Source organism: Humulus lupulus, chromosome 7, assembly GCF_963169125.1.
Source record: "Humulus lupulus chromosome 7, drHumLupu1.1, whole genome shotgun sequence".
NCBI lineage: Eukaryota > Viridiplantae > Streptophyta > Magnoliopsida > Rosales > Cannabaceae > Humulus > Humulus lupulus.
In genome coordinates, this window is record NC_084799.1 from 110,001,563 (window position 1) to 110,073,651 (window position 72,089).

A 72,089-nucleotide genomic window follows, 5' to 3' on the forward strand; every position below is an offset into this window, starting at 1 on the left:
AAGAATAATCAACACATATGCAAAATTTGTAGCAAGATTCGACCGCGCTGCGCGTGATCTCTTTTATTACTCATAAAAAAAAAGGACAAAGCGTGTCTAATTACGAGTCTCAAACAACATAAAATTGTTCAAAAATAAAATGACTGGTTAGCAAATAGCCAGTTCACAAACAAACTTAAATAACAAGTTATACACTTGAAACTAAGCTAATACTCTGTAAGCAATATTTATTGATAATATTTCCTCAAGTGCTCGCCATTCCAATAGTTCCTGATCAGCTCTCCATTTAATCGAGAAAGTTTGTAAGTGACGGGTGGTAAGACTTGCTCAATTTGATATGGTCCCTCCCAATTTGGTCCTAGCACTCCAGCTGCCGGGTCTTTAATGAACACCTTTCTGAGGACCAAATCTCCGACCTGGAACTTTCGATCTTTAACTTTGGAATTAAAATAGCGGGCCACTTTCTGCTGATGGGTAGCAACTTTCAAGTTTTCCTTTTCTCGTCTCTCCTCAAGAAAATCCAAGGATTCAGCTAATAACTGGTGATTCTCCTCTTGGTCATACATGGTTCTTCGATGAGATGGTGGGTCTACTTCGACAGGCAACATGGCCTCATATCCATATGCCAAGTAAAAAGGGGTATGACCAGTTGCTGTCCGAGTAGTAGTCCTGTATGACCAAAGGAATTTTGGAAATTCTTCCGCCCAAGCACCCTTAGCTCGCTCTAGATACTTTTTTAGAGTATCCTTCAAAGTCTTATTTACGGCTTTCACCTGCCCATTGGCTTACGGATGAGCTACCGAGGAGAAACTTTTCGTAATGCCATGCCTAGTGCAGAAATCGGTAAATAAGTCACTATCGAACTGAGTGCCATTGCCAGAGACTATCTTCTTGGGTAGACCATAGCGACATACTATATTCTTAACCACAAAATCTAACACTTTATTCGAGGTGATCATTGCTAGTGGTTCGGCTTCAGTACACTTGGTGAAGTAATCCACATCAACTACTGCAAACTGTACTCCTCCTTTCCCTTTGGGTAGTTTCTCGATCAGATCAATGCCCCATACTGAAAAAGGCCACAGGCTCTGCATTTGCTTCAAGACATTTGGAGGTGCCCTGGGTACTTTAGAAAATCTCTGGCATTTATCACACTTCTTCACATACTCCATGGAATCTTCATTCCTTGTAGGCCAGAAAAATCCTTGCCGCAAAATCTTTTTAGATAGACTCTACCCCCCAGCATGATCTCCACAGAACCCCTCGTGCACTTCAGTCAATAAGTTTTTTGACTGGTTAGGTGCTATGCACCTTAGCAGTGGCAAAGATTACCCTCTTCTATACAACACCCTATCCATCATAACATACCTAGCAGCTTGCCTCATAACTTTCTTAGCTTCATTACGATTATCTGGGAGGATTCCTTGCTCAAGGTAAGTAATGATGGGCGTCATCCAAGTGTCACCTATTATGATGGGCATGGCTTCATGTTTATTAATGCTCAGCTCTACCAAGTATTCCACTGGTACTATATTCAAAGTTTCAGCATCTTTTGCACTAACTAATTTTGCTAGAGCGTCTGCGTTAGAGTTCTGCTCCCGTGGTACCAGCTTAATAGTATACTCTTCGAATTGTGCTAGCAGATCCTTGGTCTTATTCAAGTACGCCATCATGCGTAGGTCGTTTTCTTGATATTCCCCTAAGACTTGGTAGACCACCACTTGGGTATCACTGTTTACTTCAACCGACCGAGCACGAACATCTCTAGCCAAGCGCAAGCCTGCTAGGAGGGCTTCATACTCCGCCTCATTATTAGAAGAGTTAAATCCGAACCTCAATGCGCAATGAATTTGGTGCTTCTCTGGCGTGACTAATATAATTCTTGCTCCCGAATGATGTTCGTTTCACGACCCATCAGCAAAAAGTTGCCAAGTAGGAAGATCGTCTCTCTGCCCAGTCACATGCTCTTGCTGGTCGGGAATATCAGTAATCCCAGTACATTCAGAAATAAAATCCTCCAAAGCCTGTCCCTTAATAGTAGACCTCGGTTGGTATTTGATTTTGAATTGGCCCAATTCAACCGCCCATTTAAGTAGACATCTAGATGACTCTGGCTTCTGTAAGACTTGACGTAGAGGCTGTCGGTAAACACTTTAATGGGATGTGCCTAGAAGTACGGTCGCAATTTGCGGGATGCAAGTACCAAGCAATAGGCCAACTTCTCGATCACAGGATACATGGACTCTGCTCCTATCAGTCGCTTGCTAACGTAGTTCACCGGACGTTGCACTTTATCTTCTTCTCGCACTAGAGCAGCACTGACAACATGCTCTGTGACTGCTAGGTAAACAAAGAGGTCTTCCCCATCAGCTGGCTTCGAAAGAACAGGAGGTTGAGCCAAGTGTTCCTTTATGGCTTGAAAAGCTTGCTCACATTCTTCCGTCCATTCAAACTTCTTGCTTCCTCTAAGCTTTTAAAAAATGGGACACATTTGTCCGTTGATTTAGAGATGAACCTGCTTAGAGCAGCAATCCGCCCACTCAAGCTTTGCACATCCTTAATTCTACCTGGAGACTTCATTTCTGTGAGCGCCTTTATCTTCTCTGGATTTGCTTCTATTCCTTGCGAGTTAACAATAAACCCAAGAAAGTTTCCAGAACTTACTTCAAACGAGCATTTGAGGGGGTTCAACTTCATGCTGTATTCCATATAGGACAAAGTTTCAAGACCAGAGGTTGCGTCAATTAACTGGTCTATTCTTGGCAAAGGAAAATAGTCCTTTGAACATGCTTTGTTCAGGTCAGTAAAGTCCACACAAGTCCTCCACTTTCCATTGGACTTGGGCACTAATACTGGGTTTGAAACCCAGGCAGGGTAATATGCCTCCCTTATAAACCCGTTTTCCTTTAGCCGCTCCACCTCCTCCTTGAGAGCCTTTGCTCGATCCTTGTCAAGAAACCTTCTCTTCTGCTGCACTGCTGGATAACTTTCATCCACATTGAGCATGTGGCTGATCACAGTTGGTGAGATACCCACCATATCCTTGTGAGACCAGGCGAAGACATCTTGATTCCTCCGCAAAAATTCTACCAGTTGTGCTTTTACTTCTAACTTCAGCTTTTTTCCAACCTTGACCAATCTGGTTGGGTCATTCTCATCTATTGGAACCTCCTCTAATTCCTCGGTAGGTCCCACCTCACTATCATAATCCCCAAAGCGAGGATCAAAGTCCATTTCCTTGCTTTGGGCAATGCCTTATTTGGTGACTTCATCACCGGATGGGGCTTGTTGTTCACTTAAACCAAGAGTGCTTTCCTGGCCAAACTCTTCAAACATTCCTTCATGATCGGCTACGACTGTAAAGCTTTGGTCAACATTCATCTCTTCTACCTCCTCTCTATCTGCACATACAATCATATTGTTTTGTTTAGCCCCCTTTCGTGCTTTAGTCACTGAGGCATTATAACATTCTTTGGCTTCTCTCTGGTCTCCTCAGACGCAGCCTATGCCTGCACTAGTCGGAAACTTCATAGAAAGGTGGCACATAAAGATTGCGCATGCAAGGTTGTGAGTAGTGGTCGACCAATGACCACATTATATGCTGACGCAGAGTCAACTATCAAAAACTCCGTCATAACTGTCTCATGTTTGGGAGCTTCTCCTCTTTTGACCGGTAATTTGATCGTTCCAGCCTGTGACAACCCTTCTCTAGTAACCATAAATGACTCAAGAGCATGGCTTCAGGTCATTGATAGATAGTTTCATCCTTTCAAAGGATGATTTGTAGATGATGTTCATAGAGCTCCCTGTGTCGACCAGGCATCTCTTCACCTTCATGTTTGCTATTTGGACTGTCACGACGAGAGGGTCATTATGAGGATATCTCACGTTTTGTGCATCATCTTCGGTGAAAGTAAGGGACTCACTTTTGTACTGTGGGTTCTTCGGAGGCCGCTCCTCTACAGTCATGACTTCGGACATTGATGTTGCGTCCAACTCATGCCGAAGTGTTCGAGCATATCTCTCCCTTGCTTTGTTGCTATCCCCAGCCAAATGTGGACCTCCACATATGGTGTAAAGAGTGAAGTCCACAGGCTCAGGTTGTAAGGGTGGAGACCGCTATCGTTTAAACCCAGGATTATTATTACTTCCCTCTCCTTGGGTCTTTTCTGCTCGATATTTTTTCAGTTTCCTCGACCGGAGGAGAAATTCTATCTCGTCCTTGAGATGATTGCATTCATTCGTGTCGTGACCATAGTCTCCATGGAAAGGACATAACTTATTCAAATCTCTCTTACTTATCTTCTTCTTGATGGGTGGGGGTTTCCGGTAGGGGACCTCCTGATAACTCGCGAGATATATCTCCGCTCAGCTGGCCGAAAGAGTGGTGTAATTGGTGAACCGAGGTTCATACTTAGTTGGCTTGTCGTTTGGTCCCGACTTAGCCTTCTTTTCATTGTGGCGGTCAGACCCGTTATTTCCATGTTTCTTACCACCACTTTGTTCATTTCCACCATTCTTGGGAGGATCAGTTGATCTGCTTGGATTGTTCAGGCCCTTCTCTCCCTTCTTAATCGCATCATCCAATTTCATATCTTTATCCGCCCGGTCAAGAAATTGTTGTAACGTTGAAATTGGGTTGCGATGAATACTGTCCCTTAAAGGACTTTGATAGATTATGCCAGAAGAAATGGCCACCACCTTCCCCTCATCTCCAACCGTAGTTGCTCGGTTGCCTTCTCTCATGAACCTTTGTATGTATTTCTTGAGAGATTCATCTTTCCCTTGTTTAATATCCTCCAAGTGATTGGCGTAAACCAGAGGGGTCCGAGCAGCACTGAATTGCCTGCAAAACTCTTTCCTAAAACTTTCCCAAGAAGTGATGGAGTTTGGCTTAAATTTCCATTACCACTCTTGGGCAGTGTCGGATAATGTAGTGGGTAAAACTCTGCACCGATAGTCATCACTCACTCCGAGCAGCTCCATTTGGTCTTCGAATTTCCCCACATGCCTTATCGGATCTGCCTTGTCTGTATAAACTGGCAGTACCGGTGCTTTATACTTCGCTGGTGGCTGGGTTGCTCTAATTCGAGCACAGAATGGGCTGCCACTCCTGGGGTCTATTGGATCGATTGCAGAAGGTTGTTTTGACAGACCTTGAACTGTTGCCGTCAGCGCATCAAGCTGGGCTTGGATGCCTGGGGCCACTGCTGGGGGCTCAAGTTCTGGACCACCTGGTCGAGTGCTTCTATCCGGTGCACCACCATCAAGTATTTCAACTTGACTGGTAGGCCGGTTCAGATCTCGGCCTTCGACTGGGACGATCCTTCTTCTGTCGGTAATGACATCTCTTAAATCATTCTGAGAGCTATGCCTCCTAACTGATCGACCACCGTGCTCCGAGTTTTTTCGGAAGGCCTGCCGTGCGGGACATGCTCCTTGCCACTGCGCTGCTGGTTGGGATATAGTGGTGGCCTTCTGTCTATGGTGGGTGGTCTTTTCCTCCTCGATGGTTGTTGTCATTCTTTTCCTTCGACTAGTCAGTGTGATGACTATCAGCTTCATCACGACCATGCCCGTCTTTGAAGTATGAAGTTTCTTTACCTCTAGGAGCTTTATTTTGCTCCTGCTCAAGTGGAGTCTTCTTAATGCCTGACTTATGACTTCTGGATTTGGAAGTCTCTGATCGGTGGCTCCTAGAGGGGGTTCTAGAGTTCCCCCTTTGGGTTGAGGCAGTGCCCGATCGGATCCCATCTTCTTCCCGACCAGGAGGGTTACTACCGCTTCTATTTGGTCCTTGAGAATTGGGTCTGTCAGTGGTTTTTCAACCAGCCTATGTGGTCCTTGCTCCTTGGATGGCTGCTCCTCATGTTGCAGCTTGGGCATTGGCCTGGGCCAGCTGCGTAGCTGCCTCCAGAGCGAGTCCAGCCTCGCGGTGTCGCCTATCAGCCGCCTCCTGCCGTCGCCTGATCTCTTCGCTCCTGGCATCCATCTCCCGTATTTGCTGCTCAAACGCAGCCTTATATCTAGCCATTTCTTCAGCGAATGACTCCTGTCGGGCATTGAATTGTGTCATTTCCTCCTGGAAAGCCCCCATGGGTTCCTGGAGCTGTTTAACCTCTGGAGTCACGTCCTCGAGCAAGACTCTAGGCTCAGTGTCATGGTCTTGAGGACCAGGACCTTCTGATCTAGCAGGCTTTTTAGAAGAACCTGGCTTCTTGGAGGTCGCATTGGTGTTCTTAGGCACCATAATGCTACGGTAATTGTCTGTTTTTCTCTTCAGGCTCTCAATGAAAGCACCAAAATTTTGACCGCAGTTTCGGCCAACGACGTGTAGACGTCAAAACGACAATAAACCTTCAAGAGAAAAATACGACACATACAATTTTTCTAGTGGTTCAGCCTCAATGTGTTGGTAATAGCCTAGTCTTATGATTATGAATCTACACTCAAGATCAGATGACCCTGAGTCAACTGAGTTTCCTTAGTTCAGATGAAAAGAATACAATATTTCTCTCAATATACAAATACTCTCTTAGGAAAATTATAATTTGAATCCCCCTCTATGATGCCATGAGCTTTGTATTTATAAGCCCAGGGTCGTACAAACGTAGTCCCTCATAATCGGGATCTTTATGTTATTCTTTCAATATTTTAATTAATAATAACATCTAAAATACAACAATATGCGATTCTTTGGGATAATATGAGAGATTCCGGGGAAGTTATGACCGATTCTAGTTGAAGCCGTTACTGGGATCTATTTAGTCGGTCCACATCACACCCAGAAGGAAAACTGGAAGGCCAAAACACTTCACCGGTCGGCCAAACCCTCACTGGTCGGCCAAACACATGTCTGGTCGGCCAAACACTTGACCGGTCGGACAAGAACCTAACTGGTCAAACAAGCACCTGACTGGTCGGACAAGCACCTGACTGGTCGGACAAGTACCTGACCGGTCGGTCATGACCCTTGATTGGTCGATCATGACACTTGACTGGTCAGTCAAAAATCTTCACCGGTTTGACAAAAACTCTACCGGATCACTCCTAAGTCAGATTACCCAGCCATTCCTTGCATTTTGTCACTTCTATTGCCACATTATTGTTTTCAAATTTTTGTGATAACAAAAATAATTACCTCTTTAAAATAGGGATTTTGACCATAGTCAACACCCCCACTATTTTATAGTTCAATATCCAAGATAAACGTTTGAATATTAATTCTGGAAACCTCTTTGTTTCTATAGTTCTCCTTTATGTTTTATATTGATTCCTTCTTGAATCAAAATATTACGAGCAATAACTTTAGACACCAAACATGTCTAGATTTGTTCATTCTATACACATATAGCCAATGTGATTTAGAATGTGGAATTCCAAATCACCTATTTGATAGAATGACTGAATTAATCAATTATTATCAACAAATAAATTGATTAACTTTGGAGCATCACCCCCACATTTCTCTCATAGTGATAATCACTTTTTAGAATAAATTTCTTCATTTCTATTAAGTCTTTTATCCTCCAAGGTAAATCTAGACTTATAATTCTCAAAGTTCATCATGAGTCCTCTAAGCCACATGATAAACTCTCAATAGATCAAGATAAAAAACCTCAATGTTTATCTTGATTTATTTACTTGCAAAAGCAAGACACACTTCTTTGAAAATAACTTTCACTTTGTTGCTTTCTTTTATATATTTCACAAAATAAAATATGTGCACACAAATGTCATGTGAAAATTTCTCAAACAAATAATTACTAATTTTCACTTTTAGTTGTCTAAATAATCTCAAAATTACTTAAACAAATTTTGTGTATTTCTTAAGAGTCTCTTTGAGATTCTTTTGAAAATACCAATTTTACATCATCCATTGATTTTCTCATCAAAATCAATTTGAAGATGTCAATTTTTTAAACACTTTAAATCAAAGAAAATAGACCCTCATTGATTTATTTAAACACTTTAATTTCTTATGTTTTAGTTTTAAATTATATATTCTTTGAGATTAATTTAAACATATCACCATCTTTAACCATAATGAATAAAGTTCACTTTAATCTATTCACTATTGGTGTAAAGATTCAAAATTGTTTCTCCAATTTTACAATGTCTCCTCATTGATACATTGAATATTTAAGAATTATTGTCACCAAATAATTCTCAAATATATTTCATTTGACCACACTCTAGACTTCAACTTTATTGAGTCAATATGTCATCCCACAATTTTTGAATCCACCTTGATCCATTTTTTCTTGCAATAGCAAGACACAACCATTAAAAGATGTAACCCCCTTAGGTTCATCTTTTCTTATCCATTAAAATGAGATGCTCATCTTTTAAATGAGAAAATTTTAAATTCTCAAATAATTCTTTTATTCACAAATCACATACTAACAATAATATAGGATAAAACCTATTAACATCTCACAAATATTTTCATGATTATATTTCAATATAATGTCACATAATTGTCAACACATATGAATTATATCATACTAACATGACTCTTTATAAATAAATAAACATAAATTACAAATACACACACATATGATTTCATATAAAACTCATAAAATTGTCATTCTAATAATTTATCATTATCACATAATAAGACAATTCTATAACATGCTATCATATTACCCAATAATCTACTAGATTATTTACACATTAATCACATATAACAAAAATCCAAGATATTAAATTATTTTCTAATCTAACCACTGTATTTGAAAAAAATAAAGGAGATTAGAAAACACTGAACCTCATTTATAAAAGATTTCTTCTTCTCATTTCTATTGTATATGAAAACCATTAGATCTTCTAAGAAAACAAAAGAAGAATATTACCTTATCTTACCATCTTTGCAAAGTTGGATCCTCACAAGATCTCTATGGTTTCTCCTTCCATTGAAAAATAAAATAAGCTTTTGATTGTTAGAGAATATATTATATTGCTCGATGGAAATGGTAAAACCAATACAACTCTATGCAAAAAATACAATTGACAAGGTAGTATTTAAATAAGTGTTACAACTCTATTGCTCAAAATATAAATAAATAGAAAGATTTAGAAGAGGAAGATCACAAACTCAAAACTATAATAATACAAGTAAATAAGAACAACAAGATCAAAAGAATGAAAAAGAACACAAACTCTCACACGACCAAAGTGTAGAGTAGTGGGGATCACCAACTTGAACAAGGTTCAAGACCTTTGTCCAAAAGTTTATTTCCCTCTATTCTCTAAGCACTAAGGGATCTCTCCAAAAGTTTATTTCCCTCTATTCTCTATGGAAGGCCTGAAAAACACTTGTAGCAGCCCAAGACGTTTTTTCAGCAACCAATTTTCCAAATTTGCCAAAACGTTCCAAATTCATTCCCACTTGATTTTGTAACTTCGATACACATTATGTGAGTTAAAATCACATCTCTAACAGCCATTTCACATATGGCTTTAAGAAATTTATCTCAATATTGTGTAACAACAAATCTACACAATAATGGGTAATATTTGAAAGTAACAAATTTGTGATTGAATTTGTAACACCAAATATGTTACATATTTGGATATTTCACATATATCTAAATAATGTAACTCTCTATTATATGTTATATGATACTCTTTGTCACATTTATTTAATCTAAAACATTATATTATAAAATAAATAATATTACATTACATTATAAATAATATAACATTCCCTCACTAGATTAAATAGTTTATCTATTGTAACACTTATTTAATCAATTAAACATTATATAAAATATAATAATAATCATATTTATATTCCACTGTGATTACGTCACTATAAATATGATTAGCTATATGCTTGGGATTTAATAGAAGTTTATATTAAACAAATAATCATGAAAATAAAACATGTGAGCAAAGTGATTGACCAAGTGAAAAAATGATTTCTATTTTTTTTATTGATAATAAATGAGATTTTAAAGAATTTGGGGTTTAATGAGGGCATAAAACCCCATCTGTAGGACATACGTATATAGAGTAGAAATCATATATGATTAAGAAAGAAGGCTATCGAGGGAGATGGCTCCTTAGTACATTGCATGTATGACCATGGGAAAAGTCATTTATACTTGGTGTGAGATGGTGTCCAAGCCAAGTAGACGTGTTGCTAAGTATTTAGGTAAGGAGTTGAACATACCATAGGTTTGGCATGCGATGTCGTCAAACACAGGTGTGTGCACACGAGCAGAGCATGTGTGTGCCTAATGAACGTGGGCTATGTGAGTTGATAAGGGTTGATGATTATTTGACAGTTTTGAGCAGTTACTCGCAAGCATCAAGAGTTCTACATGTGGTGTTCCAAATCTCTTGGGGAGTAGATCAAACAGTATTCACCTAAAGTGTTTTGTTATGTAATATATGGCAGGCTGAGGGTAAGTTGGCTTGTTTTGGTGAGCTGTTGCATGTTGGTTGGTCTAGCAAGACACCTAGGCGGTTGGGAATTGTTGCCTTTGCATTGTATTTTAGTATGCTTTGTCACCAACGACATTATTGGGATATTATCACAATCAACAATAGAGAACAAACTAGACCATAAATTCTAATGATTTCAATCACATAAAATCATAATCTCTAAGCCTAAACTATAAAAATGAAATTAATGAGAGAATGAGATTACACGACCTGCATAATTGGAATATACATCGAAAATATAATAGAACTATCACTAATGAAATGATAGAAAACGATGGAAACTCAAAAACAAAAACCAAATGCCCTTATGTCGCAAAACCAAAATGTAGAACCAAAGGCTTATACATGATGAAGATTTCTATCCAATTTCTTTATGCCAAGTCTTCCTAAAGTTGTATGAAGCCTCTACAAAGATGAAATAAAAATTGAGATTTTACAAGCCTGGAAACTCATACAAGTCAAGAAATTCTTGATGAGTTCTTTTTGTGGAGAAAATGAGTGTTCTTGGAGAGAGAGAGAGAGAGAGAGAGAGAGAGAGAGAGAGAGAGAGAGAGAGAGAGAGAGAGAGAGAGAGAGAGAGAGAGAGAGAGAGAGAGATAGGTTAGAGAGGTGAGATAAATGTTTCATAACTTTAAAAGACCCCTCTTATAGTGTAGTCATCTTCATTAGGCTCATGCAATAGGAAAACACCACTTAAACACATCATTTGGAGCCATTTTGCATAGCCTTGTTGTAACACCCTCCTTTCTTAACATACATATATACATAATAAACAAATTTTATACTTTGATACAGAAATACTAAAATTCTGAATTAATAAGAACTGCGTTTAAAATACATAAAATACTATTCGTAACCTCAAACCATACAATACCCATATTTAAAAACTTTATATTACACAAGACTTCAAATACTTTAGGTAATATTTTATGAAGCTTTGGTTTGTGGCATTGTTACACCTTAACGTAGAGCTATGACTTAGGTCTAAGGTTTTTAGCTGATAAACTTGAAAGCTTCATATAAATAATATATAAGAGTCACAAAATAAATTTAATAAAATATATCTAAAACCAAGCTTCTTATTTATTGATCAAACGACGTAATAGAACTCCATTTCCCTCAGGTTGGTTCCATATGTAAAGTGATATTGGCTCCATGTGTACTCACAAGGAACTTAGATTTGAGGCATCTGTAACGCCCCAAAATTCTAACCCCGAGACATCATTAGGCTACTAGTCATTTCAAATCGTTTTAGAGCTTAGAAACCAAATGATAGACTTAATAGTGTATAAAACTTTTTGAAAAATATTCTAATTAAAAACATGCATCATTCAGATATCCATAATTTAAAATAAAACATTAAGTTTAAATGCAAGTAATCAAACAAAACTATTTTTGTTCTCCATTCATAATAAAACACCTTTAAAACCACATGATTGAAAATGTTAAATAATTTTTTACTTTTACGTCCCTTTGATCATAACAAGGTTGAGCAACTCTGATGATATACATTTCCTTTCTCGATTGGACTTCAACTGTTGCCATGAAACAAAGCTAACATATGGCACCTGCAACATAGAGCACCCGTGAGCTATCACCCAGCAAGAAGAGCTATGTAGGTCACAACCCCAAAGCCCAATCATAAAACATATACTAACTCAACTATCAAATTTGAAGTCATAACATATCATAAAAGAGTCATAGGATATTGTAACATATTGTAGCATATCATAGCATAAGATAATATGATCATAATGCGTGTTACCAATGTCACTCCGACCAATTATCCATATCATTCTAGCCATTCTAATCAAAAACATATCGCCCTTGCAACAACCCACTGCCCTTGCAACAATCCCTTGGTTCTTACCACATACCAAGTTAAAAGAATATGTATTCCATTGCTCTTTTCACATGTGTTATATTCATCATAACATACTCAAAGTATGATATAAACAAATCTTATAAAGTCAATGTGAACATGCAAAAATACACAAAGCATGCAATAATCATAACCCTCAAAAAATATATGAAAAAGCATAGTCATAATCATAACATGAATAATCATAACCATTACATCACACATACACAACATTTCTGCACTCATATGCACACCCTGTGTTACATTGAGCACTCATGTTACCTTAGGTTCAGCAACGATGCAATCACCTCCCTTCAAGTGCTTTGCCATGTCCTAAATCTAAAACATACATCATATATCTTTTAGAGACTCATAACTTAACCAAAAGTCATGAACCAAATCTTACACCTCCTAAAAATGTTCCCAAGAAGTCAGGGAGGAAGTCCCCGAAAAAATCCATTTAAAACAATCTCAAAATGACCTTTAAATGAGGAATAATCCTCTTTCTAGGCATGTAGCGCGGTTGCGCTACCCTATGGGTGATGTCACGCTAGACAGAGAAAACCCAGATCGTGACTTTTCTTCGAACAACCATAACTCTATCAATTTAAATATGATTTGAATGAATATTTTTGCATTTATCTCATCTTAAATCCCTTTCTATCATCATACAATTCTTAGAGAATAATATAACACCAAAACTAATGAGCAGCCCCTAAGTCCATAACTTTAACAATCACTTGTAATAAAACTTCTTCTTCTCCAAGATATGAACACATATCACAAAACCAGACCTTATATCTTCATTAATTCATTCTTAACATGTTTCTAACCTTTATTAAACAATATCCTAGTCTCTAACATGCATATAAAACCAATCACCCAACCTGTCATGCTTTATAATCAAAATCACCATTAACATAACCCAAAGCTTCAAGAATAATAAAAAAATTATAAAAGTGTGAAACGTTTTTACGAAGATCATGTGCAGCAACCTAAGCCTTGAAAATATTCTCGTAAAGTATCCTAAATGAGACCCGACACGAGTTCCTAGTGATCCATTCGTATATGAAGAGATCATCATTCTTCTTCTTCTTCTTTAGATCTTGAACCCTAGTTTAGAGAAAGAGTGAGAGAGTTCTCTCCTCTGATCATGTGTAGAGCAGAAACCAATTTTAAATTGTGAATGTAAACCTAACCTTGATCTCTCACTTTCTAATTATAATGATTTACTTTCGCCAAATTACCATCCTACCCTTGATCTAAGCTACTCCAACAATTTCACTAAAGACTTTTTAGTAATTCTCCACTAAATTAACAGTCTTCATAATCCATAATCAACTTATTTCCCATAAGTTATTTTTAGTCAATAATGACCCTTATTTCAACAATATTCAACAATAAAGCCCCTAGCACTTGAAGGAAACCGTGGTTCGTCGCTTTTACTCATCACCCGAGCACCCTCGGTATTATTCCAACATAAAATATCTTACATAGATATTAATATCACATAAATATATTCATATAATCACATAACACGTCATTTTACAAAATGATAAAAATACCCCTCAAGAATATTAAATTACCAAATTACCCTAACAAGCTAAAAATGACCGAAATACCCATAAAACAGAAAGACAAATATTATAATAGCTTACATACAGCGTAAGCATAGTCTAGTGAGCTAAGCTTAGCAAGTAGAATATCTACCTCATATGCATAAACTTAAACTTGTAGTATATTATACATGTTTCTTTATTTTCAAAATATAGAGAATGCTATTGCCGACACTATATAGGGAATCACATTCCCACATAACATAAATATAAATATATTGGGGGACTTTGGTCTCCCTCATAACATTAACTATGGACTTGGGTCTCCCTCATTACATTCATTAAATAGGGACTTGAGTCTCCCTTATAACATGGTGGGACGTGGGTCTCCCTCCCATGTAGCACCTCAATTTAAAGTTTTACATTATCTTTATCTATAAACATTTATCATATTCATGCATAATATATAAATATATCTTGCTCGTGAATAAGTTGTGGTAACATAATAACATGTGTGGCATATGCATATCATAATGATGCACAAACACATAGAACATATAAGATAAATAAAAAAGATTTGTGTTGTATAAGATAAATAAAAAAGATTTGTGTTGTAAATGATGATTCTACTTACTCCATGTCCTGCTAGAACTATTGAACTATCAACTCCTTAGTAAAATTTCAGCATTATATGGTAAGATAATTTATATATTAATATTAGCATAATAATTTCATATTAAAAATGTATATATATAAATTTTGGCATTATAACAATGTAAAAATAATATATATATATATATATATAAATTTCAACATTATAGCAATATATTAAAATAATATATAAATTTACATTATGACATTATAACGAAATATTAAACATTTCTTATAACTTATATTGAGAAAATCATAATATATTTACTTAGTAGATAATGTATATAGTAAATTCTTATCTTAATATATCATTATAAAACTTAACATAAAAATAAACTTAGCATAAGAATTATAACTTTAATATTCTAGAAGCTTACTTTAAGGATCCTCATAGACTAGCGCGCCATTAGAATCTCGTCCAGATCTTAAACATTTAGAACTTTAAAGTAAGAGAATAATTTTACTAAGAAAGAGTTTAGGCAGAGAGAAAGAAATAAGAATTTTCAATAATTCGAAATAAATTATAGAAAACTTATTTATAGGAAAGCCTTGAGTTACTCTAATACATAGTAAATTAATAAAACATTTTAATAAAATAATAAAAATATCTTAATAAAATTCATTATCTTGCATAGTGACTAGATGATTTTTATCTTGAATAGTAACTGACCACGTTGGCGTTGCGTAGGCGATGACTTTTTTATTGCACTAGCATCGCATCATCATTATAAAAGCATGTGGGATCCATAAGTGAACCTTGCTGTGGGACCCACTATGAATAATGCCCTGTGATTAGTAGGTTGTGAATAGTAACAATGGAAATCCATTCTCCTCATTTACCCTATATAACTTGGATGAGCATTCTTGGCTTGCAAACTTTTCCAAAATAATTCTCCAACTTTCCTAAATTTATCTGATAGCGATTTTAACCATTTAGAATAGTTAAATCCCACAATAGGATACTATTTACAACTACTAAATTTCTAACGGTCAGGTTACTATTCAAACAGTTAGATCACTATTCACCAACGATCATATAACTATTCCAACAGTCATAACCAACTAGTTTTTGTCTATAAGTACTTGATCCTTCAAGCATTTTCTTCACATTCTCTCAATTATGCATCCTTTCCTTGTAATTTTAATAGTAATTGTAGCTTTATCTATTTTTTTTTTTACTATTTTGTAGCATTTTACGGTTACTCTACTATTATAATGCCCATGGAAGTCATAGTTCTCTTTACTTTATTGATTCTTCCACTCTATTTATCAGCTTTAGACTTTGAATAACAGTGTATATATTCCAATATATGAATAAAGGTCATCTTTTTAATTACTTTTGTTATTGTACTACACACATTGTAGAAAAAAAGAAGCAAGGGTTACACTTGCCCAATGATAGGCGATATGAGAACTTTGCCTCTTGCAATCTTCAGGCGACATGTTGCTTCACCACAAGGGATGGTCAACCTTTTCGTTTTTGTGCCAAAGCAACTCTAAATATTCTCAACTTCTTCGAAATTCGTAGATACTTCATTGTATTACTTTAGACAAAAAAACAGTTAATTACAGATACTTACATCAAAAACTTATATTTTTACTTCAACGTAAGTGATGTTAGAAATAATATAGTGGAGAAGAACAAAATATACATTAATATATTTAATTGAAGAACAGAAATGAAAAACAATACAATAGGAAGAATAAACCAAAGCTGAGGCACGCGAAACACGCTTTCCTTAACGCAGATTTTCCCCCTCTACCTGAACGGTGCTAGAGAATTCATGAGCAACCACTTCCCAGGATACAACAGCTATCAAGCAGGACGAATGCACCACTGCATCTGTTTAGGCAAACTCGAAACAAACCTTCCCTCTATCACCAGAAATTACTACATAGACTGAAGAGAAAAAGAAAAAAAAAACTAAGTGTGTGATGCTCTGTATCTGTATCCTAGATGAGAGGAGAAGCCTCCTTTTATAGGCTTCATGGAGAGTTGAAAAATGTGTGAATCAAGTGCTCTAATGCCCAAATATCCAACAAATCTGGTATCTTAATATCTGAAAATCAATAAGAATTAATTACCCTTATTATGGTAATATCAGCAGTTACCCGAAGTGATTTTCTGATAATCAATCAAAATTAAGCACACTTATTCTGGTAATATCAGTTGTTACCCAAAGTGATTTCTTGATAGTCAATAAGAATTAATTACACAATATTCTGATATCTTAATTTTGACCAAAGTAATTTGCCAAAATCAATCAGAATAAATCACACAATATTGAGATAATATCATTACCATTTCAGGCATCAATTTCTCATTCACTCAAATTTTTTTCCAAAAATCCCCCACATGAATGAAATTGATCAACATTAAGAAACAAAGACTCGGCACAACAAGGTGATAGAGTTCTCTGATTGATACCTACATAGGATAGGTGGGTGTTATCCTTTGAACCCTCCATTGTGAGAATATATTTACTTTACTAACTGATCAGTAGACGCGATGTCTTTGAACTGTTCTGTCATTTGTGTAAACGATGATATATCTCACACAGATATCTTTCCGGCATAGTTTCAGTTCTCATGGTTATGTTCATTTTGGCCGTGAACATCTGCCTGGTTCTGTGAGAGGTTTTAGAGAATTGAGCCCCCGCAATTCTCCTTCGAAGCGGCCCCAGTTCTCTCTCACATAGGTGACCTCTTATCTAAGAGCAATCCTGCATTACTCTGCTCAGACTTCCGATACGTAAGGGTCATTAAAAGCTTGAGCTTAGCTTCTTTTACAATGGGCATCACTGTTTCAGCATTGGAATGGGTAGGGGAAATCCCCCACAGTGATCCTACTCAGTCTCAATAACTAGGTTGTCCCATTGAACCTAGATCTTGGGATCTCCAGTCAACTAGGTTGGGTTTCTTTTATATCGACCTTAATTTCCTTTGGGCTTAAGTCCCATTCCTTCTGATGTCTTTTCAACTTGATCTCTGTTTAACGCTTTGGTTAGTGGATCTGCTATGTTATCTTTTGATTTCACATAATCAATCGAGATAACTCTAGTTGAGATCAGTTGTCTAACGGTATTATGTCGTGGATGTGTGTGTCTAGACTTACTGTTATACAAAACATTTTGTGCCCGACCAATTGTTGCTTGGTTATCACATTATATGCATATTGCAGGCACATGTTTAGGCCATTCTTGAATATCCTCCTAGAAATTACGCAGCCATTATGCTTCTTCACTACATTTATCCAAAGCTACAAACTCGGATTCCATCATGGATCTAGTGATTACAGTTTGTTTTGATGATTTCCATGAAATAGCTATGCCACCTAGAGTAAATACATATCCACTAGCACCTTTCGAAACTTAGATGTCAGATATCCAGCTTGTGTCAGTGTATCCTTCAAGAACAGCTAGTTCTATAGTATAGTTCAACCCATAGTTACGAGTATACCGCAAGTACCTAAGTACTCTTGTAATTACCTTCTAGTGTTTAATACCTGGATTACTCATGAATCGACTTAAAGTACGTACATTGTAAGCAATATCTGGTCTTGTACAGCTCATCAAGTACATTAGACTACCTATCACTCTAGCATACTCTGCTTGAGAGATATTGTTGCCTTTATTCTTGGATAGATGACGACTTATGTCAATTGGTGTTCGGGACACACCATAATCATTTTTACCAAATTTGTAAAGAATCTTGTCCACATAGTGTGACTGACTCAAACTAAGTCCAACGGGCGTCCTTGTAATCTTTGTTCCTAGAATTACATTAGCAAGTCCCATGTCCTTCATATCAAACCTTGAGTTCAACATATTTTTGGTAGATTTTACCATTCGTTGGTTGCTTCCGACAATGAGTATATCATCTACATACAAACAAAGAGTAATATATCCATCATTTGTATTTTTGATATAAACACATTTGTCACACTCATTGATTTTGAAGCCACTGGTCATCATGACACTGTCAAATTTTTCATGCCATTGTTTTGGAACTTGCTTATGTCCATATAAGGATTTTACCAATTTGCACACTTTCCTTTCTTTTCTTGAAGCTACAAAACCCTTGGGTTGTTCCATGTAGATTTCTTCATCAAGATCCCCATTTAGAAAGGCAGTTTTTATGTCCATTTGGTGGACTTCAAGATTTCGCAATGCGGCAATTGCCAAAATCATCCTAATGGAATTTATTCTCGTCACAGGAGAATACGTGTTAAAGTAGTCATGGCCTTCTTTTTGTTTGTAACCTTTTATTACAAGTCTAGCCTTATACTTATCAATTTTTCCATCTATTTTCATTTTCCGTTTGAAAATCCACTTGGACCCTAGAGGTTTACATCCGGGAGGGAGGACAACAAGTTCCCAAGTGTGATTTTGCATGATGGAATCAATTTCGCTTCTTATGGCTTCCTTCCATAAAAGACCCTCAGTAGAGCTCACATATTCTTTATATGTACGAGGTTCTGCCTCACCATATAAGTTAGAAAATCTGGTCCAAAAGAATTTTCTATCCTTGCCCTTTTGCTTTGTCTTGGCTCTACTTGGACTTCTTCACTCTCCTCTTCTATTTCTTGCTCATGGATATTCTCATCCATGGTCTCAAATATTCGTTTAGAAGAGCTTGGTTCATCCCCTTCAGGTTTACAAGGAAATATATGTTCAAAGAACGATGCATTTTCGGATTCCATTATCTTATTCTTGTGGATGTCAGGGTTTTTAGACTCGTGTACAAGGAATTAATATGCGTTGCTATTTTGCGCATAGCCAATGAAAATACAGTTAACTGTTTTAGGACCTATTTTCATCTTCTTTGGCAATGGTACTACAAACTTTAAAAGACACCCCCACACTTTTAAGTACTTGTAAGAAGGTAGCCTACCTTTCCAAAGTTCATAGGGCGTCTTTTGTTCGTTCTTTTTGGGAATCTTATTTAAAAGATAGTTAGCCGACAAAATAGCTTCACCCCACATGTTCTGTGGCAATCCAGAACTTATTAACATAGTATTCATCATGTCCTTTAGAGTGTGATTTTTCTGTTCTGCTACTCCATTGGATTGAGGAGAATAAGGTGGTGTGACCTCGTGAATAATTCCATGTTGTGCACAAAATTCACCAAAAGGTTGTACGTATTCACCATCACAGTCACTTCTTATCATCTTAATTTTCTTATTAAGTTGATTTTCAACCTCTTGCTTATAGAGAGTAAATTTCTTTATAGCTTCATCATTGGTTTTTAGCAAATATACATAACAATACTTTGTACTATCATCAATGAAAGTAATAAAGTACTTGCTACCTCCTCTTGTTTGAGCAAACTTTAAATCACAAATGTCACTGTGAATTAAATCAAGGGGTTCAGTGTTTCTTTCAACTGTTTGGAACGATGACCTGGTTAGTTTTTTCTCTACACAAGTTTCACACTTATGTTTGGAATCAATATTAAATGTGGGTATGTGATTCAAGTTAATTAGTCTACGCAAAGTATCATAATTAACATGACCTAGTCTACCATGCCATAAATTTGAAGACTCAAGCAAGTAAACGAAAGTGTTATTATTATTATTATTATTAATAGTCTTTGGCTTAACAACCATTACATTCATCTTCCACATTCCCTCTTTCACATAACCCTTCCTAATAGGAACACCAACTTTAGTCAGTACAATTTTCTGGGACTCAAAAACCATCTTGAACCCATCTACGCTCAGCAGTGTTCCAGAGATCAGATTCCTACAAATGTTTGACACATACAGCACATTCTGTAGCTTGACACTCTTTCACGACGTCATCTTCAAGTACACAGTACCCTGCCCCTTTATCTCAGAGGATCTTATCCCCATTTTCCACCAAAGTAAGATCAGAAAAGGCAGACTTGTTCGCACAGACATGATGAGTAGCTCCAGTATCGAGCCACCATTCTTTTGGATTAGCATCCACTAGGTTTATTTCAGAGACCACAACACATAGGTCTAGGTCAGCGATCTCTTGGGACATGGCTTCCACAGCATTAACCTCATTTCCTTTCTTTTTCGATAGTCTACAATCTGACGATTTATGTCCCGTCTTGTTGCAGTTAAAGCACTTCCCTTGGAGTTTTGGCTTCTTTGAAACTCCGCCTTTTGGTCCTAGTTTGGACCATGGCTTGGCCTTAGGCTTCTTTCCCTTGGATCCTTTGTCATGCTCCACCATATTAGCCTTGGTAGCATTGGGATTTGAGGATCGCTTCTCAGCACTTTTGTTATCCTCTTCAATGCGAAGTCTGCGAATGAGGTCTTCAACAATTGGAAAGACTCACTCAAGACCATCCCTTCAACATGTATTCCATGGATAATCAACTGAAGATTTTTCACTTGGCATATCACAATTTTGGAATCCACCATCTTGAAGTTCAAGAATTGGCCAACCAAGAATTTCTTGGCTCCAGCATCTTCGGCTTTGTACTTGTGGTCCAAAGACTCCCACAATTCCTTAGCTGTTTTCTTCACACTGTACACACTATACTGCGAGTCAGAAAAGAAATTCAGAATGTAATTCCTACAAAGGAATTCAACATGCTTCCATGCCTCAACTACATGTTGAGTTTGCACATCTACTTCGTCCTCTCCAACAGTGGGAGGATCCTCTTTCAAGAATCTCACAAGATTCAATGTTGTTAAGTAGAATAGCATTTTCTGCTGCCAGGTCTTAAAATTCACACGAGTGAATTTTTCAGGTTTCTCATTATGGTTCATAGGAATCGTTGGAACTGAAACTTGCACAGGCTGGTCCCTTGAGGATTGGTTCTTTGTGATCGAAGTCGGAGTTTGGGGAGATCCACTAGTGCTTTCAGTAGGAATAACATCCATATTTTCAGCCATATCTGAATAGTTACATAATACTTAAAGAAATAATTACATATACATTTATATTGTAAAATAATATAAATTTGCATATGGAAACTAAATATCCATATTTGCATATGTAAGGATATAGATTAATCAAAATCAATTTGTATAAGAAAACTTAATAAATATGTATGTAAGAAGCAAGTGAATTTCATTTAATATAATACAAAATTATAACGTAATAACCATAAATACATATACATGTTTGTAAATTTAGGCTTAACATAAATCTCCCTAACTATGAATGGAATCACGTGTGGATGTAAGGAATGAGTAACATGTGGATATTAATAAACGAGAAAATGACATCAATCATATAAAAAATATACAAAACTTTCATATCAATATATATATATATATATCTTAAAGAAAATTGAGAGCATAGAAAGATAATAAAGATATTATCTGCAGCGATTAAATAGCAAAACAAAAAAAATTCAGAAATGGTTTCCGCCCTTCAATCTGATCGTCTTCTCTGAAGGAGTCTAATTCTGCTTCAAGATTGTTAGAGATAATATAGCAGAGAAGAGCAAAATATACATTAATATATTTAATTGAAGAACAGAAATGAAAAACAATACAATAGGAAGAATAAACCAAAGCCGAGGCACGCGAAACACGCTTTCCTTAAAGCAGATTTGCCCCCTCTACCTGAACGGTGCTAGAGAATTCGTGGGCAACCACTTCCCAGGATACAACAGCTATCAAGCAGGACGAATGCACCACTGTATCTGCTTAGGCAAACTCGAAACAAACCTTCCCTCTATCACCAGAAATTACTACATAGACTGAAGAGAAAAAGAAAAAGAAAACTAAGTGTGTGATGCTCTGTATCTGTAGCCTAGAATGAGAGGAGAAGCCTCCTTTTATAGACTTCATGGAGAGTTGAAAAATATGTGAATCAAGTACTCTAATGCCCAAATATCCAACAAATATGGTATCTTAATATCTGAAAATCAATAAGAATTAATTACCCTTATTCTGGTAATATCAGCAGTTACCCGAAGTGATTTTCTGATAATCAATCAAAATTAAGCACACTTATTCTGGTAATATCAGTTGTTACCCATAGTGATTTCTTGATAGTCAATAAGAATTAATTACACAATATTCGGATATCTTAATTTTGACCAAAGTGATTTTCCAAAATCAATCAGAATAAATCACACAACATTCAGATAATATCATTACCATTTTAGGCATCAATTTCTCATTCACTCAAATTTTTTTCCAACAAGTGAAACTGATAAGTGTTTAACACCACATTGTGTAAAGAAACTTATCCATTATATTTAACTAATTTCAATACTCTACTACTTGGTTAAATATAGTCCTCGTTCTCCATCTCAAAAATAAATTTGGTACATAAAGTAAAGTATTTTTTAATTTGAACTACAGATATTACATCTAACCATTATTATGAACAACTATAGTAGATTGTCATAACTCATATCAATGGATAGTGTTATGAGATTTAACTATAAATAATACAAGACTGTAGATTTGAGAGTGTAACTATGAATTTCTTATGGAATAATTTATAATTAATAAATTAATTTATTAAGGGAAGAGTTAGTGAAATAATTAATTTATTGGAGCTTGGAACTATAAGTATATATGTTCCTAAACTTGCTTGATAACATAGACAAAATAATTGGTTGATTAAAATATTTAAAAAGAAATAATAAAGTATTATTTAAGTTATTATTTGAGAAATTATAATTTTATTTTTCATTATTATTTATTAAATAATGAAATATCAAAATAAAATATGTTTATATTTTAAGAAAATTAATCAACTCTACTAATTATTTATAAGGTATAAATAAGATAGTAAAATTAAAAGTGAAGCCCATGCAAAATGAGAGGGCTAGGACAAGCACTCTCCCCTACTCACTTGGTTCTATAAAATAGAATCTTGAGCGTAAGAAGTAAGGGATTTCGATTTTTCTCTCTTGCTTTCCCAAGTGTGTTTCACGTATAAGCTAAGAATAACTTAGTTTTGTGAGTTGATTTTTTATGTCTCACAAAACATACACACTCTTATATATTGAGATATCAAAGTGTGTATTCTAAATTTGCCCATAGCAAGAAGACCACACATCCTCTTTATATTGTGCAAACTTATTTTGGAAGACAAGTGGTGAAGAGGTTCTCTCTAAGAGGTATTCTACGTACTTAGTGGATTGCTTCGTCTCATGCTGTATTGACGTAACTATTTTAATCTTTTTTATAGTTTTATTATAAATGCATGTGCAAGAGAAGACCACATTCTAATTATAGTTTCTACAGGGTGAAGTATCTCATGAAAAATAAAAATAGTTTATTTTGCATGGTTATTTTGTGTTTATGTTTACTTACACTCTCACACATTGTTGTACACCAAAACTACGGGCCAAATTACTCAGCACGAGGTACAACTGGCAGACAAGCACAAGAAGAAAATAGACATATAAAGTATTTTGTTAACTCTGGAGTGAGTAGCTCGAGCTTACTTGAAAGTCTATGACAATCCGGGTTTCCAGATTGCCTCTTACGCCAACAACTTAGTTCGAGATACATAATGTCCGGATCGCCCTCGTGAAACATCGGACATGACCTGCGCCAATTTGCATTGGTCTTACAACATTCAATTTGAGGAGTGTGTTCAGCTCGCTGAAACCTGACTATGGCACAGTGAAGGATCCCAAAAGACTCGAAGATTACTTATATGGCTAATAAATGCCCAGATTTTATTATGTATTTATAACCTGATATAACAGATATAGAATTAATAGGAAATCATGTATTTATGTAAATGGGAAGTTCCCCAAAATTTTTAGTTACCATATTAATGTACAGTTATCAAATATTGTCCACCACTTTTCCCTATAAATATAAAGGGAGTTGATTGTAAAATGACCGACATTCTGTATGCAAAAAATCTGCCAAAATTTCTTTAAACAATTTTGTTTAAAAGTTCATAAACAGATCAATAGTAGTGACTCGTGGACTAGGTGACTTTTAACAACTGAACAACGTAAATTGTGGGTGTTTTTATATTCTGATACATTCAGTTTTAAAAAAAGGCTTAATCTCTCTGTCTCAGATTTCTAAATCCCACGTTGACGAAAAACTCATCAACAGATTGGTGCTTTCATTGAGAGAAGATTAAGCTTTAAATTTCACACGATATCAAAGTAAGCAATCATCATGGTGGTCACTTATTCCATGACAATGAAACTGAGCAACCTGATGATCAGGGAGGTCACTGTATGACCATCCCCACTATAGAAGGTACATTCTCACAACGTCGCCTTGGAAAACAACAAGTTGACCAGGACAATGCTGGAAGTTCAGCCTCATGCCCTCGAAATCCTAATCATGGGTACATGAACGCCATTGAAATGGAGAATGCTCAGTTGAGGAGCCACTTTTCCCAGGCTAACAGGTGAATAGTTGAGATAATTGCTCAACTACCTCCTCCTACAACCAATGAGAATGTCAGAAAGAGGAAAAGTGGGTCCCACAGATCTCGGTCCCACCGAAATAATTGACCTAACATAAGTTGTTCTGTCAAAACATCAACACCAAGCTCTGTGCCTTCAGAACAAACTCCCAGGAACAACCCTCCTACTAATAACTGTAGGAATGGACAAATGATTCATACTCACAGAAATCGATCTGGCCATGCAAGGCAAGTTGAGACCACATCGAGAAGGGTGGAGGTCCTCGTGAATTCACTAGCGCCTCAGCCAGGCGCTCAGGTACCACATAATAACTCTGTGTTTCCACCAAGTCGGGAAATTAGAGCAGCAAATGGGCATGCTAATTTGGTCCATCGATATGGGACACAAATTGCCTCACCAATAAGGCACCCTCACCTATTCATCATCCAACACCACCACACCCATAGAAGAATGCTTCAGGGCCCAGTTTTGAAAGAAGACACTCTATACCTACAGAGGACACATATGTCACGCGATCTCGTGCTAATAATCCAGCTCTTCGAACTTAACCACGAGTAGTAAGCTTTGTGGATGGTAGTTATTGGACAGAGAGCCATCATGGGGGCAGCACTGACAGATATAACTTATGAGGAGCAACCGGTTCGGATTTTGGATCGGAAGGATAAAGTACTGTGGAATAAGACGATTCCTCTTGTTAAAGTGTTGTGGAGTAATAGTAGGGTCGAGGAAGCGACCTAGGAGCTTAAGTCAGCAATGCGGGTTCAGTATCCCGAGTTGTTCAGGTAAATTTCAACGATGAAATTTTCATTAGGAGGGGATAGTTGTAACGACCCAAATTTACTAATAAGGCTTAAGAGCCTTGATTAGTGTGCCGGGAGGGCATAGCTGGATTATATGTGATTTAAATTATTAAAAGCATGTTATATGATGATTTGATTATCTGTGATGCATGACTATGTGTATTAGTATGCATGTAGGCCCTGATTAGGTTAGAAGGGCATATTCGTAATTTTGGCCCGTTGAGGTCATAATTGTAAATAACTATGATAAATTGTTGATACCACATTATTATGTGGATATATTTGTAGCTTCTGACTCGAGACTATCCTAGTGAGCGGTTTAGCGAAAAAGTCACGACGGGGATTTATACCCAGCTCGGGGCGAGCCTGAGGGTATTTATGGGAATTTAGGAAATATATCGGAGATTATTTGATATTGAGGAATATAATTGGTGATTAGTTAGGTGTCGGGAAGTAAGCGGTAAATATTAGAGACATTCGAGGAATTAGCGGGAATTGGGTGTAATGACTAAAGTGCCCTTAGAAGGTTTAAAAGCTTAGTTTTAAATGGGTGGGCAGTTTGGTCTTTTGGTGTTTAAAATCAAAGATAAAGGTCATGCTGCTTTATGCCTTAATGGGATGTGTAGAAAGTAGTAGAAGTCTGAAAAGAAAAGAAAGGAAAGAAGGGAAAAAGAAATAGAAGTCTCCTCTCTCTCATGGTTTGGGATTTCTTCTTCCATTCTTAGGGTCTTTTGGAGCTAAAATTCAGAGGAGATCTTGGCTAGGGCTTTGCACTTGAGACCTTGATCAAGTTTGAGCGTTCAACAGGGATTAGGCATCCAATTAAGGTAAGGTTTTGAGGTTGTTACTCAGTTTCTGGTTCTTAGAGTTAAAATGGATTTTGAGCTGAGTTTTGATGGAAATTATAGGGAATTAAGGCTGAAGTTTTGAGGGGTGAAATCTAAGGAAGTGTGGAGGATAGCCTAAGGTCGAATTTCTCTGTTGAAGGTAAGAAGTTCTGAACTTGGTCACTTGAATTCTGTGGTTTCTTTTGTTTTCTGTTGAGTATTGAGCTTCAAACCCAGCCATGGTGATTTCCTTGTTTTGGGGTCCATGTGCTTAAGTTTTATATGGTTGGGTCATATGGGGTGAGTTATAGATGATGGTGGGCTTGTTTTGGTTTTTGGTTGAGGTTTGGAAGGGTGTTAGATGGTTTTGGCTCGAGGAAGTTCGAAGGGGAAAAACCTGAGTATTGTTTGGCTGTGACTAGCGCTGTAGCGCTAGCCTTAGGGCACTATAGCGCTAGGCTTGGATGTCTGGGAGCCTGTTGGATTTGTTTGTATCACTGTAGCGCCCACTTTAGGGCGTTGCAGTGCTACCCTATTTCCAGAAGAGGGTTTTTGGGATATTTCTTAGGCTTATTGCCCGGGAGGCTTGGGGTTTGATTCCTCTACCCCATTTGGTGGAATTAGGGCTTCTCGAGGGCTCGAGATTGGTCCCGAGGTTAGGTTTTGGAATTAAAGTTTGGTGTGGTTCTAACTTGTGATTGTGACTAGGTGTACGCTAGGGCTTAGACGGGATCGTGCTTGGGGGTTGAATTGAAAAACTATCGGAATCTAAAGATAAGAAACTGCACCCGGTTTTGTGTTAATGATGGGACTAAGAGCTCCCTATAAATGAATTGTGTCATAGATGGTATTATGCCATCTGACATGTGATAAACGGCCTAAGAGTGTCGTAATCAATATTTGTGCACAGGGCGCGGCTCGGCCACTGGTGTTGAGGACTACTTAATAATCACTGAGCTTGGTTTAAACGGGCCGGAGTCAGTGGGATAAATAGAGGGTGCGGCCTAAGGGCGTTGACCCTAGTTGTCATATGTGAATTGGTTATTAGTAAGTAATGATGAACTTGGTATTCTGAGTACGTTATTTTTGTGAATATTTGGAATGTTGAGTATATGATTATACTGTATGAGTTATCTGGTAGTTTTGTTAGATAATTATGCTCTGTTTTTGTGTTTTCTTGCTGGGCCTTGGCTCACGGGTGCTACGTGGTGCAGGTAAAGGCAAGGGCAAAGTGGACCAGTCCTGAGATGGAGAGCTTTGGGGCTGAATGTACATAGTTAGCTGATCGGCCGCCACGGCCGAGGAGTGGTACAGGACGAGGAGAGCCTAATTGTCTGTTTTGCCCTTAGAGTGGCTAGTAACTGTATTTTAATCCTGAAATTTTGTAAACTCTCTTTTCATGTTGCTACTTTTGGGATCCCGTGCAAAAATATTTGATAATGACTAAATAAAACTTTTGTGACCCAAAATCTTTTAACTCTAGTTCAATTGTAGTTTTAGTAACACGTTTCTAACTAAATGACTTGATTAGCAAGTCCTGCACCTTTATAAACACACAGTGTAACGGTCTTTGCTATCCAGGGCGTTACAGACCTGCTGGTTGAATCTGCAGTCAATAACTTGACCCATTAAACATGATGAGCATATCAAGAGCTTTCCCCATGGGATCAATCTTACCACACCACATTCACAAATCACTGCAGTGCTAAAAAAAATGCCCATGGCATTCATACATCATTCATAATCCTTGCTCTTCCAACATACCTACCATGCCTCCAACTCCAGCATGTAAATATCAAAATTGTATATATTCATGGAGAATGTAATCATATAGTCAAGAGATAGGCTCTATCAGAATCTCATGCTCCCTAATACAGAAATAGTTACCATTTCCTGAGTGGAGCTATCATTGATGGCGAGTGAACATGCCCAGCTTGTCTTCAGGAACCCTTAACCTTGGCTCACTCTGATACCAAGTTGTAACGCTGCATTCTCCAGAGACCGTTACGGTGTGCCTTTTAAACAGTGCTAAACTCGCTAATCGAGTCATTTGGCCATAATCGTGTAACTAAGTATGACTAGCGGTTTAGGGTTAAAATTTTTGGTTAAGATATCACGTTTCACTAAAACATTTACTATATACATAGGGATCCCAAAAGTGTAATTCAAAGGTTAATTACAACAAAATATTTACAACCAGCCGACCTAAGCGGCAACATAGGGTTTAACCCTAGTTCCTCTTTCAACCCTCGACAGTGGCAGTCGAGTTGCCGCATATGTACACATCGTCACCTAAGCTCTCCAACTCAAGGATGGTCCAGCTTTCTTTTGCCTTTACCTGCACCACACAACACCCGTTAGCCGAAGCCCAGCAAGAAAACTCAATATGCTCATGAACAGTAATAACATGTCATTAAATCATAATGTGCATGCCTAGCAATAATAGTCTTAATCACGCATGCAAATAAGGTCAAATAATGATGGTTGTTGGCCCTGCCCTCCTGTATGGATGAATATCAAGTAAATCCTGAAAAGATGAGGGATTAACACTTGAGGTTACGATAACCATGCTGAGGCTTATAGCCCTAATCAAATGATTAACTGAGGAGTAGTTCACTAACATGGGATCTACACCCTTAGATGAGTGACTGATAAGCAAGTCACCAACATGGGATCTACACCCTTAGATGAGTGACTGGTAAGCAAGTCACTAACATGAATCAAATGAGTGACCATGAAGTCACTAGTGTGGCTTCCGTACCCTTAGCCATGTGACAATACAGTCACCTGGACCTTCTGGCCCTAACTCTGAGAAACTAGTCATAGAACTAGACAAGCGCTTTTAGTTTTCATCGAACTTGAGGTCGGTCTGACATTAATGCTCATGATGAGTCATTCAAAGCAGATGTTGATTAGATCTAATCTTTTCGGCTCTGCGTTCATGAAGCTTATGCCACTCTTGACTCATAGGTCAATCATACATGACCAATGCTTAGTATCGCTGTCGAACTTGAATAGTAAGTCACAGCTTCACAACCAATTTTGACACCATTGCTGATTCTGACTAGTAAGTCAGTGCCACGCACAAGTAAGCAATGCTACTAGACATATATCATATGTCAAATATCCAAATGTAGGGCATTCAACATGCTTACATAACAATTTCTGTTATATTATTTTATAATATAATGTAAAATTATATTATATTATAAAATAATGTTTTAGATTAAATAAATGTGACAAAGTGTGTCACATATTGTAACATATAATAGAGAGTTACAATATTTCGATATATGAGATATATCCAAATAATGTAACATATTCGGTGTTACAAATTTGTAACTTCCAAATATTACCCTTTATTGTGTAAAATTGTTGTTACACAATATTGAGATGAATTTCATAAAGCCATATGTGATATGGCTGTTAGAGATATGATTTTAACCCCAATAATGTATTTTGGGAGTTACAAAATCATTTGGGAGGGTTTGGAATCGTTTGGAAAAAGAACACATTTTTTTGTGCTGAAATTGGTTAGTGGCTGCGGCCACCAACATTCAGTGGTCGTGGCCTGTGGGACAGAGACCAGTGGCTACGGTCACCAATGTCTCTGGCCGCGGCCACAGGCCAAAAAACGGACCAATTTTCAATTTTTTCAATATTTGTTGAACGGCTCAAAAAACCCAAATAACTCCAAATCTCTTTTTTAATTCCATATTAATCCAATTAAACATTGGTAACAGCCATGGGGGTTGGTGGAATTTGAAATTCAAAGGGTGTCTCTAAACTCTATAAATAGGAGCCTATAGCTCACTTGTAAGACACAACTTTTCTATCCACTAGAGCACTTGGCTAGAAACACCTTGAGGCTTGATAATTCCATAAAGCTTTTCCAATATCTGAGAGAGATCCCTTGGTGCTTGAGTTAGGGGGAAATAAGCTTTTGGACAAAGGTTTTAAACCTTGTTCAAGTTGGTGATCCCCAATCCTCTTCACTTATGTTGTGTAAGTGAGAGTTTGATTGTGTTTCTGTTCTTCTTTTTATTCTATTGCTTTTTTTCTTATTCTCTTGCTCTATTTACTTGTATATTTTGTTTAAGAGTTGTAATCTTTTCATTTGGTCTAAACACTTTATTTTATTTGTAATCTTTTGCTTAGAGTTGTATTCTCACTATTCTCTCCTTCATCATCATCTTCTTCTTTTCTTTAGTTTATATGTATTTTCAGTTATAGAGTTGTAACCTTATTTAATCAATCTATATTTACTTGTAATATTATTACATAGAGTTGTAATATTATAATCATTTCCATTGAGACAAAACAATATTTTCCTAACATTCAAAAGCTTATCCCTTTTTGTTTCAATGGACAGGGAAACTATCAAGATCATGAACCAAGACCTAGTAAGGTTGGATAGGTTTGATGGATCCAATTTTACTAGGTGGCAAGACAAGGTGAGGTTTTTATTAACCACTCTCAAAATTACCTACATCCTTGAGTCTTCCTTGGCTCCTCTAGGCGAGCCATCCGACAAAGACACTCCCGAGGAGGTGGAGAAGAGAAGGAAAAGGGAGGAGGACAATCTTTTTTGCAGGGGTCATATCCTCAACGCCTTATCCGATAGGCTCTATGACCTCTACACCGAGACCGAATCGGGCAAGGAGATTTGGGATGCACTTGAGAAAAAGTTCAAGGCGGAAGAGGAAGGTACCAAAAAGTTTTTGATATCTCAATACTTTAATTTAAAAATTTTTGGTGATAAACCTATTCTTCCTCAAATACATGAATTGCAAATTATTGTTAATAAATTGAAAGTGTTAAAGATAGAGCTTCCCGAGGCCTTTCAAGTTGGTGCTATTGTGGCTAAATTACCACCAACTTGGAAGAGCTATAGGAAAAGCATCCTTCATAAAAATGAGGATTATTCTTTGGAGGAGATCCAAAAGCATATTCAAATCGAAGAGGAATCGATATGTAGAGATAAACTTGTGGAGGGGTCTAATGGAGAGACTTCCAAACCAAATGCGGTGTCACAACCAAAACATCCCAAAAACAAAGGGAAAAAGGGCAATGAGAAACCTTTGGGGTCCAAAAACCAACCCAAACAAGTTTAAGGGCGAGAAAGGTCCTTGCTTCATGTGTGGGAAAAAGGGTCACTATGCTAGAGAGTGTAGACATAGAAAAGACCAACAAGGACCTAAGGTGAACGCAACTCAAGAGGAAAACATAGTTGCTACCCTTAGTGAGGTGAATGCGATCCAAGCAAGGTGAAAGGGTGGTGGTATGATACATGTGCCACCGTCCATGTCACCTATGACAAATCATTGTTCAAGTCATTTGAAGAGTCAAAGGGCAACCATGAGATACAAATGGGCAATGAGGGCAAATCCAAGGTACTTGGCAAAGGTACTATTGATGTCTACTTCACCTTCGGCAAGAAAGTTACATTAGTGAATGTGCTTTATGTTTCCGAAATGAGTAGAAACTTGGTAAGTGGTGATTTGCTTGGCAAGCCCGGCATTAAAGTTGTTTTTGAGTCTGATAAACTTATACTTACCAAATCAAATGTATTTTTGGGAAAGGGGTACTCTTGTGAGGGTATGGTTAAGTTGTGCACCAATGATGTAATTTTCAATGTTATCAATAAAAATGCCAATTCCGCCTATATTGTTGAGTATGATTCTTTATTTTTGTGGCATCTTAGACTATCACATATAGGTTTTTCAACAATGAAAAGAGTAGTAAAATGTGGTATGATTGCATGCAATATTAAAAACTATGGTAAATGTGAAACATGTGTTAAGGCAAAAATGATTAAGAAACCATTTCCTAGTGTAGAAAGATCATCTAATTTACTAGATTTAATAGATAGTGATCTTTGTGAATTAAATGGTGTTTTAACTAGAGGTGGTAAAATGCATTTTCTAACTTTTATAGACGATTTTAGTAGATATACCTATGTGTTTCTTTTAAAGTAGAAACATGAGACTTTTGATGCTTTTAAATTGTATAAATTAGAAGTTGAAAATCAACTAAATAAAAAGATTAAGGTGCTAAGAAGTGATAGAGGAGGAGAGTACTTCTCTAATGAATTCAATACATTTTGTGAAGAAAATAGTATAATTCATGAGTGCACTGCACCTTCTACACCACAACACAATGGTGTTGCCGAAAGGAAAAATAGGACTTATCTAGAGATGATAAATTCTATGTTGGTGTTTTCTAAGTTAAACTTCAACTTATGGGGTGAAGCGCTTTTAACCGCTTGTCACATTCTTAATCGAATACCGATGAAGAAAAATGAGATATCTCTATATGAGTTATGGAAAGTAAGAAAACCCAACATAGGGTACTTCAAAGTGTGGGGGTGTCTTGCATATTGCAAGAAAACCGAACCTAATAGAACAAAGTTAGGTTCAAGAGCCATAAAGTGTGCCTTTGTTGGTTATGCCAACAATAGTAAAGCTTATAGGCTATTAGACTTAGAGTCTAATATTGTGATTGAATCTAGAGAAGTGCAATTCTTTGAGAACATGTTATGTGACAACAATTCTCAAGCTTCAACATCTCTAAAGGAGAATATGTTATATGAGAACAATTCTCAAGCTTCTACATCCAAAGTTGATTCTCAAGAGGAGAATTCTCAAAAGGATGTAAATCAACCCTTTGAACCTAGAAGAAGTCAAGGGCGTAAAAATCATAAAAGTCTAGTAGTGGATGAGATAGATTCTCAACGAATTTCATTCTACATGGTAGAAGGAAATAGAGAGGAAGTCATTAGGAAAATTCCTATTGTACTTCTCGTTGAGGATGATCCTAAGAATTATAGAGAAGCTATGCAATCGAGAGATAGTGCATTTTGGAAAGAAGCCATCAATGATGAGATGGATTCCATTCTTTCCAATAACACTTGGGAATTGGTAGACCTCCCACCGGGGTCTAAGCCAATTGGGTGTAAGTGGGTATTTAGGAGAAAATACCACACTGACGGCACTATCCAAACCTTTAAAGCTAGATTAGTAGCTAAAGGGTTTAGTTAAAAAGAGGGTATCGATTATTTCGATACCTATGCGCCTGTTGCAAGAACAACTTCTATTAGAATCTTGTTCGCTTTAGCTTCTATACACAACTTGCATGATCATCAAATGGATGTCAAAATGACATTCCTTAATGGTGACCTCAATGAGGAGGTCTATATGGAACAACCCAAAGGGTTTGTCCTACCAAAATATGAACATAAAGTGTGTAGACTTGTAAAATCCTTATATGGATTGAAACAAGCTTCTAAGCAATGGCATGAGAAATTTGATCAAGCCATCATGTCTAATGGGTTTAGACATAACAATGGAGACAAGTGTTTGTATTCCAAAACTTGTAAGGGATATGTGATCATTGTTTGCTTATATATGGATGACATGCTTATTCTAAGTAATAGCATGAAAGGGATAGATGAAACGAAGAGGTTTCTATCATCAACCTTCAAGATGAAAGATCTTGGAGAAGTTGATACCATACTCGGTATCAAAGTAAAGAAACATAGTGGGGGTTTTGCGCTAGGGCAAGCCCACTACGTTGAGAAAGTATTGAACAAATTTAACCATCTCAAGGTTAAATATGCCAATACTCCATTCGATCATAGTGTAAAACTAGAGAAGAATGAAGGAAGAGCGGTGGCTCAATTGGAGTACGCTAGTGCTATAGGGAGTCTAATGTACGCTGGCTAGTGTACTAGACCTGATATAGCATTTGCGATAAGTAAACTTAGTAGGTTTACAAGTAATCCAAGTGTGGATCACTGGAAGGCAATTGGAAGAGTCCTAGGTTATCTTAAGAAAACCAAAGGACTAAGCCTTCACTACTCCAAATTTCCTTCGATTTTAGAAGGATATACAGATGCAAGTTGGATATCCAATCTTGGGGACAACTTGTCCACAACTGGTTGGGTATTTACACTTGGTGGAGGTGAAATTTCTTGGGGTTCCAAGAAACAAACCTGTATATCTCATTCCACTATGGAAGCAGAGTTCATAGCTCTAGCTGCTACCGGCAAAGAGGTCGAATGGTTAAGGGATCTGTTGATAGAGATTCCCCTAATCAAAGATAATGTATCTACTATATCAATACATTGTGATAGCCAAGCGACATTGGCTAGAGCATACAGCGGAGTGTATAATGGGAAGTCTAGACATATCAGTCTAAGACATGGATATGTGAGAGAATTGATTCAAAGAGGAGTCATTTCAATATCCTATATGAGAACAAGTGAAAATCTGACGAATCATTTCACCAAGCCACTAACGAGGGATTTAGTGGCTACATCATCTCGAGGGATGGGACTTAAACTCCCTAAAGAGATTCACGATTGATGGTAACCTATCTTAACACTAGTTATTCAACTAGTGTTAGGTTCAATAGGTAATAACAAGTCAATCAAGTGAATATTAGTTGTACTCAAAACAAGTCCCATATGAGATATTGAGTACTTGTGTGTTACCAATTGGAGGGTTAAAAACGAAATGTTTTTTAATAGAGTTCAATCTTGTAAAGACAAGTATTTTTGGTAACAAAATACTGTAAGAATTCTACCTATATGGACCTAGGGGTGGTGTCGCCTCTCATGAGAATTGGGAGTATTCTCAAGAACGTCCATGAATGGAAAATGTACATGGCCATTAACGGTGCAAAGCGAGACATAGAGGTCTCAAGTGAACATCGCAAAGGTGTGTGTGTTATCACCGATTTGTCATCATGAAAAGATGGTTCAATGCCTAGTGCAACCTAATTTTCGACAAATTTTGTGATAATTACACTATAGCAAAGTTCAAGTTGAAAAACACTTTACTTTATGCACTAATGTAATGACTCCTATAAGAGAGAGTTCTTATTTAATCAAGTGGGGGATATGTTGTATTTCAAAATATAATGATTGATTAAATAAGTGTTACAATAGATAACTATTTAATCTTGTGGGGGAATGTTATATTATTTTATAATATAATGTAAAATTATATTATATTATAATATAATATTTTAGATTAAATAAATGTGACAAAGTGTGTCACATATTGTAATATATAATAGAGAGTTACAATATTTAGATATATGAGATATATCCAAATAATGTAACATATTTGGTGTTACAAATTTGTAACTTCCAAATATTACCCTTTATTGTGTAAAATTGTTGTTACACAATATTGAGATGAATTTCATAAAGCCATATGTGATATGGCTGTTAGAGATATGATTTTAACCCCAATAATGTGTTTTGGGAGTTTTGGGAGGGTTTGGAACCGTTTGGAAAAACAACACAATCTTTTTGTGCTGAAATTGGTCAGTGGCCGCGGCCTGTGGAATACAGACCAGTGGCCACGGCCACCAATGCCTCTGACCGCGGCCACAGGCCAAAAAACTGAACAATTTTCAGTTTTTTCAATTTTTGTTGAACGGCACAAAAAACCCAAATAACTCCCAAATCTCTTTTTTAATTCCATATTAATCCAATTAAACATTAGTAACATCCATGGGGGTTGGTGGAATTTAAAATTCAAAGGGTGTCTCTAAACTCTATAAATAGGAGCCTATAGCTAACTTGTAAGACACAACTTTTCTATCCACTAGAGCACTTGGCTAGAAACACCTTGAGGCTTGATAATTCCAGAAATCTTTTCCAATATCTGAGAGAGATCCCTTAGTGCTTGAGTTAGGGGGGAATAAGCTTTTGGACAAAGGTTTTAAACCTTGTTCAAGTTGGTGATCCTCAATCCTCTTCACTTTGGTTGTGTAAGTGAGAGTTTGATTGTGTTTCTGTTCTTCTTTTTATTCTATTGCTTTTCTTCTTATTCTCTTGTTCTATTTACTTGTATATTTTGTTTAAGAGTTGTAATCTTTTCATTTGGTCTAAACACTTTATTTTATTTGTAATCTTTTGCTTAGAGTTGTATTCTCACTATTCTCTCCTTCATCATCATCTTCTTCTTTTCTTTAGTTTATTTGTATTTTCAGTTATAGAGTTGTAACCTTATTTAATCAATCTATATTTACTTGTAATATTATTGCATAGAGTTGTAATATTATAATCATTTCCATTGAGACAAAACAATATTTTCTTAACAATTGCTAGCATAATTAGGATCATGCACAAACAAATAGACTTAAGCTCTGATCAATCTCATATTCAACATTCATGGCATGCCCTAACCACATGTTTCTCGTGCATCACATGCATCACCTACTGGGTACAATTTTCTTACCTCTAATTCGAGCAAAAAATTGTAAATGAGCAACCCTTGAGAACGATCGATCCTTTAATCCCTTTGTGGTCACTGTTATCCCTAAAATCATAAGTGAGTGACATGGCAGGCATTAATTACACGTGGCTGACACCTGGCAGAATCTGTGTCGACTATCGACCAGGAAGACATCCAGTATCATGCGATCGGTTTCTTCATACGACCAGCCTGGTCGTACGCACATTATACACGGAGGAAATCTTAGGCAGTTATGGAATCCGAAATTATCTCCCATGATTTCCTGAGTATTCGATTATTTAGGAAAGAATATCTGTAACAAATCAATATAAATCTTCCCTGAGCTTATAAATAGAAGAAGAGAGCTCAGGGAGGCGGATCCGATCCTTTCTTTTGAGCAAAAAAGATCATTTGAGATTAGAGAGAGATTACACTAGAATAATTGTCTTTTCTTCTTCAAAGGTTAGTGAAACTCATTGAACCCCAATTCTTTGATCACCCCTTTGAATCTTATTTCAATAACAATTCAAGTGGACGTAGGTTATTACCAGATCCTGGGGCCGAACCACTATAAAATCTTGTGTTCTTATTATTTTCGTCATCACATTCTTTTCAACGTATTCATCCACGTCAAGCGTATTTTGACTCTGTGTCAGTTGGCCAAAATCTGGGTCAACATTCTGGTGCTTTCATTGAGAGCTTGATATAGCATCGCTGAGAAAACCAATGGCGAAAACTACCAGGAAAACTGGACAGGCGGCCGGCGCTGCACCATCTAACCCGCCTCCTCCTCCTCCTGCAAACGTGGCTGAGGATGAGCCACATTTGGATTTCGATGAGGAAGAAATGGACGACGCGAGGCTAAAGAGTACCCTAGAGGCACTGCATGAAAAGCTGGCCAATCTGAGGGCCAGCCAGGAAGGTGCCGCCGAAATCATGGCGCGACAGCAGCAGGAAATTGAGCGGTAGCGCCTGGTGCTGAGTGAAAGGCAGGCGGAGATGGATCGCCGTCAGAGGGAGGCCATGTAAGCCCTCGAAGCAGCCCTACAGTTGGCTAGGAATCAGGCAACACCTGCCTCGCAGCCTGATCAACCCGCGGATGGGCCACCCCAGAGGGGTCCCAATCCTAGCCCGCCTATCCAACCCTCGAGCCCACAAAGGCCCGAGCAGCCAACTGTGCCTCAAGAAGATCTCCCACCAAGGGATACTGAAGCACAGCCTATCTCACAGGCTGGTCACGATAATCCCTCGCAGTAGAGGCAGAATAAGACCGGGCAGCAGCCTTGTAGTCCTAGACGCCATAGGGGAGATGAGCCAAACCTTCCGAATAGAGGACAGCATCCTCCCGGTAACAGGAGGAACTCAGAGTTAGGCTCTGCGGTCCAAGGCCCCCCACGGCATGATAATGCACGGGGACCTAACGACCAACGCAGACCACCCACTAACGCTCGGGAGGTTCCAGCCCGAGAGGGAAATCGAGGGAACAGTCGATCCTACCATAGCCAATCAAGATTCAGAGATGGCCATGGTTATAATGAGGCCGACTCAGGCAGAGGGAATGCCGGTCGGAGAAATGAAGAAAGAGGTGGAGGCAGGAGCCAGCTACCTCAGGATGACCAGCTCAACAGACGGGACGCTGGGGGGCAGCCTAGACAAAATAACGTCTTCAACCGGCTCAGAGCTAGTGAGCAGCGGAGGAGAGATGAGGACTTGAGAGATGTACTCAATGATCGCCGCGAGCGGCACGGCGAGTACATCCCCCCAATAGCAGAGGCCCCAGCGATTCCTAGCGCCGTGCAAGCCCAGATAGATGCCCTCAACCAGGCAGTGCAACAGCTGGTCGGGGGAAGAACATCTTATATCGACAATGATAGGAGAAAAGGTACTCCTTTCATCCAGAGGATAGCCGTGGCGGAAACTCCTAGCAAGTTTAAGATGCCTACGCTTCCAAACTTTGACGGGTATGGTGACCCGGTATCTCATGTCAACAAGTTTGAGATACAAATGGACATTCAGAAAGTGTTCGAAGATGCTCGGTGCAGGATCTTCCCTGCTACACTTTCTGATGCTGCATAGAAGTGGTTTTTTAAATTCCCTCCTGCAAGTATAATTTCCTGGGAAATGTTCGTGAAAGATTTTTACGGGCAATTCTATGCGGTCGCGTGCACCCTACCGAGGAAAATTAGCTAGTCGAGATACGCTAGCAAAATGGAGAATCGCTGAAAGACTACGTTCAGCGTTTTATGCGAGCAGCCGCCAGAGCAAAAACGGTGGGTGATGAAGGCAAAATGATGTCCATAACAGCAGGTGTTAAGCATCGTACCCCTCTCTGGGAGAGCCTCAGAAAGCATGGGGTTAGAACTACCCAAGAATTCTTAGATCGAGCTGATCGCTACATCAAGCTCGAAGACGCCATCGCCAACGAAGGAAAGCCCCCAGACAAAGATAAGGAGACAACCGAGCCCGCCAAAGCTGCCAATGGGTCCAAGCCCAATGGCAATGGCAAAGGCAACGGGAACGGCAACGGCAATGGCAAGAATGGTGGAAAACGGCCACACAACGAGCCTTCCACCTCTGACAACAGAAGGACCAAGGGTAATCGTTATGAACCTTGGTTCACTAACTATACTGCCCTTATTGAGTCTCGGGGAGAGGTATATCAGGCCACGAGTTCCAGTGTGCCTTCCAAGAAGCCTGCCCCCATTCGAAAAGATATTTCGAGGAGAGACACTACCAAGTTCTGTCGTTATCACAACGACTACGAACATGACACCAATGAATGCAACCAGTTGATAGATGAGATCGAGTTCCTTACCAGACAAGGACACTTGAGAAGATATGTACGGGCCTCAGGAAATTCCCAACGAGAAGCTCCAGGTGGAAACGAGCAAGCGCCGACACGCCAACGCTCGCCACCTTTGCAGCCTGATCCCGTAGCTAGCACCCTATTAACCATCTGCGGAGGCCCGCACCTCGCGGGAAATAGCAGCAAGGCCAGGGAACGATATGCCCGGACCCTGCGCCATGACCAGGACATCAAGATGATGGCTATGGAGGACCGCGCGCTGAAAAAGGCTCGATTAGAAGAAGGCGAGATAACCTTCTCTGATAACGATGCCCAACATGTCCGGTTCCCACACTTCGATCCGCTGGTCGTGGACATCCAAATGGCCAATATGATGGTGAAGAGAGTGCTAATTGATATAGGAAGTTCAGTGAACATCCTGTACAAGTCTTCTCTGGAACGCATGAAGTTGTCCGTTAAGGACTTGGAGCCTTGCAACCAAACAATATACGGCTTCTCTGGCGAGGGACTCACCCTCGCAGGGTCAATCAGACATCCAATGACAGCAGGTACAGCGCCTGCTACTAGGACATTACTCGCTACTTTCATAGTGGTCGATTGTCCCTCGGCGTACAATGCCGTCATTGGAAGACCAATACTGGTTGACCTACGGGCCGTCACCTTTATGTGGCACTTAGCCATGAAATTCCCGACAGACGCAGGGGTAGGACGCGTGTTGGGAAACCAGAGGGAGGCCAGGGAGTGCTACAACGCCTTGGTCATGAAGGCGAAGAAGGGAACATCAAAAAGCACTCCCACTGAAAGGTTGCAGATGGAAATTGATGCACAAGCCCAATCCGGTGAAGGAGTCACCAAATAGGGTGTTGCCCAAAGTGAGGATAGAGATTTGGATCCTCGCTTTGGGGATTTTGAGGAAAATGTTGGACCCGTCGAGGACCTGGAAGAGGTCTAACTTGACAAGAAGGACCCAACCAGAGTCGTGAAGGTCGGGAAAAACTTAGAACCCACTACGAAACATTCACTGGTTGAATTTTTGCAGAAGAACCAGGAAGTCTTTGCCTGGTCGCACAAAGACATGGCTGGGATAGATCCTGCAGTCATAAGCCATGTCCTGAATATAGACAAGAGTTTTCCACTGGTGTAGCAGAAAAGAAGGCTTCTCGATAAGGATCGGTCGAGAGCCTTAAAAGAAGAAGAAGAGAGATTAAAGGAGAATGGGTTCATCAGGGTGGCATTTTATCCATCGTGGGTCTCCAATCCAGTACTGGTTCCCAAGCCTAACGGCAAGTGGCGAACCTATGTAGATTTTATGGACCTCAATAAAGCCTGCCCGAAGGATTGTTTCCCACTCCCAAGGATCGACCAGCTGGTCGATGCTACTGCAGGACACGAGATCCTCTCTTTCATGGATGCATATTTGGGCTACAATCAGATCAGCATGCATCCCCCTGATGAGGATCACACTAGCTTTCGGACCAATACGAGATTATAATGTTATAAAGTAATGCCCTTTAGACTGAAAAACGCAGGTGCGACTTACCAGCGACTAGTTAACCACATGTTTAAAGAGTTGATCAGCATAAACATGGAGGTATACGTGGACGACATGCTGGTAAAGTCGAAAAAGACGGAAGGACATGTGAAGGATTTGCAAGAGTGTTTCGATGTATTGAAAAAGTACCAGATGAAACTAAATCCTCTCAAATGTTCCTTCGGAGTTGGATCAAGGAAGTTTTTGGGGTTTATTGTTAATTCAAGAGGAATTGAGGCCAACCCCGACAAGATAAAAGCCCTGATCGATATGAAATCGCCAGAAAAGATCAAGGATTTACAAAGTTTGACTGGGAGAATTGCGGCCCTAAGTAGATTTATTTCAAAATCAACGGACAAGTGTGTCCCTTTCTTTAATCTACTTAGGGGCAACAAGAAATTTGAATGGACAGGAGACTGCGAGCAAGCTTTTCACGCCTTGAAAGCCCATATGGCACAACCTCTCATTTTATCTAAGCCAATCGAAGGAGAAACTTTGTTCATTTACTTGGCGATCACTGAAGTTGCTGCTAGTGCAGTACTAGTACGAGAGGAAGAAGCCGTACAAAAAGCGGTTTACTATGTAAGCAAGAGGCTAATCGGAGCAGAACTGAGGTATCCACCCATCGAGAGGTTAGCATACTGTTTAATTCTGGCCTCCAGGAAGCTACGTCCTTACATCTAAGCCCATCCTATCACAGTTTTAACTGACCAGCCCCTTCGGCAAGTCCTCCAGAAACCAGAGGTGGCTGGGCGTCTATTAAAATGGGCGGTCGAACTAGGGCGGTTCGATATTACATATTCGCCGCAAGCAGTAGTAAAGGGACAAGTCTTGGCTGATCTCATTGCAGAGTTTACCGAACTCCTAGACGACGAGCAATGCGAAAAATCTAATGCGCTTGAGCCTCGTGATCAAGCTCCCTCATGGAAGTTGTTTACGGATGGGTCGTCAAACGAATCTCACGCGGGAGCAGGAGTGATATTGATAACGCCAGAAGGGCATCGATTTCACTGCGCCATTAGGTTTGACTTCGTAGCCTCGAACAATGAAGCAGAATACAAGGCCCTCCTCGCTGGATTACGATTGGCAAAAGACATGGATATAAAAGTTCTCGATATTTACAGCGATTCACAGCTGGTGGTGAATCAAGTTCTAGCGGAATATCAAGCACGAGGTCTCAAAATGGGAGCCTACCTAAATAAAACTAGAGATCTATTGGCACAGTTTCAGAAGTATACCCTCCAGCAGATACCTCGAGACCAGAATTCGAATTCAGATGCCTTATCCAAACTCGCAAGCGCGAAAGATGCTGACACTTTGAACATTGTGCTAGTAGAAAGATTGAGTGAGCTGAGCATACGAACATATGTGACTAGTGTGGAAATCCGGATGGAAGATACATGGATGGCGCCATACTTGGAGTATCTGACCAGCGGTACACTGCCAACAGATAGGAACAAAGCCAGAACTCTTCAAAGGCAGGCCACGAGATATATACTGGTCGATGGTGTTTTATACCGAAGGGGATATTCCATGCCACTGCTCAGATGTATTACGCCCGAGAAAGCTAAGGAACTGATGAAGGAAGTACATGAATGCTTTTGCGGAGATCATGCTGGGGGGCAAAGTTTGGCGAAAAAGATCCTGAGACAGGGTTACTTTTGGCCGACTATGAACGAAGACTCTGCGGTGTACGTGTGGAAGTGAGATAAGTGTCAAAGATTTTCCAAAATCCCACGAGCAGCTCCAAATGAATTAAAACAGATGCAGAGTCCTTGGCCTTTTGCAGTATGGGGAATAGACTTGATTGGATCCTTGCCAACGAGGAAAGGTGGAGTGAAGTATGCAGTCGTAGCAGTTGACTACTACACCAAATGGGCCAAGCTGAACCACTCGCTACCATAACGACCAAGAAAGTTCTTGACTTTGTCATCAAGAACATTGTTTGCTGAAATGGTTTGCCTCGAAAAATCATCTCAGACAACGGCACCTAATTTGACAGTGATCTGTTCACCGACTTCTGCGAAAGACATAGGATTATCAAAAGCTTTTCTTCAGTTGCTCATCCACAAGCAAACGGATAGGTCGAAGCAGTGAATAAAACACTTCAGGACACCTTGAAGAAAAGACTTGAAGACGCTAAAGGAGCGTGGCCAAAACAGCTACCTGAGGTCCTATGGTCGTATAGAACTTCTCACCAAACAGCGACAGGTCATACTCCGTTTTCCTTAACATACGGATATGAAGCCATGTTGCCAGTCGAGTTAGATCCGCCCTCGCATCGACGAATTACATACAACCAGGATCAGAACAGCCAATTAATGATGGAGTCCCTAGATTCAATAGAAGAAAAACGAGAAAAAGCCCAACTCTGAGTAGCTGCGTACCAGGAAAAAGTCGCCTGGTACTTTAATTTAAAAGTAAAAGAAAGAAAATTCAACGTCGGAGATCTAGTGCTACGACGAGTTTTCTTGAATACCCGCGACCCCACTGCTGGAGTACTCAGACCAAACTGGGAAGGGTCGTATCAGATCGAAGAAGTCCTTCACCCGGGCACCTATAAACTTGCACGCTTGAATGGAGATCTCGTTCCACGCTACTGGAATGGAGAACACCTGCGCAAGTATTACCAATGAACAGTCCTTCTTAAAGGACTGGCTTGTATTAATTCTTACTTTTTACAAGTTTTGAAAAAGGGTTAGCCACGTTGTATGGCTAATCGCTTATAAGTGTAAGATCTTTTTTAAGATCCCTCGTACAGACATGTTAAGTCAATTTTAATACAAGATTATAAGGGACTGTGCGCAGCCAGTCATTCTTGCCAACCTTTGTAAATTTATTTTTACAAGTATTTGTTCATTACGTGTGTTGTTTTGCTGTATTACAAGTGTTGAATTTTACAACGAGCAGTAATGTTCGAACAAGTCGTGGTCAGGGCAAGTGAGCAAGGTCCTAAAGCTCCTCGATCACTTGGGGGGTATATAAGGTACATCGATAGCAAAGCGTAGCACAAGGTATGTAAAAACATGAACGAAATGAGTGAAAGCCTACTACGGTACTTAGAGCATTTTTCAAAATTTATGTTTTGAAAAATCAAACCAAAGTACTATGCTAAGTTCGGTCATGCGAACAGGTATTATAATAAAAGAAACATTATAATATCAGTAAAGCAATTGTTTACACCGCAAGCATTAGTGCTCGGATGTAAATGTGTAATCAACAGGAAAAACCTTCTACACTGCGAGAAGTACTGCTCGGATGTAATCGTTCAAGTGTAAGTAAAAAGCTACCCTCGCAGCAATAAAAAATAAATTGTCTTTACAAGTAGGCCCGTGGGCCACAAAAAATGTGGAAGATAAAAAAAGAATTACTGGGGAGCAGGAGGGTCTTCTAGACGAGGAGCGCTCTTATCAGCCAGAGGATCAACCTTAGCATCAGCAGCAGGGGTCTTGGCCTTAGCTCTCTCCTCTGCCTCCAACCGAGCAGTGCACTTCGCCATCAGCGTCCTTTGCAACTTCTCGGAAAGGTAGTTAATTTTGGCCCCCCGGTTGTGTTTCCAGAAATCGTAGAAACTGAGGAAGGTGGCTTCCTTGTACTTCTTCAGATTTCTAGCCCCGTCCTCCTCGAGCTCCTGAATGCGCCCTTCAAGCTCCTGAACGCGCCCCTCAAGTTCCTACACCCATCCCTCGAGCCTTTTTGTCTCCTCCCTGCTACCAGTTAGGTCAAGTATGGCCTGCTTACACTCTTGGGTGTTGAGTACAACACTTTCCCTCCATTTATTCTGTTCCTCGTTGGCTTTCTTCAAGGCCCCTTGACTCTCCTGAAGCTCCTGGGTGAGAGTGGCTTGGTCCTTGCACAGTTGCTCGTTCAGCTTGGACAGCTCCTTGTTCTCCACAAGCAGCTTATTGTTATCCTCGAGCAGCTTAGTGTTATCAGCCTCAAGCGCTTACTTGGCCTGGGCCAGCTGGGAGTCAAAGTTCTGTTCTCGGGAGACCAGCGCCCCAGCACGGCGCCAGCTAGCAGTTAAAGACAGGAGCCCCTGAAGAAAAAATGAGAAGGTTAGGGAAAGAAGTATAATATAAACCATGAAGTAGCAAAAGGTGACTTACGCTGGCTATCTCATTCAACCCTCTGTTGATGATTTGGTCGACGTCCATGGTGGCAGTGTCATTGATGGCGGTCTGGCTGCGTCTATGCTTCGAGAGCGGATATATTCTCTCCCTGGCCATGCCAACTATGTGGCTCGACAGGGAGCCTTCGGACAAGCGGTCCAAAGTCTCTTTGTCTGCGGCCTTTGAGGAGGGCTGTGGATTGACGGGCACGGGGGTCGTCTACTCAGAGGGGGGCAGAGGTGGTAAGTCCTCCTTGGAAGGGGCTGTGGCAGGAGCATCTTCTGTCTAGGCCTTCTTCGAAGGGGTCTTGCTACTTTCCCCTCGAGCCCTTTTACTGTCCTTCTTTGGGACAGAAGAGTCAGCGGCAGCTTGATAATGATCAAAGAAGTCCCCTGAGTCCATACCTGCACAAAGAGAAACAATTCAAACAATGAGATTAAAGGGTCGTGGGAAAACAGAGATTAGAGTAGAAGGATAACAAAAGTAAGGTACCCGAGCTACACCTACTGGTCGTAACATTATCTACTGAACTACCTAGTTCCTGGAAGAAATCTGAATTTAAAGAAGGGGCGTTCATAAAGTTTCCATCCCCATTAAATAGATGGGAAGGAATTGGCAGATTATTCAAAAACGAGAATGATGTACCGTTTACATCTGACGAGTCGTCAGATGGTTCGGTAGGCTCAGCAGCATTTTGTTTCCCCTTGCCCTTGGGGACCGATGATTCTGTTGCTCGGTGGGGAACGGCAGGTTCCCTGACTATAACCCCAGTTGGCCTCCTCCGAGGAGGGGGTGCCTGAGATTGCTGCTCGGGTCCCCGCTCAAGTTCCACATCAGCATGGACACCACCCGCCGCGGGTTCGTTAGTCGCAGGTTGGGAGCCCCAAAGGCCAGCCAACCTAAGGTTAGCCTCATTAATTAAGTTCTTTACACTCTTAGCAGCATTTGACATACTGGCTAATAGTGCTGCCCTCGACTCCATTCCTGGAGTGGGGGTCGGGAGTAACCATGGACCTGGAACACATCGGAACAGCGAAGTATTACGACAAGAAAGAATTAAAGTACAGAAACTACTGGTTCAAGGATTATTATGTTCTTTACCTCCTCGAGTGAAGGCCAAATTATCTGCGGCAATGTCGGGCGCAAGGAAGTACTCTTGATGGTACTTCCCCACGTTGGAGATATGAATGGTGTCGGACAGAAAGGTGCGTCCGGTCTCCTGGTGGCAGAAATGAAAGAACCCCGTACCATCCTGGTTGGGGTTGGACTTGAGGTCGAACAGAAAATTGACCTCATGAGGAGAAGGAGCTGGCCATTTCTTAAGCTTGTAGAGGATATAGAGCGTGGTCAGCATCCTATACCCATTTGGGGTGATTTGAAAAGGGGCCACCCCAAAGTAGTTTGCCACCCCTTGAAAGAATGAATGAAGAGGCAGGGTGGCACCCGCCTTGATATGGTACCTCGACCAGGCGCTATAAGCCCCCCCTGGCAGGTTGGCTCGCTGGTCGATGGAAGGTCTGACCAGGGTCACGCCCGTCAGATTGTATTTGTTTAAATAGTTGGCAATCATACGAATTGTCACCGAACTTGGGGAAACGACGTGCCACTCGACAGCCGGCTGGTTGGCATGACGAGGACGGGCACGCCTCTGAACTTCGATTTCAGGAGGAAATTCTCCTCGACCACTGGTCGAGGGGGCATCAGCAGAAGGCTGACTTAGAGAGTTAAGGTTGCGTCTTTTTCTAGCTTTGGTTTTTGTTCTGGCCATTTTCTGATTGGGAATTGGTGGAGGATTTGGGTTAGGACGTGAAAAGGGGATTTTTGGAATCAGTGTGTGTGGATTCTCTTCGCCTTCGAGCAGTTGGGCCAAGAGTTCGTCTTCAATAGGTCTTTCTCCCCCCCAAGGGTCTTGCATATGAACTGCAAACAGACAATGGAGGAGATAAGACACAATCCACGAAGTAGTGTGGAAGATTGGGATAACGTTGCTCGTGCCTAAATAACCAGCAGCATCCTTATCCTACACTAACTTCAACGTGGGTAGTTTGAAAGACGGATAAATACTAAAAGGAAAGTAAACTGTTTTCTGAAAAGAGAACTTTTTCGACTTGAGGGGCGGGAATTTTTTTTGGTTTTTTCACCTTGCTTAAAGGTTGAATCTTTCGTCAACCTAACGTCCCAAACCAGAGATCCTAACTATCAAACTATAGACTTAACCTATACAAAGCATAAAAACGCACTTTTACCAAGCAATAGACAGTTTATACAAAAAAAACCCTTAAAAACTTACTCAATAACGACATAAAAACGGCATGCATGGCGTATTAGAGAGCTTAAAGAATGGAGTTCTTACCTGGGCGAAGATGGAGATTCGGAAGAAGATAAAAACTCGAACCGGAAGACCTTCGGCTAAACGTCAGAGTGGTTTTTGAAGCTCTGAATTCTGGTACAAGTTCTTGAAAATATTGGCAAAGATGGAGAGTAAAAATTTCTTAAAGGGGAAGAAAAGCCTACTTATAGGGATCTAAGGGATAGCCAAAATGCAGTAATCATCACTTCCCACTTTTGAAACGTGGGGAAGTGTATAAGCCGTCAAATTTCCTTTTTGGAAACTGAAAAGGCTTGATTAGACATAATTATGTCACAGTTTTCGAAATTTCACGGGGATTCTGACAGACATCACGGGGATGTGAACGGTTGTTCCTTTAAGTTTCTTTATTGCTGGTCGCACTAAACAAACTTGGGGGGCAAATGTTATCCCTAAAATCAGAAGTGAGTGACATGGCAGGCATTATTTACACGTGGCTAACACCTGGCAGAATCTGTGTTCGACTATCGACCAGGAAGACAACCAGTATCATGCGATCGGTTTCTTCATACAACCAGCCTGGTCGTACGCACATTATACACGGAGGAAATCTTAGGCAGTTATGATGGAATCCAAAATTATCTCCCATGATTTCCTGAGTATCCGATGATTTAGGAATGAATATCTGTAACAAATCAATGTAAATCTTCCCTGAGCTTATAAATAGAAGAAGAGGGCTCAGGGAGGCGGATCCGATCCTTTCTTTTGAGCAAAAAAGATCATTTGAGATTAGAGAGAGATTACACTAGAATAATTGTATTTACTTCTTCAAAGGTTAGTGAAACTCATTGAACCCCAATTCTTTGATCACCCCTTTGAATCTTATTTCAATAACAATCTTATTACCAGATCTTGGGGCCGAACCACTATAAAATCTTGTGTTCTTATTATTTTCATCATCACATTCTTTTCAACGTATTCATCCACGTCAAGCGTATTTTGACTCCATGTCAGTTGGCCAAAATCTGGGTCAACAGTCACCTAGTCATAACCAATATGGGATTCCATCAATAAAATCAGTCACAAAAGGTTTTCGGACCAAAACCTAGCCCCGGAACATCAAATCCTACTAAACCGGATATTAGGAATGATCCTGAGGCCTAAGGTTTGATTACCCAAGCCAAAAACTCAATTTTGGCCAAAAATGCTCTTAAGGGCCATGGCCATACATCCACCATGCCGCGGCCCGCCTCCCAAATAGAGGCGCTAGCCTTAAGCTCCTGTATCCTATGCCGTGGCATGCCTCCCAAGTGCCGCGGCCCTACCTGGACATCGACCAAAAACCCCTGTTTTCTCCCATCAAAACCTCCCCTCTTTTAAACCTTCCAAAACATACTCAAACATCTCCAAATCCAAACCAAGCATCCCCACAACACAATCAACATTCCCAGAACAGAACCCAAGCTTTGAACCACCAAAAACCACACCAATTACGCAATTCTATAATGAAAAGTTCTAACTCAAAACTAACTTCAAATCAGAGTAAAAACCAGAAATTTCATGGCTGAATCTTACCTCAAGTCCAAGATTAAACCCTCTTCAATGGCTGAACACAAGTCTAGAACCTCAACACGTGATTCTCACACTTCAATCCTAAAACTTAGCTTCAAAATTCAAGAAGAAAAGAATAAGAAAATGATGAATGGATGAAGAGGAAGAAGGTGAAGGAGATGCTCTGTTTTTGCTTAACTTTCCACAAACTTCTCAAAGTTATATCTATCATTAGGGTGAAAAGACCTAAATGCCCCTAGGCTTATATTCTTTCCTTAATAGCCCCCAAGGAAAAAATTGTCCTTTCCCATCTAATCCTGCTAATCATAATTAATGTCCTCCAATTCTCATTACTTCCAATATTCTCAAATGCTAATAAATCACATCCCATTACCCTTTAATTCCCAGCAATGTTCTAATCACCAAATTACCCCGAGACTCACCCGAGCCCCGAAACTAACCCAGTTATGACCAGACCGAAACTTGCATTCAAAGATCGTCTCATGCCGAATGGCTTGAAAAAATCCACATATAATGTGGTATTATTCATAATTCACCCACATGCATGAAAACACACAATTACGCCCTCAATGGGCCAAATTACCAAAATGCCCTTGTAGTTAAAAATGGACCCATATGCATGCATTTATCATCATATTATAATATAATTCACATAAACATGCATATAATCATTTTATGGAATAATAAATCAATTCTGGCCCTCCCGACCTCCTAATCAAGGTCCTAAACCTTATTAGGAAATTTGGGGCATTACAAAAACCTTGAAGAAGTCACATGGAAATTTCCTATGATTCTTCAAGTTGAGGATGATCCCAAATCATTCCAAGAAGCAATGTCTTCGAAAGACTCTGCTTTTTGGAAGGAGGCAATAAATGATGAGATGGATTCAATTATTTCAAACCACACATGGGAATTGGTAGACCTTCCACAAGGTTCAAAACCAATTGTGTGCAAGTGGGTATTTCGGAGGAAATATCACACCAATGGCGCATTACAAACCTTCAAGGCAAGACTAGTAGCCAAAGGTTTTAAACAAAAGGGAGGAGTCGATTATTTTGACACGTATGCACCGGTTGCTAGGATAGCCACTATAAGAGTACTATTTTCCTTATCATCAATATATAACCTTTATGTTCATCAAACAGATGTCTCAACGACATTCCTAAATGGAGATCTCTATGAGGAGATTTATATGGAACAACTGAAGGGTTTTGTTCTAAAGGGAAATGGACATAAAGTGTGTAGGCTTGTTAAAGCATTATACGATTTAAATCAAGCACCGAAAAAATGGCATGAGAAATTTTATAACGCCATAACTTCGGATGAGTTTAGACACAATAATGCGGACAAGTGCTTATACTCTAAGACTTGTTATGACTATGTCATCTTGGTGTGTCTATATGTTGATGATATGTTGATTTTGAGTAATGATATGAAAGGCATAATGGAAACAAAGAGGTTATCATCTTCCACTTTCAAGATGAAAGACCTTGGCGAGGTTGATACCATCATGGGTATAAAAGTGAGAAGAATTAGTGGCGGTTATGCCTTAAGTCAAGAACACTATGTTGAGAAAGTGCTTGACAAGTTTAGTCATCTCAAAATAAAAGAGGCAAATACACCATTTGATTCAAGCATAAAGCTTGAAAAGAATAATGTTATAGTAGTGGCTCAACTTGAGTATGCAAGTGCATTAGGGAGTCTAATGTACGCCGCTCATTGTACAAGAGTGGATATAGCATATGCGGTTAGTAAACTGAGTAGGTTTACTCAAAGTATGGAACATTGGAAAGAGATTGAGAGAGTTCTAGGGTACCTTATAAGGACCAAGCAGCTAGGCCTCCAATATTCAAATTTTCTAAAGATACTTGAAGGATATTCCGATGCAAGTTGGATATCAAGTGTAGGAGTTAATCTCTCCACAAGTGGTTGGGTGTTTATGCTTGGAGGAGGAGCGATTTCTTGGGGTTCCAAGAAACAAACATGTATTTCACACTCAATCATGGAGGCCAAATTTATAATTCTAACGATAACTAGCAAAAAGGCTGAGTGGCTTAGGGATCTCATGTTAGAGATCCCAATTTCCGAGGATGAGGTATCGACGATCTTGATACTTTGTGATAGTCAAGCCACATTGGCTAGAGCATATAACGGCATATATAATGGGAAATCTAGACATATAAGTTTAAGACATGAGTATGTGAGAGAATTGATTCGTGGAGGAGTCATATCAACCTCATATGTTAAGACAAGTGAGAACTTAGAGGATACATTTACAAAACCTCTTGCGAAGAGGTTAGTAAGTTCTACTTCAAAAGGGATGGGGCGAAAGCCCGTTTTCCAAACATGCAATACACAATTTTGATCCATTGAAAGAAATAGATATATTAAACTTTTAAAAGTCATAAAAAAAATTTCTAATTGCAACATGGAAACTAAAATTAAATTTCTACTAAAATCCGGAATAAAAAATACATCTTTCTATTTATTTCAGAACTTTAGGTAAGCTCTTCCTCTAGCTTGGACCACAACGAACGCTCCATTCCCAACTCTAAGCATTAAGCCGCCTTCATCCACTTCCTCCCATGATTCAATAAGCAGTAAAGAGTTACAAACATGGTTAATAGATTCATAATCAATAATCCAATCTCATTGTAGGTTGTCTATAAAGGATTGAATGACAATTATGGTTGTAACAATAGATAATTAATAACATATCTATATTGCTTGTAGAGCGTTCTACGAATTCAAGAGTGCAATTTTGAGTCTTTAGTGGAGTCATGAGGAATTAATAAGTTAGTAAATTTATTTGTTGAATTTATGATAACTTATTAGAGTTTAATTTCATAGGCCCATGGTCCCCACTGTACCTTGGATAAAATCATCTAGATAATCTCAATTAGTTGATTTAATTATCAATTAGAATTATAAAAGTTGAATAGGTAAATTTTTGATAGTTTCACAAAGTTATGTAATTTGGAGAAGAAAAGAGAAATTAGGGCAGATTTATTAATTAAGATAAATTGGTATCTAAATTAATAAATAAGTTTAAATCAAGTTTCAAATTATAAATAGTTAATTTGATAAAGGATTTAAATAATTATTTAATTAATTAAATCAATAGAAAATAATACATACCTTGATTTTAAGTTCAATGGACTTATAATTAAATGAGAAATTTCACGGGTCTAAAGCCAATGATAATTTCAACTTAGGGCTGATTATTATCTATTATTTAATTAACATTTTAATTAAAATAAATGACCTAATTGAGTCTATAAAAGGAATGCTAAGTGAGAGCTGAAAACCCATATTTTTTAGATGACAAAAAGACTATTTGATAGAAAATCAGAAGATCTAGTCTTGATGCTCTAGGTTTTAGGTTCTCTCTATATCATAAGTCATTTTCGAAGCCTCAATATTCTTTTCTCTTCTTCTCTTTGTATCTATCTCATGTGTTGAGAATTGCCCACTCTAGTCTAGATGATTCTAAGGATACTTTTGAAGGCTGTGAAGAAAATTGAAGATCAGTTTAGTTTCTTGGTGATACCCTGGGACAGAATAGATGCAAGGGTTAGAGAAACTGAAGGAAAGACTCATTCATTCCGTTGCGTATAATGTAAGTGTTTTTATCATTATTTCCATTTGAATTCAATTTTAAAAACATGTTCTAGGTTTTCTTATATTAATTTGTTTAATATAAGATCTACATGAAAATAAATAAGATCATGTATAAGTTTTCCCAACAACTGGCCTCATAGCCTTTGGCAATATTTATTTTCATGCATGAACATGGTAAAATTGAATTATTTGATGTGTCAAGTAATTGGATGGATTTCTTGTTTTTTTATGTTGAGGTTGAATTTTATGTGATTATTAGCACATTTGGGTTATTTTGTTGTGTGTATTTTGCAAATAATTTTTATATAATGCTTTATTTGATGTGAAACATGGTAAATATTATTTAGAAAACATTTTTGTGTTAAAAAATTACAAAAATTTTATTAATTTTTTTTCTTTCTGGCAGTGGTTGTGGCCACCAGTTTTTAGTGGCCACGACCTGGGTAATAGGGGCAAGTGTCCACGACCACCATTAACCCCTACCCGTGGTCAGGATGCGAAAAATGCCCACTTTTTCCTGTGGCCGCAACCACCAATTTTCACTGGCCGCTACCTGCCATCATTTTTTCTTAAAATTTGATTTTTGAATGTATTTTTTAATAGGTCAATACAAAAATATCAGATCTTTTCTATTATTTAAAAATATCTTTTTTGAAATATGATATTTTTAGTGTTTGATCTTTTAAAAAATAGATATTTTCTACAAAGATTCAAATTCAAATTTTAAAATAAGTTAACTAATTAAAATTAAATATATAATATATTAAAATATTAGAATTTAGTTATCAGATATTACAGATATTTTTTATATACTTGATATGTTTTTTGAAATCTTTTAATTTAAAATAATAATAATATCTTATTATTTTGTAGGTTTTAATATTTAAATAATTTGAAATTTGAAAATTTTGTTGACTAGATATTTTTAGAGTTATTTGAATTTGTTTATCTATTTAAGATATTTTTTTTTTCAAAAACAGCAGATGATGTTTGTTTTAAAAAATTATAACTGGTTTGATTTTTAAAAATATCACGTTTTTCAAACCAATTAATAAAATATTTTTTTAATAAATGAGATTTAAATTAACTTTAGTTAATTGTTGATAAATCATATTTAAATTAAATTAATATTTTTCAAATTAACCTAAACCAAGTTCATTGTTGATAAATGAAATTTAAATTAACTTTTGTTTATTGTTGATAAATTTCATTTAAATTGACTTATTTATGTAAAAATTTAATTAATTCAAATTTTTTATAAATTCAAGAAAATTAATTGTGGTTTATTTTCAAATGAAATAAATTATCGTATTTATGCATAAAATTCATAGACTTGCTCATACACTAACATGATTAGGCCCATCCAATTATAACATGTCTGTTTGCACTATATGTGGTATTTTTGCAATTGGGCTAAGATGCATATAGTGGCCCATATGTTTGTTAGAAATATGGATTTTTCCAAATAAAATATTCATAAAATGATAGATTTTATTTGGGCCCATTAGAAAATGTAAAGTTTAAATTCCTCTCTTGTGGGTGATTCCACTTGTGAAGTCTCATTTGCTTTGCATGACTTTAGTGGGCCTAATCAATTGATAACAATTAATAAAACGAAGGTTTAAATTCCACTCTTTTGGACCTTTTATGGAAGATTGGAGGCCTTTGTAGTGGGAATGACACACTGTACTCAGCCCTCCTTCATACAAGCCCAATTGTTAAGGCTCATTTGCCTGAGTTGGACTTAATTGTATAGGTTTATTATAATAGTTAAACCTAAATATTGATTAGCAAAAAATTAATTCTAATTTAATTGAATTTGTTTCAATGTGACACTTTAGAATTAATAGAAGATTAGAGGAATTTGGTTTTAAAATTTTAATTTTACAATTTTTTGGGGAACCATAGTCATTAATTTTTAGAAAATTAATAATAAAAATACAATTTTAATAATGAGCTTATTTTGAAAATTATATTCGATCTCCGCTGTTAGTTTAACAAGGTCAATAGCTTAATGGGGCCTCGAGACGCTTTGATTCGTCCCCCTTCGGATGGTATTCATTAGTTATTTTGACAAGGTTAAATTTTGAAAGATAGATAATTATATGTCAAATTTTACTAAACTCACCCCTACGGTGACTACTAGTACTAAATCTATTGATTATCGAAACTATGGGTCTAGCTCATAAAGAGATTTTTTTTTGTTATTTTGATCAAATAGTAGGTTGTTAATAATGGTGTCCATTATTAAATGAGTTTGCAACTCTAATTAACTAATGATATTTTTTTACTCTTGCCAACCGGGACAACCATATCATAGAATAGTTAAAAACCTAGAGAAATAGAGATATGATAATTTTTGGTATTTTTTCTCATATCTTACATATTTTTGGTATATGGTGTGCTATTTCTTGAAATTTGTGAGAATAGAAGTTTTATTAAGCAAAAGTGATTGATTTATATTTTATTGATAATTTGTAGTTTTAAGTATGGCTGTGTCTATTCCCATCCTTTCTCAAATTTCGATGGAGAAACACACTGGAAAAAACTTCCTTAAATGGAAGCAAAACATCAACATTGTGCTGATTGATGATAACTCTAAGTTCATCATGACCGAGGAATCCCCGGAAGTTCCAGCAGAATGGCTACCCAAGTCTATGAGGGATAAGTATGAGCGTTGGCAGGCGGCTAACAACAAAGCATGGTACTACATGTTGACTAGTATGGTCAACACTCTTATGACAAAGATGGAGAATGTCGAGATGGCCTACGAATTCATGGATCAAATCCAAGACATGTTTGGTGCCAAGTCAGCGCAGACTCATTTTGAGGCCACAAAGAAATATGCCAATGCTCGGATGGCACCTTCTCAACATGTTCGTGATCATCTTATCAAAATGACAAACTACTTTCAGGAAGCTAAACCGCATGGATGAACAAAAGATGAGGAAACTCAAGTGGGCATAATCCTCAATAGCCTCTCTCCAGCTTTCCTGTCATTCACCACCAACTATGTGTTGAATAAACTCAACTATGGTCTGACGCAGCTCATGAACGAGCTTCAGACTTTTGAGTCTATCATGAGTGGACCAAGTAAGGGAGGAGAAAAGAAGACTACTGCTATTGTTGTTGATACAGCTAAGGCTGAAGCAAACCAAGCTTCATCTTTGAAAGCTGGAAACAAGAGGAAAGATGGACAAAACAACAACCCCAAGCCCGCAAAGGCTGCAAAGATGAGTGCACAACCAAGTGCACATATGTCTAAGGGGAGAACAAGAAAAGCAAGAAAGGTAAAGGTAAGTGTTTTCACTGCAAAGAGAAGGGGCATTGAAACATGCTTGCCCCAAGTTTCTAGCAACGAAAAACAAAGGTAGTGATTATTGTTCATATATCTTAGAAACATGTGTTTTAGAGAATGATAAATCTTTTTGGATTATTGATTATGGATCTATTAACCATGTTTGTAACTCTTTATAGCTTCTTGAATCATGGAATGAAGTGGATGTAGGCAGCTTAATGCTTAGGGTTGGGAATGGAGCGTTCGTTGCGGTCCAAGCTAGAGGAAGAGCTCGCCAAAATTTCAGAAATAAACATTTGATCTTGAAAGATGTATTTTTAATTATGGATTTAGTAGAAATTTAATTTCAGTTTCCATGTTGCAATTAGAACAATTTGTTATGACTTTCACAAGTTCTAATATATCTATGTCTTTCAATAGATCATAATTGTGTATTTCACATTTGGAAAATGAGCTTTATATTCTGCGACCTAACGAACCTCTCACTCTTAACAATGATTTATTCAAAGTAGCTAAACCTAGGACCAATAAACGTCAAAAAACTGATAATGATAACATGACATATTTATGGCACTTGAGACTACGTCACATTGGCTATGATAGGAATCAAAAACTTACAAAGGACGGGCCTTTGAGGGAACTCACCTTAGGTGAATTACCTGTCTGTGAATCTTTTCTAGAAGGCAAACTGACCAAACATCCATTCTCTTGAAAGGGTGATAGGGCCAAGAAACCACTTGGACTTGTTCATTAAGATGTTTGTGGACCTTTGAATGTACAAGCAAGGGGTGGTTTTGAGTATTTCATCACTTTCTTTGACGATTACTCTAGATACTCAATTCTTTACCTAATGCATAGGAAATTAGAAACATTTTCAAAGTTTGAGGAATTCCTAGCTATGACTCAGAACCAATTTGGTCAAATGTTAAAGATCTTGCGATCTGATAGGGGTGGAGAATATATGGATATTCAGTTCCAAGATCATTTAACTAAACTTGGAATTTTTTCATAACTTACTGCTTAGGTACTCCGCAACAAAATGGTGTAGTGGAACATCAGAACAGAATTTTATTGGAAATGGTTAAAGGTATACTTAGTTACTCAACTCTACCAACTTTGTTTTGGGGGCATGCAATTGAAACTGCAAATGAAATTCTCAATGTTGTGCCATCCAAATAAATCCCCAAATCACCTTTAGAACGCCGGAATGGTCGTGAACCTAGTTTACGCCATTATAGAATCTAGAGATGTTCCGCCCTTGTCCTGAGCGAAAAGGAAGGAAAGCTAGAACCGCAAACTCAAGTTTGCATGATTGTTGGCTATCCTAAAGGTACTCGGGGTGGACTTTTCTATAGTCATTCAGAAAAGAAAGTGTTTACTTATACGAATGCTACTTTTCTAGAAAATGACTGTGTAAAAAACTTTAAAACGCGCATCAAAGTAGTTTTAGAGGAGAGAGTTGAAGAATTGACTCCAACCAAATTTCCATCGTCATCAGTGCGAGTTGATGATGAAATTCCCACTCTTCATGAACTACCGATGCAAGTCAATTTAAATGAAGAAAGTACCACATTTCCATAGCAAACCGTCACAGAGCCTCGTCGTAGTGGGAGGGTTTCTAGGAACCCAGTTCGCTATGGTTTGGATGGTGAAAACAATATGGTTGTTGGTGACGATGATCCATTTTCTTTCAAATAGGCAATGGCTAGCCCTGAAAATGAACTATGGCTTGAAGCCATTAAACAGGAAATGGAGTCCATGTACTCATATTCCATCTAGGATCTTGTGGAAGCACCTAGTGACTTTAGGGCCATTGGGTGCAAGTGGATCTACAAGAGAAAATGAGGTGTTGATGAAAATATCAAAACATATAAAGTTCGATTAGTGGAAAAGGGTTATACCCAAAGATAAGGCGTGGAGTATGAGGAAACTTTTAGTCTGGTTGCCATGCTTAAGTCCATTCACATCCTCCTATCCATAGCAGCCGCTCTCGACTATGAGATCTGGAAAATGGGCATCAAGACAACTTTTCTTAATGGGAAGCTTGGCGAAGTCATTTATATGGATCAACCATAAGGATTTAAAGGAGCTGGACAAGAAGGAAAAGTTTTTAAATTGAATAGGTCCATTTATGTTCTTAAGCAAGCTTCTCGTTCCTAGAATCTTAGGTTTATGAAATAATCAAAACCTATGGCTTTGAGAAAAATATTGATGAGCCTTGTGTTTACCAACTGAAGGCAAATCAAATAGTGGTATTCCTGGCTTTTTATGTAGAGGATATCTTACTCATTGGAATCAATGTTAAGAATTTGTTAGATGTGAAGAATAGGCTGAACACTCAATTCCAGATGAAGGATTTGAGTGAAGCAAGTTATGTTCTGGGTATCCAGATCATTAGGCATAGAAATAACAAACTCTTAGCTCTATCTTAATCATTTTACATTATTAAAGTGCTTTAATGTTTCTCAATGACCAATTCCATGAGAGGACGTCTACTGCCTCGCCATGGAATTCATCTTTCAAAGAAGCAGTCTCCCCAGACTCCTAAAGTGGAAGATGCAATGAGAAAAGTTCCTTACGCATCTACAGTTGGAAGTCTGATGTATGCTATGTTGTGTACTAGACAAGATATTTGCTATGCAATGGGAGTAGTGAGTAGGTATCGGTCAAACCAAGGACCATAACATTGAATAGTAGTTAAGCATATCCTGAAGTATTTAAGGAGAACTAGGGATTATATGTTAGTCTACAAGGGTGGTGCTCTGAACCCTGTAGGCTACACTGATTCAGATTTTCAGACTGATGTCGATGAGCTGTGATATGGAGAAGCGTAAAGTCGTCTGTGATCTCAGATTCCATCATGGAGGCTGAATACATAGTTGCGTTAAAAGCTGCTAAGGAAACAGTCTGGCTAAAGAAGTCTTATTCAATTCTTGGTGTTATTCAAGAAATTGATAAACCACTTGTGTTGTTTTGTGACAACACATGAGCGATGGCCAACTCGAAAGAACCTCGAAGTCACAAGAGGAATATGCTTATAGAAAGGAAGTATCACATTATTTGAGAATATGTGGCTAGGGGAGATGTGAAGGTTATGAAGATTTCATCTGCAGACAATCTTGCGGATCCGTTTACAAAGACACTACCAGAAGCTACATTTGATAAGCATATCAAGGAAATAGGATTAGTAGAATTAAGGCATCAGTTTCAATTAGAGCAAGTGGGAGTTTTGTTGGGGTCTTATGCCCCTAATTAAAACCCAATTTCTTTGTAATCTCATTTTTATTATCAATAAAAGAATATAAATCAATTTTTGACTTGGTCAATCACTTTGCTCACATGTTTTATTTTCATGATTATTTGTTTAATATAAACTTCTATTAAATCCTGAGCATATAGCTAATCATACTTATAGTGACGTAATCACAGTGGAATATAAATATGATTATAGGTTCAAACATAAGTTAGCCCTAAGATTAGCCAATGCATAGGATTTACACTGACTTGCCAATCTACGATATGATCTACTTACACATTGTAGTGTTATGTTCTTCCCAGAACATTAACAAAATAGATAAGATCGGATGTATTTGTTATATTGGACTGGAACGATATTGACAATAGAATGGATAAGTAAACATACCATTATTATCTATTCTAGTCATATCATATAGTTGACCATAGGTCAATTCAATCTCAATTCTGAGTGGTTAGTATTTTAACTGATTGTATTATTTGAGTTATTTGACTTGTTCGTTACCATCTTACTCTACGGACTAGCCCATACTTACATCTTGGGAACTCGGTAGTATAATTGAGTGGGAGTGTTAATCATAGATATGAACATCTATAGTTTCTGATGAAGAAGTGAAATGATGATTTCCTTTTTGTTTGGTTCAAGGTGCTAAATGACAGAGATCTCATTTCAGTAATTAATATTATTTAACTGAAATATCATTTACAAGGAACTAAGTGTTTTAAGGATAAAATACAATGAGTGGTAAAATGGTATTTTAGTCCCATCTCATTGTAGACCGTCTATAGAGGATTGAGTGACAATTACAGTTGTAACAATGAATAATTTATAACGTATTTATATTGCTTGTAGAGCGTTCTATGAATTCAAGAGTGCAATTCTAAGTCTTTAGTGGAGTCACGATGAATTAATAAGTTAGTAAATTTATTTGTTAAATTTATGATAAATTATTGGAGCTTGATTTCATAGGCCCATGGTCCCCACGATACCTTGGATAAAATTATGTAGATAGTCTCAGTTAGTTGGTATAATTATCAATTAGAATTATCAAAGTTGACCAGGTCAATTTTGGATAGTTTCACAGAGTTATGTAATTTAGAGAAGAAAAAAGAAATTAGGGCAGATTTATTAATTAAGATAAATTGGTATCTAAATTAATAAATAAGTTAAAATCAAGGTTCAAAATATAAATAATTAACCTAATAAAGGATTTAAATAATTATTTAATTATTCTTATCAATAGAAAATAATACAAGCCTTGATTTTAAGTTCAATGGGCTTATAATTAAATGAGAAATTTCACAGGCCTAAAGCCCATGATAATTTCGACCGAGGGCTGGTTATCATCTATTATTTTATTGATTTTTGAATTAAATAAATGACCTAATTGATCCTATAAAATGAATGCTAAGGGAGAGTTGAAAACATATATTTTTTAGATGACAGAAAGACTATTTGATAGAAAATCAAAAGATTTAGTCTTGATGTTCTAGGTTTTCATAAGTCATTTTCCAAGCCTCAATATTTTTTTCTCTTCTTCTCTTTGTATCGATCTCATGTGTTGAGAATTTCCCACTCTAGTCTAGGTCATTCTAAGGATACTTTGGAAGGCTATGAAGAAAATTGAAGATCGGTTCAGTTTCTTGGTGATACCCTGTGACAAAAAGGATACAAGGATTAAAGAAACTGAAGGAAGGACTCATTCATTCCGCTGCGCATAATGTAAGTGTTCTTATCATTTTTTCTATTTGAATTCAATTTTAGAAACATGTTCTAGGTTTTCTTATATTAATTTTTTTAATATAAGATCTACACAAAAATAAATAAGATACTGTATAACTTTTCCCAATAGCCTACACTATATATATGGGTTATTAGAGTTGAAAAGCCTTGATCACACTTTCCAAACTCTCTGTCTCAATCTCATTCTCTCTCTAGCTCTTTAAGACCATGGTTTTCTCCAAGAAACTGATCATGCTTGCTTGACTTGCATGAGTTTCAAGGCTTGTTCAATCCCAAATCTCATCCTGCTTAGTTGAAGCTTCATGCAATTGGGAAGGATTTGAATAGAGATTTTGAAAAAAAATATTCATATTATGTATAAGCCTTGGAAGTTCTCCAAGTTGAAGATTCAAGTTGCTCAATACAAATGTTGTATATCTCTAACCCTAATCTTGTATTTATTGACTCTATTATGTTATTCATTGCTTGTATTGATGATTAAATGTATCTAAATTCTTCTTATCATCATTTGATCATTTAGTTCATTATATTCAAGATTAAAATTCATATCATGAACATGTTTATTTGATTATCAAGAATTTCCTTCGTACTTTGAATTTGATTCTTGATTAACATCTAGGGTTTGGAATATTGCATTATTATCATAATTTAATGTTCATTTGCAAAGAGTAAAGCCATATATTCTCAACAATAGAAAATCATGTATTTATGTAAATGGGAAGTAACCAAAATTTTCCAATTACCATATTAATGTATAGTTACCCAATACTGTCCACCATTCTTTCCCTATAAATATAAATGGAATGTATTGTAGAAAGTAATGACATTCTTTATGAAAAAGCTCGTCCAAAATTTCTTTAAACAATTTTATCTAAAATTTCATAAATAGATAAATAGAAGTGACTCGTGGACTAGGTGGATTTTAACCACTGAACCACGTAAAGTGTGGGTGTTTTTATATTCTTATACCTTTGGTTTACAAAAAGCTTTAACCTCTCTATCTTGAATTTCTATATCACGTGTGAGTGGGAATTAATTATTTACTTTTATAAGAAGGGAAAAAGTTTTTAATTTTAGAAACAAAATAATTCTTTTATTTTTTGAAAAGAAAAGTTTATAATTTTAGAAACAAATTAATTAAAAAAAATATAACTGTATCGTTGAAAAAAAACCAAATCTATGTGTGGACACCAAAAAATTCCCACTCTTAAAAGATCTTCATTACATGTCCCCCAAGGCATCAGATAAGCATAGGAAACAAAAGAGTATAATCTAGCACCAAGAACCGTTTCGCCCCGTGCCTCCGCGAGGCCACCTTGCCCCATGCCTCTATGAGGCCCACTTGCCTTACATGCCTCACCAGCGCCTCACACAATGCATGCCTACCTTCCACCTAGGATCTCACAAAGTGCCCGTCGCACCTGATGCCATGCCTAGCATAGAAGTTCCAGCCGCCTGGACGCACACGACACCTGCCTGGCTAGCGCCTCATGCGACACACACCTGCCTCGCGCCTAAGATCTCGCCAGGCACCCCTCACGTTAGATGTCACACCTCGCGCATAGGCTCCAGCCACCTGGCCTCACGTTGAAGGCCTCACATAGCATATGCCTACCTCGTGCTGCACCTCGCTCTCATAGGCCATCCTGTGAAGCCTTTGCTTCCCGAATATCTTGGAGACATGCACCTTGATAAAGAGGCCCGGCCCTATCTTCTAGGGTAAGTGTCACTATTGGGCCGTGCACATCCCATATGTATATCTACCAAGGGCACAAGTATTCCGATACTTACTAGAATATAAAGTGGCTTGAAGCACAGACACATCTTGGATATTTTAAAAAATCTACGGGGCACATGGAATACGTATGGGTATGGAACATACGTATCAACCAAAAGAAGACAAAGCACAGATATGGTGTCCATGCTAAACAAGTTGTCACAGTAGAAGAATGGTACATGGCGAGGACTCCTCTAACATGCCTCTGATGTTCATACCAGACAAGAGGTGGAAGTAGGGCATTGTACAAGACCATGAGAGTTTTTGCAGGCCTCTGACCTTGTACCAGAGCCGACACAACGTCTGTCTGCACAACTAGTACCTGTGCCACCACACTAACAACGTACCCATGTACTGTATGGTCCCCCGGGAACACAATGTATCAGAAGCCATTAGAGCTCCATTATAAATAGAACACTACCCTTCAAACAAAGGGGTTGGAAAATTCATTTTTATACTCAAGCTATTAAGCAATATACGAGTTTTGACTCCATTGTTGTTCTGCTGTTATTTTTCCTCCAGTCCATTGTAATATTTTTTCTTACTAAGGTTTGAGTTTTTCGACCTAACATCATTGACGAGTTCTCATCGTCAACAGTTTGGCGTTGTCTATGAGAAGAATAACTAAAAAACACTAGTTCCTCCATTAATTTTAGTAAGGAAAGATGCCAAGGCATTCAAAATGCCTGCAAGACCACCAAGAAGTGGAGGTTCACCTAGATGGAACCCAGCTAAGGGTGTCCTTGAGGGATCCTCCCCTGCCGATGAATGGAGGTGCGTCGGGGCTGCCCAGAGACAATGGCAAAGAGGAAGAAGTATCATTCCCTGCCATTCATCCTACATCTGACCCTACAACACATGCCACCACTCCAATAAAGGGTCATGCAACTCACCCTCCGCCACAGTCGTCAGTTGCCCCAAGTCCACGAGTACACTCAGTGAGTTCAAGTTCTCGAACTCGCTGCTATAAAGATGAAATACGTGACTTGCAACAAACAGAGAGAAAGAAAGAAAGATTGAACGAGCGAGAGAGAGAATTACTGAGTGTGAGAGAGAAACAGAGGAGGCGTGTAGAGTAATTAGGGATTCAACCTTAGAGATTGCTTTTGTGTTTCATTTGGCGCCTGTGTATTTCATTTACCGCCCATTTTTCGTGTCTTTTTCTATTACCATGCGACAATAACACTTATTAAAATATGCTATATTTTAATGTAATATATGGGCATAATTGTTGTAGTGACTTAAAAAACCAAAGGTTGCAGACCACTGTGGAGAACATGCAAGAGGTAGTCAATGACCTGTTCCATGAAAATTTTGATGCTCCCCTCTCTGAGCATAAAGAGAGGGAACATGTACAAGGAGAAAACACCATACCTATCGACGGTGCCAAAACGTGACTCTCAACTAGTGACACCCCTCGCCTAAGATGCAAGGAAGATTCTATGCCAATGTTGCAATCTGGTGCGAACCTCACCAACAGGAGGTGTGAAACCAACACCGCCTCTAAAAGAGTTCCACCCAACTTAAGGGAAAAGCTTAACCATAGAGGTTCTGAGGTAAGAGTCACACCCCCCAAAAGCTCCCCCAGAGGATATAACCAAAGCAAGGGTTCTCCCTGAGGACCTAGGAGACTCCTTAAACAAAAGGAAAATGGAACTAGACATTGAAATCCAAAGCCTTGGAAGCAAGATGGTCACTGCATCTGGGGGGTAGGGAGGTGATTATGAGTTTGACTATAAGTCACCTTTCACAAGGGAAATTTTGGTTGAGCAACTCCCCACAAACTTCAAGAAGCTTTGCATGACTCCGTATGAGGGACTATAGACCCTAAGTATCACTTAGATGCCTTCAATGACTTGATGAAGTTAAGGGGGGTCAACAATAGGGCAAGGTGTCATTGTTTCCTCGTTACACTCAAAGAAGTTGCGTACAAGTGGTTCAAGAGGTTAAGGCTAGGAATAAGCTTAGGCTTCTAAGGGACCAGCTGAACATGAGGGACCCCTTTCAAAGATAGGGACTCCGATTCTAAAGGCTCTTGTCGGGAAGAATTTCATATAACATAGAATAGCCTTATTTATAGAGTATAAAGGGGCTCTCTAAAAATTTTATGGGCTTGAGGCCTGAGTTCGAGAATGTTAGATCCTCAATTCAATTTCATTGCCTCCACCAGACATTAAAAGAGCAGTTGCTGATGTGAGATCCGAGGAGACTTGACTTGCTTGCTCCCCTTTACTAGGTTGGGTGCTGGGGGTCGATCTTCTATTACTCAGGGTGCTTCAGATCAGGTTCTTGCGACTGAACATGCTTCGGGACATCGACCCTATGGTCAGAATCTTCAATCTGGAAGCTCCGTTGGTGCATCAAGCCAACGAGACATGTCTGCAATTGCCACTATTGCAAGAAGTTGGGTCACATGATTGCAGACTCTCGCAAGCGGCAGAATGCAAACTTTCGTCGACAGTCAGACACAGCTCATCTTGCTGCTCCTGCAGTTCTCTGGCAAATTTCTTCAGCAGTACCACACAGTCCGTGATTATGTTATGCCGAGTACCAGCCTCACTAACATAAAACAAGGCGAAAGTGAAAGCCTGAAAAGCTATATCCACATGTTCAATATGGACATAGCTATGGTGGGAAGTTCCACTAAAGCAAAGCTCAATATGGCTATCACAGTCGGAATTCATTTAGAAAGCAAGTTATGCGATAACATGCCCAAGAGCGAGGTCACAAACTTAGATGAATTCTTCAAAAGATCACATAATTATATACGGATGGAAGATGGACATGAGAACTTGCATGATGAAGGATGCAAACCTTATTTTGATTCCCCTTCTACCAATACATTTGGAGACTCTGCGTAGAAGAGATCATTATGATAGAGAAGTCTCTGATCAAGTTGAAGATTGGAAGAAGACTTCAAGATAAAGCTAGTGGAATTCATCAAGTGTAACCTCCCACAGGACTCCCTTTATTTGGTGTCGCTTATGAACCAAAGAAGTCACCTCAACTATCCACCACAAAGTAGCAGTAGTTTTTCTTTATTTGAGTTATGCCGCATAAAGAAGCAAAAGTTTCACCATAGTTGGCCTCCAATAGATGTAATTTATCTTGGCAGGAGTCGAAGAGGTCACCTATCTTACCACAGAATGTAACATGGCAATGAAATTGTGCTTATCCTTGCACGTTGCCTACTATCGCTGATTTCAAGCACCTATCTTATATACTACGTCTCTTATCTCAAAGGACACTTATCAAAGGACACTTATGTGATGCATATATTGCCATTGTCAATTGAAATTGTCAAAGATTACCAAAAAGAATGAAAAAAAAAGTTCTTGGAAAGATAGAACCCATCAACCACTTGAGAGGTATTATACCCAACCTCATTGGGTTCTTGGACTTGTGCAAAATATATGCCAAAACTCATGAGCCTCAACAAACACCTAGCCATGTGCGAAATAGATTCCTAGCCTAGAGATCCTCAATAGGAGTCTGTCCATGTGTAAAATAGGTGCTATAAGGACTAGTTGCCCTTACAGAGTCTAAGAAAGTCAAAAGGTCCCTCAAAAGTAACTTCCTCACAAACACACCCACCCTACAAAGGGACTTCTTAGTAGAAGACAAAAAGGGAGCACAAATACATCCCTAAGTCTAGATAGACTAAGTTGTCTAACCCGGGGAGAAAGGGCCCTAGAGGAGGTCTTTACAAAAACTCACTCACAATCAATAAAAGGGCCTTGAAAATAGTCGCTTGCGAGGCTTCACAAGTACGATCTCCCTATAAGGGTCCCAACCCAAGGGAAGATCACATCAATGACCAAAAAAGGTCTTCATAATAATCCTAGGTTGACCAAAATCTTCTAGCCCGAAAAGGGTCTGAAAGAAGACGCTTGCGAAAAGAGTCTCATAGAAGATGCTTGCAAAAAAGGGTCTCGAAAAAGGCACTTGAAAAAATAGAATTATGCATAATAACGAGAAGGACACTTTAAGATCAAAAATAAAAAGTCAAAAGCACGTGCATGACGAATATAAAAAAAAAAAAAAAAAGAGGATGGGAGATACCCAAAGGGTCGACACATCCTTAAAATAAATCAATGTGCATACATAAGAGGAGCTCAAACGCTCCTCCAATGAGCATGAAACAACAACCAATACATCAAGTGTGTTTCTTCAACGAACAAGTACTAGTAGACTTCGCGGTCGAGTCGACCTACTACTCTGATAGTAAAGAGGAAGCAAACAAGATGAAAGGACCACAAGAAAGAATTGTTAAAGCACTCTTCACTCTGAAATCTGACAAGTGTTGGATACACGTAAACCACCAAGGGGAACATCTTACGAGCACCACATGAGAGCCCACCTTGTCTAGACAATACTTCTTTGGCCCTTCCGGGTAGTGTGCCTCAAGCTCCTTCCTACGGGCCGATGTTTTGTGCAACATTGATACCCATGGGATCTATGCAAATGAATGATTGGCGTTAATTAAACTTCAAAGGAGTCTCAAGGATCACCATTCATAAAGTATGCATTTCCTTATCACATAAACAACGAAACACACTTATACCTTGCATGTCATAAAGATGACACAAAACGAGTCTACTAGAACAACTAAAGGTCCTCTCAAATACTAGAAACAAGTGTGGACGCCAAAAAATTCCCACTCAAATACTGGAAACAAGTGTGGACGCCAAAAAAGGACCTTCATTACATGTCCCCCAAGGCATCAGATAATCATAGGAAACAAAAAACTATAACCCGGCACCAAGCGCACCTGGTCCAAGGTCACCTAACACCTTATGCCTTCGCGAGGACACCTCGCCTCACGCCCCTGCGAGGCCGTTTGTCCATGTGTCTCACATGAACCGCTCTGTCTCACACCTCCGCGAGGCCACCTTGCCCTACGCCTCCGCGAGGATACCTCACCCCGTGACTATTTGATGCCACCTCACCCTGCGACTCTGTGAGGCCCACTTGCCTTACACACCTGACAAGCGCCTCACGCGACCCATGCTTGCCTTCTGTCTAGGATATCGCGAAGTTGATGGACCCAAAATGGGCATGTTTTAAATATGTAAATCGCAAGCGCACGAATCGTATATATAATATAGAGTTCGTGTACGCAAGGATGTCGAACCCAATGGAGTTGTCTGAAATAAAAAAGAAACTATTTTAAATTAAAATTAAATAAATTCTAACCTAGCTCCAAAGATTGATAAGATTTAATGTCAAGAAAATAAAATAAAATATTGAAAATAAAGATATTTAAGAAGAAAAATAAACCAATTATGATTAGCAAATAAATTGTAAAAGAAAGATTATTAATATACTGGAATCCACAAAATGTAAGTTGAATAATATTTATTAGTATATTGATTCCCAAGTTTTAGTAATAGTTAAAATAAATCAAACTATCATTTTCCAAAAAGATTTATAATTTAAGCACAAATTATTTCTAAAAAGATAGGATTTTTCTTCACTTCTAAAAAAAAATATAATTTCAAAGCATTTAATATGAATCAACCTAATGAAAAAAATTATCAAATAACATTTTACAAGGAAAGACATAATATTTTTGGTCGAAGCATTGGATGTGTACAATTTAATGGCACATCTTAATCAAAGAATATTATGTTTTGCAAAATGAAGAACAAAGTGTAATATTATCTAACAATCCAAAATACAAGATACTAAAGATGAAAGACATATATCAAGAATAAAAATCCATAAACTTTGTTGCATTACAAGGGAAATCAATATACAACAATAAATACTATCTAGTTACAAGTTGCTTCATCATGATCTTGATAATGTTATGAAAAAGATTAGAAGCACATAACTAGAATCCAAAATATATTACAAAAGAAATACATACTTGGCCCAAAATGGTCTTCCAAAAGGAAGAGAGAAAATGTAGAGAGAAAGTGTAGAAAATATGATAGTAATAACAAATTAAGCACCCAAAAATGGCCTTGAAATTTCATATTTATAGCCAAAATGAGAGTATTAAAATAATCCTTAAATCATCCTCATCATCCATAGTCTCCCATAATTCTTATAATTATGAAAGTACAGTAGGAAAATCCTTAAAAGCCCTAATTACTAAGACATATTGTTCCATAGCTCTCATCATGATTTGCCTAGCGATTTGAAGGTGAACTATCTTCTTGTGAAATAGGATCAATCTTTGAGTGATTCTTTGTAGCACTCCTATTGTAACCCTTGGTTCTCTAATCCTTTTCAATGCCTTAATGGCTCGGATATCATGATAGGTCAAAGATCCATTCATTTTGACTGAAAACATAATTACTAAAACGTTAGCTATTAACATAAACATAACATTCATAACATAAACACTTACATTGGTGGTTAGATAGAGAGCTTTTGCATGTGTATCAAGGAGAACTTCATGCATATGAACCATGGGCTCTAATACCAACTGCAATGACCAAACTAACTCTAAGACCTCAGACCACTAAAACTACTAAGCATAACTACTATTTTGGATTACATGCATAAAATAATAGAACTTTATTATAAAAATCCAAAATACTTGATCCCATTGTTATTGGATAAAATCATAAAGAAAACAAAACCTTTAATTAATTGTTCAAATACTAAATGCGGAAAAATAAATACATAAATTAAACAAAACTCAAAAATATAAACTTCATCCTCAATCTTTTCCAGCAGTCCAATCATTCAGTCCTCTCCCAATACACATGCCAAAGCTGCCATGAATATGTCTTGCCTTCCATTGCTCATTTTTCTGCTCCATCTGAAATAAAAAGGAATGACCCTAATGCCTAGCAAAGAAAATCTACTAAAGCATATCATACATCATAAGACAAAACATAAATTATAAAATATATGACGTAAAAACGTATATCATATAAACATAGGACTACAATATTAATGGCCATTAAATCATTACCGTAGTATGTGATAGAAACCATCTAGGTCATCTTACTACTATTCGAGGTAGGTTTAAACACAATATAGTATATGATAAACCATCTAGGTCCTCTTGCTACTATCTGAGGTAGGTTAAATCATAACTATAGTCTACGATAATGATAAAAATCTTAGGATTTTCTTATTTGCTATCTAAGAAACTATATTTCCCAAGTGACTACAACATAAACATATACATATATACATATAACATAAAAACATAACATAGCATATAAACATAATCATGACACATAAAATCTAACCTATTTTCCTTACCAAAAACTGGGATATTGGAGACAAGAACGGGATGGAAAACTCCTAAAATCAAATAGTAAGATCCATAAGTTTCTAAAGATACGGAGATGAAAAGAAGATCTAAACCACCAAGATAGAAACTTACCGAAAACCTTAAGTTTCAAGAAACTCAAACACCTAATCAAAAGCCATAACAACAAGTTAGGATCTAGAAGAAAATGAAAGAATAAAAAAAAAAACTATAATGAACTAAACCTGAGGATAAGAATACCTTGGAAAGACTAGAGCTTTGATCTACACCTCAATTCTGAAATGTCACTCTATCTTACTTCCCAAGTGTTTAGAAAAGCTTAGATGGAAAATCTCTTAATCCCAAAACCCTAGTGTTTTCTCTATAAAATAATTTAGCAGCTTGAAGGCTCTGAAGAATGCTTGAACAATGATGAAAAAGGCTGAGTGAAAGGTCATATTTATAGAGTTCAAGGAGTGAAACTAACTCCTTTTAAAAAGAAAAAATAAATGAATAATAATTGAGTAAATTTGAATTTTATGTTCAACAAATGCCCAGAACTCGGTCAAAAACGTTCAGGAGCAATTCTAAGTTGTTGAGGGCAATTTCTAATTCGGTTTCCACAAAATTTCAAAAATACCATAAATGGTCGATATATCGCCCCCATAGGTGATATATTGCCTGCCCCAATGTCTCGAGCCTTCGTGGTTTCATTCATGCAAAGTCGACGTGATTTCCATATCATCCATAGATGATATATCAGCATACGCTGATATTTTAAACACGTTTTTGCACACTTTCAGCACACTTGAAGTTTTTTAAAACTGTTTTGATTGAATAAAACGTGATCCTAATAGTTGTTGGAAGGTTCTAGACCTTCTAGATCTATCCTTTATAATTTATTCATCTAAAATCCTTAAATCATTAATAAACATGCATGTGACAAGTGTCATATTCTTAATTATTCTATCTAAACCTTAGGTTATAATAAATATCATTTCTAGGACAAGCTATATTAATCAAACCTTATGTTAAAATTAATATTTCTAAACTATAGGTTAAACTTATAAAATCCATAACTATTTCTGCGAGTTTCCAAATAAATCCTGACTTGAACCATTAATCACGAAAACTAAAATACTACAAGCTATTACTATTACTACTATCTAGCTAAGTAAAATTCTGAGACGCTACAAGTGAGAAAAGGGGACAAGGAGACCATTTGCAGGCTCAAGAGAAAGGATGGTAGGCTGGGTCGTGGGGGTGCTGACGGGCTAAGCTGGCAGGCCTGGGCCGTGTTGCAGGGAGATGGGCCTGTAGGGATTGATGGGCAGGCAAGCCTAGCTGGAGTGTAGGTGGAAGGAGGCGTGGGTCTGAAAGCTTGCTGGGTCGTGGGCCTTTGAATATCATATGTTCTTATTCTTTCTTCAACAATGTCATCCTTTCAATTCTAATTTCAATTTTATTTCTTTCCTTTCTTACTTTTCAAAAATGCAACATACTCCCTACAAATAAACATAAATTAAATTAAAACTAAATATCTTCATTAACAAAATATACAACATAAGTTCTATGAAAATACTAATTAAAACTTAATTTGCTTTAACATTTAAGCTTAATAAAAGTGCATTTTTTTACTTCTAACTTAACAATACTAATTAAAAAAAATACTACAACGTATTACAATAAAATATCTATAAAAACATATAAAAATCTAAAAAAATTACAATAAGACTAATAAATTCAAAATTACTTAATAACTTAATAAATTACTTAATACTCAAAGATTAAACAACAATTAGCATAAAAATGTGATAAAATAACTCTATTTTGTAGAGTTATCGCACCCCCAAACATAAAGTTTTGCTAGTCCTCAAGCAAAAGAAAATTAAAATATAATTTTTTTTATTGGTGATATCTTAAGTATTTCCTCAAGAATTGCACGAAGATGATAATTTTAAAAAAAAATTATGAATATAGCTTAAGCTTCAAATAATCAATCTTGATTTCTAAGAAGATTTAAGAAATATTATTTTTCATATAAACTTATAAGAAATAGAAGTGTTCTATTATGAAAAATATATATAAAAAAAACTTAGAAAACT